This window comes from Antechinus flavipes, chromosome 3 (assembly GCF_016432865.1).
Source record: "Antechinus flavipes isolate AdamAnt ecotype Samford, QLD, Australia chromosome 3, AdamAnt_v2, whole genome shotgun sequence".
Classification (NCBI taxonomy): Eukaryota; Metazoa; Chordata; class Mammalia; order Dasyuromorphia; family Dasyuridae; genus Antechinus; species Antechinus flavipes.
The window spans coordinates 590364082-590434833 of NC_067400.1; the positions used below are offsets into that span (position 1 = coordinate 590364082).

General features: G+C 41.1%; 5 protein-coding genes across 6 annotated transcripts in view; 1 reads left to right on the forward strand and 4 right to left on the reverse strand.

Annotated features, from left to right (window-relative positions):
- Positions 1-4482: 4482 nt before the first annotated feature.
- On the reverse strand, positions 4483-12864 carry CTRC (chymotrypsin C). The gene is made up of 8 exons (XM_051991397.1): positions 12794-12864; positions 12162-12253; positions 11621-11718; positions 9273-9395; positions 8213-8349; positions 6691-6836; positions 5491-5643; positions 4483-4611 (listed from the first exon to the last, which is right to left on the reverse strand). The coding sequence occupies exons 1-8, from the start codon at positions 12831-12833 to the stop codon at positions 4597-4599; spliced, it is 804 nt and encodes a 267-aa protein (XP_051847357.1). The 5' UTR covers positions 12834-12864; the 3' UTR covers positions 4483-4596.
- Positions 12865-24683: 11819 nt separating this feature from the next.
- Positions 24684-27019, reverse strand: LOC127557529 (THO complex subunit 4-like). Its single transcript, XM_051990842.1, has 2 exons — positions 26952-27019; positions 24684-26194 (listed from the first exon to the last, which is right to left on the reverse strand). The coding sequence occupies exons 1-2, from the start codon at positions 27017-27019 to the stop codon at positions 25516-25518; spliced, it is 747 nt and encodes a 248-aa protein (XP_051846802.1). The 3' UTR covers positions 24684-25515.
- Positions 27020-27817: 798 nt separating this feature from the next.
- On the reverse strand, positions 27818-29068 carry LOC127558169 (THO complex subunit 4-like). The gene is made up of 3 exons (XM_051991398.1): positions 28861-29068; positions 28492-28602; positions 27818-28221 (listed from the first exon to the last, which is right to left on the reverse strand). The coding sequence occupies exons 1-3, from the start codon at positions 29066-29068 to the stop codon at positions 27818-27820; spliced, it is 723 nt and encodes a 240-aa protein (XP_051847358.1).
- A 24195-nt stretch (positions 29069-53263) lies between these two features.
- On the forward strand, positions 53264-54711 carry LOC127558170 (THO complex subunit 4-like). The gene is made up of 3 exons (XM_051991399.1): positions 53264-53477; positions 53865-53975; positions 54246-54711. Exons 1-3 carry the CDS (start codon positions 53264-53266, stop codon positions 54647-54649), a joined length of 729 nt encoding a protein of 242 aa, XP_051847359.1. The 3' UTR covers positions 54650-54711.
- Positions 54712-61921: 7210 nt separating this feature from the next.
- EFHD2 (EF-hand domain family member D2) overlaps positions 61922-70752 on the reverse strand; it is a 21891-nt gene continuing 13060 nt past the window's right edge. For both annotated transcript variants that reach the window (XM_051988499.1, XM_051988500.1), the window contains 3 exons: positions 68019-68166; positions 66149-66283; positions 61922-64070 (listed from right to left, as the gene is read on the reverse strand). In XM_051988499.1, coding sequence (XP_051844459.1) covers positions 63936-64070; positions 66149-66283; positions 68019-68166 — 418 coding nt within the window. In that variant the 3' untranslated portion in view covers positions 61922-63935. The remainder of the gene's footprint in view (positions 64071-66148; positions 66284-68018; positions 68167-70752) is intronic.

The window sequence follows — 70752 nt, forward strand, 5'->3', positions numbered from 1 at the left end:
AAACTAGAAGGGGAAATCTTGGTGGAGAGCGCTTATGTGAAAATCAATGGAGGCAGAAACAAAAATCATATTGTGCAGACCACTGGAAAGGTAGGAGGGTGTTAGCTCAGGGATGGCTTTAGATGCCAAGCAGAAGATTTTCTATTTGATCTTGGAATCCTGCTGCCAAGGAAACAAGGAGAAGAGAGCATGTGACTTCTTACTCTCTCTGTCAACACCTTCCCAAGGTCTCCATTTGTGTGGACAGCCTGAGAAAAGGGTCAGGTGAAAACCTGATTAGGGACTTGGCTCTCACTTCCTGGGAGAGGTTCTGGGCCAACATGGCACTCCTGGCCAAGCTCCTTGGCCCAAGACACTCAGGGGCCAGTTCTGGGGGCCGGGAACATTGACACACAGAGATAGCTTTGCTTTTCTGCACCAGTGCCCTCCTGGGCCCTGTATCAATCAATTTGCTTTTCTTGAGGGAAAGATTACTGTGTCCTTAACACTGACCTGGACAGGGTGAGGGGAAATGATAGCAGAAGACACAGAAACTGCATTTCAGAGCTAGAACTGTTCAAAAGTAAAGAATTGGGGCAGCCAGGTGGTGCAGTGGGTAGAGAATTGAATGGGGAGGATCTGAGTCAAATCTGGTGTCAGAAAAATTAACCTGGGGCTTCCTTCCTTCCTTCCTTCCTTCCTTCCTTCCTTCCTTCCTTCCTTCCTTCCTTCCTTCCTTCCTTCCTATCTTTTCCTTCCTTCCTTCCTTCCTTCCTTCCTTCCTTCCTTCCTTCCTTCCTTCCTTCCTTCCTTCCTTCCTTCCTTCCTTCCTTCCTTCCTTCCTTCCTTCCTTCCTTCCTTCCTTCCTTCCTTCCTCCTTCCTTCTCTCCCTCTCTCCTTCTTTTCCTTTCTCTTTTTCTCCCTCCCTCCCTTCCTCTCTCTCTCCTTCCTTCCTTCCTTCCTTTCTTCCTTTCTTTTCTTTTTTTAAACAATCATTTATTTATTTATTTAATAATTATGAGTTTTTATTGACAGAACCCATGCCAGGGTAATTTTTTACAGCATTATCCCTTGCACTCACTTCTGTTCTGATTTTTCCCTTCCCTCCCTCCACCCTCTCCCCTAGATGGCAAACAGTCCTGTACATGTTAAATATGTTACAGTATATCCTAGATGCAATATATGTTTGCAGAACCGAACAATTCTCTTGTTGCACAGGGAGAATTGGATTCAGAAGGTATAAATAACCCGGGAAGAAAAACAAAAATGCAAACAGTTTACACTCATTTCTCAATGTTCCTTCTCGGGTGTAGCTGATTTTGTCCATCACTGATCAATTGTCTTTCTTTGTTTCTTTCTTCCTTTGTTTCTTCTTTCCTTCTCTTCCTCCCTCCCTGCTTTCTTTCTCCCTCCTTCCTTCCTTCCCTCCCTCCTTCCTTCCTTCCTTCCTTCCTTCCTTCCTTCCTTCCTTCCTTCCTTCCTTCCTTCCTTCCTTCCTTCCTTCCTTCCTTCCTTCCTTCCTTCCTTCCTTCCTTCCTTCCTTCCTTCCTTCCTTCTTTTTCTTTTTCTTTCTTTCTATTTTGACTTTACCATTGCTACTCCTCAGAACAGCTCCATGTAGAGGCCATGTTAAAAAATGTATGTTTCTTTCCTCATTTAGAGCATATCACTTCTCTGTCAGAAGGTGAGTAACATATATAATGGGGAACTGGTACCTACATCAGAGTATAATTTGGGAAGCAGGATCTCAAGCTTCCTTCACATGGAAATGCTACATCAGCACACTGTACATGCTCTCTGAGCTCCATCAAAATCTCTCTTCCCCTTATACCACCTTGCCTCTCTTTTGTGTCCCTAAATCTCAGAGGAGAAGGCCCACTTTCAAACTATCTTCTGGGCCTACCTTTCCCTCCCAAGTTTCTCTGATGCATGGGCCAATGTAGTTACGGCAGAAGCCTAAAGCAGCCCATTTTCTTCCATTTTCTTTTTTCCTTCTCCACTAGCATCTATTGCCAGTGAACCTACTCCCTTTTCTTCCCATCCCATATTTCCATTTCCTGCCTCCATCCTCATTCCAGCTCAAGGAATGAAAAATAATGTGGCTTCTAGAATGAATTATAAAAACAATAACATTCCAATCAAATTTTGGCACCTGGGACAAAGTCCTGGATGCTGTATCTTAGTTGTGGCTCTGCTAGACTACACACAATATGTAGTAGAATTATGCTGGGATGGCGGTGGGGATGATCTGGGTTGATCCCACATCCTCCGAGAAGCTTTCCCTGAATATTGTAACCCAGAGTGATCTCTTTTTTCTTTGAACAATTATGGTAAAAGTTTTATCTGTTAATCCTCTGTTACACTAATTTTACTTAAAATAAACATGGCTGAAACATTTTAACCTATCAATTACTTAAATTAAAATGATTAATAAAATAAGTTAAATATCTTTTATGTATGATAAAATCAATATAGTGTTTTAAATTATTTTATGTGTGTTTAGAGACAACAAAGAACACTGACCTTGCAATCAGTTTGAATGACTCTGATACTTCCTAACTGGATGACCTTGAGCAAACTGAAGCTTCAGTTTCCTCATCTACGAAATGGGAGTGATAGCACTTGTAATTTCCACCTCATAGGGTTCTGATGAGGAAAATTACTTGTCTACCTTAAAGCTCAGAGAACTGGGGTGATAGCTATTACTGCTGTTGATTATTGCCTTCTTATCAACTAGGTATCTCAGTGTAAAGAGTACCAGGCCTAGAAGAAAGAGTCATCATTCCTGAATTCAAATCTGACTTGAGACACTTAAATGAATATGCAACCCTGAGCAAGTCACGTCACCCTGTTTGCCTCAGTTTCCCCATCTGTAAAAATGATATGGAGAAGGAAATGGCAAACCAGTCCTGAATCTTTGCCAAGAAAACCTTAAATAGGTTCATGAAGAGTCAACATAACTGAAACAACTAAACAATAAGCAGACCTGGGGGTGATGTAGCTATTTGGCTCAGATGTTTAAGGTCGGAGCCAGCATCTCCTTGGAATACACTGCCATCACCACCACCTCTTCTTACCTGACTTTACTCAGGGAACAGGTTCAATGCCCTCTCTTTATCTCCCATAATCCTAGCAATCCTGAGCCTAACAGAGTGGACAGCATGGTTTTTATAAAAAGAACAAGTGATTTTGGAGACAGAGGCTTTGCATGTGAATCTCGGTTTTGATGTTTGTAACTTTAACAGTTTGTTAGTCACTCAGTCAATAAATCGACAAGCATTTATGCCAGGTATTATCTTAAGTGTTGAATCTTAGGGTTCAAGGGGGACCCCAAAATGTTGGGATTCCAGACCAGTGTCATGAAGTGTCTCTAAAGAATTTGTGGGCTCAAACCCATCTCTAAGTCAAGGGGCAAAGTTTATTATAATTGTGACGTCAATGAAAGCAGACTAAATTCCAAAAGAAGTTAGCAAAGAGCCAAGAGCAAGCGGGTTAATTTAAAGGAAACCAGGCGCTTCATGTCATATGGCTTAAAGGTGAAGTTGAGGAGTGATAATATTGTCCTGACTTTGTGCAAGGTGCATTTCTCTGGGCAGGACTCAGGAGAACCTGCTGGAGGTGTGTTTTTTAGATTTAAAACATCATTAGGTCAAGTGGTAAGAATCCACTTTTGTTCTGCAAACAGAACTTTACTTTAAGCCCCTCATTACTATTGCTCATTAGTCTCAGAAACCCATTATCACTGTCCCACAGGCTGTTATCTGACAGCCAGCAATATTTGTGGGCTCAGCATCTGGTCATATAGAGTAAACTGGGGCAGGATAGTCTAAAGGAAGAAATATATTATTTATAACTGCATCACTCTCAAGATCAGGTGGCTTCCTTCCTAAGGGCTGCATCACATTACTGGGGATATACAAAATAGCAGAAATGATTCCTGACCTCAGTGAGTTCTTGCTCTAATGGAGAAGCAACATGTGAGTGACTAGGTTTATTAAAGAGAAATAGAGAAATGTTAAATAACATCAGAGAAAAGTACTAGCAGTTATGGTAGGAGGTGGGATTTGAGCTGGGATTTAAGATGACAAGACAGAAGAGAGCAAGAAAAGCATATTTCTATTCTGGGGAAGAGTTAACTTCAAGATACAGAGATGAGAAATAATAATGGTTTGAAGTACTCAAAGAAAGCCAATGTATCTGTGACATAGGCTGCTGAGAAGAGAATAAACTAGAAGAAGGCTGAAAATTTAGGAAAAAGCCAATTTACAAAATGCAGCTTATATAGAATCCTAGAGTAATAGGTCACTCAGTTTCCTTATGTAGCTTAGGTTAGGTGATGATGAAGATCCCCTCCAAGCCCTAAATGTTATCAAGTTTATTAATCCTTTTGAATTTTTCTTGTAGGAAGGGGGTTGTATGCTAGAGGGTGAGGAGGTCCCATTGGAGAACCCTGGCTGTGGGACCTGTCAGTGGAAACTCAAGGAAAGCATCCAGACAACCAAGTAACTGAATATATAGACAGGAGAGGATACTTTATTGAAAATCCAAGATGGCACTGAATGGGAGGGTTTATTGAGAAGTATCCAGAAGATTCCCAGTAGACAAGCTGGTGATCATTCAAAGCTGCATTTTCTGGAGGAACAGAGAATAATTTGAAGATTTCGACTGTCTTAAAGACTGTTCATGGGGTCCAAAAGACCTCAACTCAGGACAGAGAAGGCCCAAGCTTTTGTCTATTCTAGGTCATCTTTATTAGCTGAATATCACTGCCTTCCCTATCCTCCTCAATGACCTTTCCAACTCTTCACTTAGATCTCATCTTTTCCTGAACCCTGAGCCCTTTCCTAAATTCCTGTGTCCCCACAAACTCCACATCCTCCTCTCCAAGTCTCCATCTTATTAACATTTTTTTCCCAAGTCTCCATCTTCTTGCCGAGCTCTCATTGGTTAGGTGAGCTTTCATGTTCTCATTGAACCCACATCCTTGCACTGAGCCCCCAAACTCTTTACTGAACTCCCATCTCCCCACTGAGCCCCTCTCATTTTATACTTAGACCCTAGTTTTCCCTAACTCTAGTCTCAGTCACTGACACCACTCCCTTCATTCACTGTGCCCTGTTTTCCTTCTTTGAATCCCCTTCAGAGCCATTTCTCCCCCTCACTGAACCACCATGCATTTTTCAAATCTGATCCTATTCATTGAGCCCCTTGCATTCTTTTTGTGGGACCACATTGTCTAACTGAGCCTTTATTTTCATCCCCAAACCCTTATCCCCTAATGAAACCCCAAAGACCTTCAAGTGAGTTCCTACCCCTACAGCTAAGTCCCCATCCTTCTCATTCTCCCCTACTCCTTTCCTGAACTTCCATCTGGTCTTCCCCCAATGCACTCTCATGCCCCTATCAGAGCCTCCATCCCCCTCACTCAGTTTGGCTTTTTATTGTTACTGTTGTATGGATAAATGAATGGATAGATATATATGAATGAACAATTAAATGAGTGAAACCCACCTCATTAATCCAGTCATTGTAGGCAGAGACCCGGGTGAAGACTGTGGGCTTCTTGGCTGTGTTGCAGCTCCAGCCAGAACCAAAGCTCACAATTCCTCGCACTTCCCAGGCTCCATTTGCAGCCTCACAGTTCAGGGGTCCACCTGAGTCTCCCTGTCCCCAAGAAATAGGAGCATTAGTCACCAGGTAACTTATAGACACCAAAAGAAGGTTCCTCCAATCATGAGGTAACTGGTTATCTTCAAATGGCCTTGATTTTCTATATGACCTAATGTGTGCCTTGATTTCTCCAACCTGTCCCAGCTCCCATCTCTGAAATGTGGAATACTACTGAGATATAGGAGGATGTCAGGGATTAGCTCTGTTAGCATCTCAGTTTTCAGATATTGGTTTTAGGGATGGGTCCGATGATGAGGTTGGAAATGATAGAGATCTTGGCAATGAGCAAGATGATGATGCTGGTGGAGAAGGTGATGATGGAGACGATGTTGGTGGTAGTCAAATGAGATAATATTTGTAAAGCACAGGGCAATATCTGTAGAATATAGTAGTATCCATAGTATGTAGTATGCATAATATATATATATTATGTGTATATAGTAGTATACTATAGTATATTTATATATATTATATATATTATATATATATTATAGTATATAGTAGGAACTTTATAAACAATTATACTCCCCTCCCTCAGTGATGGAGATGTAGAGTTGAGGGAAGGGAGGAAGGGTTGATGGTGACAAAGTTAGTGACGTTGGTGGTGATTAAGATTAATACTGTCAATGAAGAAGAAAAAATGATGAAGGGGCTGCTTACTGATAGAGTAATAAAGGCATTTTTTTACATTGCTGTTGTGTTCTATGGTTTGCAAAACACTTTTTCTACACTGACATGATAGTGTGTGTTTATTTGTGGGAGTAGTGAGGGGATGGGAGTGAACGATTGATTTTTGACAAAGGGACATCACAGATAATCTTGGAAAGAGTAGAGGGGCAGGGTAGATCAGTGTTTAAGCTTGCTCATGGCAGATGAAGCCTTATCTGTAGCCCCAGATCACTCTGGTTGGTTTCCCTGCGTTTTGGAAAGGGCTTCCTGGGTCTTTGTCTGGGAATCTAAAGCTCTCTGCATCAGGACCACTTTCTCTCAGAAGACCCAGCCTCTTCCATCCCTGGCTAGCTGTTCAGCACGGTGACTCACGTTGCATCCTGAGATGACGCCATCTCCTCCAGCACACACCATGTTCTGGGTCACCATGGTGCCCCACCAGTCTTTCTGGGTGCATGTTGCGTGGTCCACTGCGGGCAGGAAGCCTTGCTGGAGGGCATCAGCAATGGGGCCATTGGCTGGGGAAAAGAGAACAAATTATGACTGAGTTTTCTTCCCATGGCCCCAGAACCCATCTGCTCCACACTCTTAAGTAAATTGTCTGAAGGATAACTGGTGTTCAAGTGTAGAGGGCTCACAGGAACTATACATAGTGAGAGGATCTGTATTACCTGGGAGGGAGATTTCAGAATGTAGGTGATCTTATCCTTTGTAGGTTGACAGAGGCGCAGTGTCCATTGTAGAAAATGATATGAAAAATGTCAAAGCTGGGAGGGCACTTAGAACAGGGAAAGTCAGAGCTGGAGGAATTTGGAATCCAGACTGTCAGAGATGGGATGACCATTAACATACAGAATATTAGAAATGGGAGAGCCTTAAGGATGTTAGGTCAGTGAGTCAGTCAGTCAGAGTGAACAGACTATGAATGAGTCAGACTGGGACAGACTGTGAAGGAGAGAATAAAGACTTTAGACTCTAAAAAAAATACTAGATGTTAGAGCTGAAAAAGCCCTTAGAGCACAGGATGTCAGGGCTGGGAGTTTTAGAATACAGAATGTCAGAGCTGGGAGGACCCTTAGAACAAAAAATGTCACAATTGGGAGGGTCCTTAGAATAAGGGAAGTCAGAGATGGGATGACCCTTAGCACACTAAATATCAGAGATGAGAGAGCCTTAAGAATACAGGACATCAGAGCTGAGAGGGCCCTTAGAACAAAGAATTTTGGAGCAAGAAGAGACTAGAACTGAGAAAATCAGAGTGGAAAATGATCCTTAGTGATCATCCTGAGAAAACCCTTCCTTTTACAGATGAGAAAAGAATGTTTTCCCCAATCCTGCTGTTCTCTGATATGGCCGGATTCCATTTGTAATGTCTGTGTTCTGTTCTAGGGGCTCCATTTTAGAATGGACACAACCAAAATAAAGCATGATCAGAATGATAAAAAGGGAGTGCTTGCGCCCTGGCAGAATTCAGGAAGAACAGCTGTGGAACAATCATCCCACCAGTCCTATATATTTGACTTTCTATGTTGGATGCTGATGCTGCTGAATTCCCTTAACCCTGTCTCTGACTGATAGTATGGGATTCTGGGTAAATGATTTAATTTCCCCGGCTCTCAGTTTCCTTATCTACACAACTGCATCGGTAATACTTGTATGTTACTGGGCTGCTGGGCAAATAAGTCAAAATGATAGAGATAAAGGTACAGGTACTTTTATATATATATGCTATATTTCTTCTCCAAGGCCTCTTCCTCTAGGAAGCCTGCCCTGATTAGCTAGGCCAGACTGCCTCCTGAGGCTCCTGAGAGCTTGCCGCTCCAGGAGGGGAGTCTGAGGATAGTTTTTTCCCCAGAAAAGAGGCTAAATGGGGCATGGAAGGCCTGGCACTTACTCCAGAGGCGTCCCCAGCCAGTCACGTAGCAGGGATAGTCCTGGGACAGCAGGGAGTCCTTTGGGGGCAGGCAGGCCACCTGGATGGTGTCACTCAGCTCCACAGGCTCAGCCAGCTTGATGAGGGCGATGTCATTGCTAGGAGCAGAATTCAAGAATTCTGTTTTAGAACCCTGGGCTTAACATGGGAGGGGGTTTGCTGTTGCTTCGTCATTTCAGCGTGTCCAATAATCCATGACCCCATGTGGGGTTTTCTTGGCAAAGATACTGGAGGGCATCTCACTTGACAGGTGAGGAAACTGAGGCAAACTGGGTGAAATGACCTGCCTAGAATCACACAGCTGGGAAGTGGGTGAGATATTTCTGACTCAGGCTCTCGATGTCCTTGTCATAGGGGGAGGAGGAGCTGAAAAATATCCCAGCCCCAGCCCCCAAGCAGCTTAGCTCCTACTGAGACAGGGTGAAAGCTGGTTCTGTTGGATGAGGGAGAGTGGAGGAGGAAAAATGGTGAGAATCTCCCCTCTTCTCTCCCCCTCCAGGATGCAGGAGCTCTGGGTTGGACTTTTCTAGCTTGGCCACTGACTTGCTTTATGACCATAGAATTTTTTTTCCTGAGGCAATTGGAGTTAAGTGACTTGCCCAGGGTCACACAGCCAGGAAGTGTTAAGTGTCTGAGGCCAGATTTGAACTCAGGTCCTCCAGACTTAGGGCTGGTGCGCTATCCACTGCACCAGCTGTGGATCTTTATGCCTCAACTTGCCCATGTATAAAATGGAGACAAGAATTCCCACTTTACTTATCTCTGAAGGGTTCTGAAGGGAAAGCTCTGGGTAGTGCCTCATATTTAAAAAACCGTATTATTTTTATTATAGTTAAGATGAAGTAGTAGGGAGGACATCTCGATGGGCAGGAGAGGCCTGGAGCTGTTACAGTCTCAGCCATTGGTCAGAGTTAGTATTGTTGGAGACGCATGATATCCTGGAGGCCAGTTTTCTGGTCCTGGCCCCAAGAGCCGTCTCCATGTCCACCAGGGCCAAGGTACCAGCGTGGACACTACTCACCGCACCAGGAGGGAGTTCCACTTCTCATGGACAAAAATGGTATCCACAGCCATGGCCACGGAGCCAGCCTCTTCCTCCACCAGGTTGTTCTTGCCCAGCAACACTCGATAGGTTTTGCCTTTGCTGTGGAAAGGGAATAGGGAGGGAATCGGGTTACATTTGGGCCCTGACCCATTCGTGGACCACAAGCCTAATTTAATCCAATTCCACAATCATTTAGTCTGCTATCACCTTCACTGAACTCTTAGGAAGAGAAGACCTGACCATTTCTTCAATGCCTGGAGTACCATAAGGAGGAAGGTTAGATTTGGATCCTAACTGGGGCACCTAAGTGACAGAGACCTGAGTTCAAGTCCAGTCTCAGGGTGACCTTCAGCAAGTGACTTAACCTTGAGTGCCAAACAACCCCTTCAAAAAAACTCAACCCTCCAAATCCAAACAAAAACTAATTAAATCCTAATAGACAAAACTAAGATAAATATATAGAGGTTATGAAAGGTAGACTTTTGATGAAAGCATCATGTTGTACCAAAAAACATGTAATGGTAGAAATCAGGTTTAAAGACTTATTATAACACATTACTAGCTGTGAGATTATAGGGCTCAGTCTTTGGCCTGTACAACAGACCACCTGGGCAGAAAGCAGATCTCGATCAGGAGTCTGGGAAGCGTCATCTCCAACCAGTCCGGCACAGAGGTGGGAGATTGTGAGTCCTCATGGGGGACTTCAATTATCCAAACATTTGCTGGAGCTCTGGTTTTTCCAAAAGTATAGTAGCTGGTACATTTTTTACTTGACTTAATGGTAATTTCATCCTTCAAACTAATTTGTTTTCAAAGGGGAAATTCCATTTTTGCTTGCTTATTTTTATATACTAGGGTTAGCTTTATACTTTAGGACTTAACCTGGGGTTAAGTAACTTGCCCAGGGTCACGCACTAGTGAAGTATCTGAAATCAGATTTGTATTCAGGTCCTCCTGACTTTAGGGCTGGTACTCTATCCACTGCTCCACTTAGCTACCAGATTTTTGTCAATTCTTAATCAATGCTCGTTCTACCTACCTATCTATCCATTATCTATCTATCTATCTATCTATCTATCTATCTATCTATCTATCTATCTATTTATCCATCCATCAATCTATTTATCCTAGCTGTTCATTTATCTATCTCTCCATCCATCCATCAATCTATTTATCCTAGCTGTTCATTTATCTATCTATCTATCTATCTATCTATCTATCTATCTATCAATCTATTTATCCTAGCTGTTCATTTATCTATCTACCTATCATCTATATTTATTCACCTTCTTATCTCTATTATATTTACCTTCCCATATTTATTATCTATCTTTCCTCATAAATATATGTATATGCACACAAACAGAGAGAGTATATAACACATACATACATATATATGTATATGTGTGCATGTACGGAATAGAGCCATTCCTCTATTCAGAATCTGATTCTCGCCACCAGATGATAAATAGATGGATGAATGGATATGTTAATAAGCAGATATGTGTTTATTAAAGGTAGATAGATACTATGAATAGGCAGATAAATAGATATAAATAGCACATACATATGTGTATGTGTGTATGTGTGTGAATATATGTCCATTTATCTGTTTAGAATCTGATTCTTGCTACCAGATGATAAATAGATGGATGAATGGATATATGTTAATGAGTAGATATGTGTTTATAAAAGGCAGATAGATACTATTAATAAGTAAATAGATATATGTATATATGTGTGTGAATATATATCCATTCAGCTGTTTAGAATCTGATTCTTGCTACCAGACAATAGGTAGATGGATGAAAAGATAGATATTGATAAGTAGATACGTATTTATAAAAGGGATAGCTAGATACTATTAATAGATTGATAAACAGATAGCTATAAATCGGCAGATATAGCAATGATTAAGAATTGACAAAATGCTAGGCCCTGACTTAAATGCTGGGGATAGAAACTCTAGCAAGTGTGAGAGTCCCTTTCCACATTCTACTGGTAGAACGTTACTTCTAAGGGAGAATTTGATGAGGCTGGAAATGAGGGGACCTTTTGAGAAGTCACTCTCCCGTCTCAGAATTTGTAATAAGCCTGCGCTGAGCACCTGCTGGGGCTGTTGCAAAGGAGATCTTTGCAGCTGGGAGCTGGTTGGAGCGGGAGCTTTTTGTCAGCTGAGAGTCTGTGCTGTTGTTTGCCCTGTCGATGATGTTTGGGCCGCTTTCAGGTCCCATCGTGGTTGGAGGGAGGAGAGTGATCTCCTCCCCCACCCTCCCGCATCCTTGTTCTGTGCAGTAGGATCCATGGCCCAGGGAACGGCTCACCTGATGCAGTGGGCAGCAGTCAGGACGTGCTGGTTGGAGATCAGGGTCCCTCCGCAGGTATGTCTATAGGTGTCATCCTTGAGGTACTGGAGGGAGATCTGCCGGCGTGAGAGAGGGACAAAACTCAGGTGAGCATTCAACCCGTGCTGTGTAACTTAAAAAGTCTCAGCCATTCTAGAGCACAGCTTTGGAGGAAGGGACCTAAGGCCATCTTGTCCGGCTTTCTCATTTTACAAATAAGAAAAACTGATGATCAGAGGAGTAAAGCAACTTCAAAAAAAAAAAAAAATTGGCTATTGTTGATGTAATGGCAGGTCTAGGATTTGAACTCAACATCGTTTTCTCTGACAGAGAGAACTGAATTGGACTTTTAGGCTTCTGGAAAAATGGGATTTGAGGCTCTATAAGCAATAAAGGTTTAGGTGGGTCAGAGGGTGGCCCCTGCTAATAAGGGGGAGAAGTGGGACTGAGCTCAGGCAAGACCGACTTTCTGACTTCAAGCCATCATTCTGCTCAGCACACCACAGAATGGCTTCCTTACCTGCCAGGGCCAGCTGTGGGGCCTGGCGTCTTCTCCGCCCACTACCCTGGTGGCCAGGTTGGGCAGGTAGGTGGGGACGCCACAGCTGGAGGCTGGAAGAGAGATAAGAGACACCTACATGAGCCATGTCAAGAATGGGAGCCCTGGGACTGGTGTGGAGATGGCCTGACTCTACCCCAATGGACCTTTCTTTTTCTTTTTATTTTTTATTAAAGCTTTTTATTTTCAAAACATATGTGTGGATAATTTTTTAACATTGACCCTTGCAAACAAAACCCTGTGTTCCAATTTCCCCCCCTTTCCCAAACCTCTCCCCTTGACAAATAATCCAATATATGTTAAACATGTTAAAATATATGTTAAACCCAATAGATGCATACATATTTCTTGCTGCACAAGAAAAATCAAATCAAACAGGGAAAAATGAGAAAGAAAATAAAATGCAATTAAACAACAACAAAAAGAGTGAGAATGCTACATTGTGGTCCACCCTCAGTTCCCACTTTGGGTGTAGGTGGCTCTCTCCATCCATCATTGGATCTGGCCTTTTCTAAGCAGAAAGTACTGGTCTTAAAGACGGTCACAGAACAGCTGTCTGGGTCTGTGGATCAGCTCTCCGCCTTCCAACTTACCATAGCCCAGGAACGCAAGAAGGACGACAGAAGCCAACATGATGCCGGAGTAAGGAGTTCGTGACCGATGGGGCCGGTTGCGAGGGTTCTTATAGAGGGGTATCTCAGCCTGGGACCTGAGCCAAAGCTGAGATCATTCCTTGGGGGAGCCAGAGTTCCTGATAAGGGTCTTTCCCTGACCTTCAGCTGATTACTGTTTAATGAACTGAGAACTTGCTAGGGCCAAGGAAACATTTCCTGAACCCCTGGGAGCCTCCAACTAGGATTTTTGCCTTCCTGGAGGTTACAGTCCAGTAGGGAGACAAGACACAGACATATTACTCTGACATTTGATCAGAGCATCAGAGAGGTGCAAAATACAGTATTACATGAAAGCTTTGGGTAAAGTTCAATCCTGCCTGGAGGAATCAAAGAAGGTTTTCCAGAGAAAGTGGCATTTGAATTAGTTTTGAAAGGGAGGGTAAATATTTAATGGGGGAAGGAGAAAGTTCCAGGTAGAGGGAAACAATATGAACAAGGCTGCCCAGACAACAGAATGCAAGGTTTGGAGGTCTGGTTTGATTAGATTATATGGTATAAGGAAGGAAGTCAGATAATATAGCTGAAAAATTAGAGTTGTGCTAGATTGAAGGGGGCACTGAACATCAGACAAAAGGGTATTAACATGGGAGAATAGAGAGACATTGAAGATTTTAAGGAAATAAGATACATGATCCTATCAAAAGTAGTACAGTGGAAAGAGTGTTGACTGAAAGTAGAGGTCCTGGGTTCAAATTGTACCTCTAAGGGTTAGTACTTGTGTGATTTTAGTTAAGTCATATCCTTATCTCTTAACTTCCTTCTTAGTAAAATAAGAAGTTGGACTATACGACTTGAAGTCCTTTCCAGCTCTATAGCTGTGATCACTTCATCAATCAGGAAAAAATTATTAATTATCTCCGGGGTCAGGTGGATCATTCTGTGAATAGTGTCAAGCCTCGAGTCAGAAAGATTCATCTTTCTTAAGTTCAACTCCTGTCTCAGATACGTCCTAGCTGTGTGACCTTGGGCTAGTCACTTTATCCGGTTCAACTCAGTTTTCTCATCTGTAAAATGAGCTGGAGAAGGAAATGGCAAACCAGTCTCACTCCCAAGAAACCTGAAACCCAGACATAACGGAAACATGATTAAACTAAATGTTTCAGGCACTCAGACACAAATACAAACGAACAAAACCCCAAATGCTGCTGGAGAGGGAATTGGGTTTAAATGTGATTAAAACTACTACTTACTCTGGCCCTGTATATGACCAAGAGATCCTTTCCACATCACGCCTAATAAATGTTCATCCGGCCTTTGCTTGAAGATCTTCATTAATAGGCAACTTACTAATTCCTCAGGCAGCCCATTCCATTTTAGGTAAGTTAGAATTTTTAGTCATTTTTTTACATCAAGCCTACTTTTTTTCTCTGCAATTTCCCTGACCATTCCGCTCCTCATTGCTGCTCCTAGCTCTGCTATTTGGGACTAATTCCTGTTCCATATGGTAGTTCTTCAAATATTTAAAGACAGCCATGGTTTTTCTCAGAAATCTTTCCTTCTTCAGGCTAATCACCCCTAGTTTCTTCAAACACTTCTCATTTGGCATAATTTTGAGTCCTTTTCATCATTCTGGCTGCTCCTTTTTCAAATTTTCTTCCCTTAAAATCTTTTCTGAGCTCAGTAAATTTCTTATCAGCTTATTAATGATGTCTTTCCTAAGTCATGGCCTCTAGAACTGAACACAGTCTTGATGTCATCTGACTGGTAAATCCAACATGACCATGATAAAAACACAGAATTTCAGAGTTGAAAGGGCCTCAGTGACTCTCCAGTCCATCCCTTTTCCTCCCAGAAAGAATTCCTACTAAAACAAACCTGATAAATGGTCAGAGGGAGTCACCCCTTCCTAATCCTAGTCCATTCACCTTTGTATAGCTTGAAATATCAAGAAATTTCCCCTTACATCAACAAATTTACTTGCTTTCCTTGTTAAGAATGCTTTCTCTCTCTCTCAAGCTCTCATTATTGGTTTTTTTTTTTTGTTCCTATATTGTAGTGTTGCCTTTTATTGAGTTTATAATCCACTTAAATCCCCCAAATCATTTCCAGATTACTGCCTAGGTAACTTTATCCCCAACTTACACAGACTTTGTACTTGTGAAACTGACCAAATTGAATCCAAGTACAATAATTTACATTTATATGTATTAATTATCTTATTAGATTCAACCCAAAACTTTCACTTGTCAAGATTTTAAAAATTCTGTCAGTCAGTCAAGGATTTATATTTATTTGAGCTTTTGGAAAATCTAAAAATCCAATAAAACAGTCCACCTGTACCTCTGCCTACATCATTGATAATATTATTAAATACCACTGGTCCAAGCATAGATCTCTAGGGAAGTTTTATGAAATAATTCCTTCCAAGAGGACATTGAACCTTTGATCACTACTTTTTGAGTCTGGCCATTCAACAGTTCTGTATCATTGAGCCCAGAGCTTCTTAAACTTATTCTACTCATCAGCTCTTTTTGCCTGGGAAAAATTTTACATGACCCCAGGTCTATAGATATATAAAACAGGCACACAAATCATACATTTACTGATAATAAATAATTTTATGACTCACAATTTAAGAAGCTGGGATCCAGCCCATATCATAGAGATAATATGAAAAATTTTCTCAACTGCTTTGCTAAAGTCTAGATAAACTATATCTAGTTTCCCTTATTTACCAATAGAATATTCCTATCAACAGAGAAAATGACCTTCATCTAAGGTGATCTGTTCTTGAGAATGTTTCTTTGTGATCACTGCTTCCTTTTCTAGATGCTCACTAACCATTTCTTTAATAATCTCACAGCTTTAATAATATACTGTAGAATTTTTGCAAGGATTAAAAGTCACGCTCACTGGTCTGTAATTGAAAGGCTATTTTCTTCTCTCTTTTTAAAAATGGAGGCATCTCATTTCCTTTTGTTCTGCTGTACTGCTTCTATTCTTTATGATTTTTAGAGAACTCTGACAGATCAGTAATCATATTTTCCCCTTCTTTCAGGATTATAGAATGTAGTTCTTTCGGACCTGATCTGGTAACTTGCACTCATCATGAGCAGGTTGTTGCTGCTTTTTTTCTCCCTAAGTGTAGACTTGTCAATTAGCCACTTTTGTTTTGTCCTGACTTGTCCAAATACCACCCTTTTTGGCAGAGAAAATGGAAACGAAATAAAAGTTTAAAATTTAACCTTTTCCATTTCAATTGCAATTCAACCTTTTCTTATTTTTTCCACAGAGATCCTCCACTATAGATAAAAAAGCAAACAAATAACTTCATTTATATCCTTAGCTTCTTTCTCAGCTAGAATTAATTCTGAGCTTTAATATATCCTGTTTATATGGAAGAAAGATTACTCTGAAATCAGGATGAAGGATGAGTGGAGAAAAAGAAAAGGGGGAAGACAAAAAGGAAAATGGAAAGGGAAGAAAGGAGAGCTGGGAAAACTTGGCCAATGCAATGGTATAGGGGGATATAGTAATAACTGGGTGAGAGTCATAGCTTGTATACTGAGAACTAGGGTCAGGAAACAGGTGACTTTTTGGGATATTTTCCCAAGGTCCCTAGAGGGTTGATGAGGCTGAGAAATAGATCAGGTGAAGACTGATTAAGAGCTAGAATTTGATACTATGCCCCCAAAGTTATTAAAATGCCCTTTGACCAAGCGAAAATGATAATAAGTGTATACCCCAAAGAAAACAAGGAAAAGAATTTAAATGTATAAAAAAATTTGTGGCAATTCTTTTGAGGTGTCAAAGAACTAGAAAATATAGGGGTACCCAACAGCTGGGGAGTGGCTGAACAAAAACATGGGATATAAATGTAAAGGGATACTATTGCTCCATAAAAATGAATAAAAAGGACCATTTCAGAGAAACCTGGAAAAACTTATTTGAAGTGAAGTGAGGAGAATGAGGAGAACATTTTATATAATAGGGACAACATTGTGAAAACAACAATAAAAGATAAAAGAATTCTGCTCAACATAATGACCAAATGTGATTCCAAAGGACTAATGGTGATCATAGTAGGCTACTCTTGACTGTGAAGTGGTAAACTCAGAGTGCAGAATGATACATATATTTTTGGCTATGGATTTTTGGATTTTGTTTAGCTTGACTATTCATGATTGTTACAATACTTTTTTTTTTTTTTCCCTCAAGAAAGTTGAGAGGAGAAGTTGGGAGGAAGAGAAAACAAATGCTCCTTATTTTAAAAAGAAAATTAATGAAAAGATATAATAATTAGCAAAAAAGAACTAAAACTGGTGGCTGGGGAAGTGGGTAGGTATTCATTCAGGCATGTTACTTCCTCTCCTTATCCTACCAGGCCCATAAGGTAAAATTTTCTCTTCCTTCCTTCCTTCCTTCCTTCTTCCTTCCTTCCTTCCTTCCTTCCAGGACCCTTTCCCACCTAGTATAAGGCCTTGCAATTAATCATTTAATTAATAAGCATTTATTAAGGACCTATATATTAAGCATATAATAATATGCTAGTCATTGGATCAGACACTAGATAAAGATTGAAATTGCCCCTGTCCTCAAGGGACTTCCACTTTAGTAGGGAAAACAAGTATAGGTATATACAGAATGAATAAGAAGTAGTTAGGGAGGGAGGGTATAAGCAATTCATTAATCTAGAGCCTCAGAGGTCATTAGTTCAAGGCTCTCATCTTAGTGATGAGCCCTACAGATTTGAAATGATTTGACCAAAGTCATCCAAGAATTAAGCAGCAGGTATGGAATCAGGAAGGGTTTCCTGTAGGAGAAGGTGCCTGAGCCCTGTACAGAAGTGAGAAGTTCTCTGAGGTAGAATTGAGAAGAGAGGGCATTTGAGGTGTGGGGAATAGAACTATGCACAACAGGCACTTGGTAAATATTGTAGAATTGACTCTAATTGACTTAATTTAACCTAAGTGAACTCCTTTAGCTCCTAACTGCTGGGATTCTCTCTTTTCCCTTTTTTTCCTTGCCTTCCCTTTGGGCTTGCCAGGTCTTCTTGGCAGACATGCTGTGCATGGGGAATGAGGGGCAGGTGCTGGATTCTCAGGCATGATGTGCATGGGAATGAGGGGCAGGTGCTGGATTCTCATACCCAGGGTGCGGCAGCACCTGAGCATCCTCACATAACCGGCACAAGTGTCTCCAATAGGTAAGGTCACCTTGGGTTCCACAAGCATCCTGCACACCCAAGAACTGCTCAGGCAGCATCTTTGGGCAGGATCAGAACAGAGGGGACCAAGTTTGTCCTGATCAGGCTCTCCTTCCCCCTCCCTCAGGCAACCAAGGCTAAACTCTCAGAAGCAAAACCTCTGGTTGGGAAATCCTGAGTTCAAATCCAGACTCTTCCATTTACTAACAGTGTGACAGTGGAAAAGACATTTCCCCTTTTAATCTCATAAAAGAAAATTGAAAACCATGGGGAATGGAAAAGGAAGGGGAAGAAGGGAAGTTACCTATGGTAAAGAAAGGACTCTAGAGAGTCAGAAGCAAACATCAGAAAGGAATGGAAATGTTAACTTTGCTAACCTGAACACTTCCCTTAAAATGAGGTCTCCATGATGAACTGACTAATTAGATAGAAGGAATCCTCTAGGAAGAGAAGTCTGCTTGATAAAAGTAGAGAAAGAATACTAGAGATCAAAAAGGAGCCCGTAGAGAAAGGGGTTCATGGATAAAAAGAAGTTTCAAAAATATTTATAGAAGCATTCCTGGAAACAAAGTAACTGCTGATTAGTTGGAGAGTAGATAAACAAATTAAAGTATATGCATGTAATATATTTAATATATTGATGACTAATTAAGACAGAGAGGGAGGGAGGGAAAGAGAGAGAGAAAGAGAAAGAGAGAAAGAGAGAAAGAGAGAGAGAGAGAGAGAGAGAAAGAGAGAGAGAGAGAGAGAGAGAGAGAGAGAGAGAGAGAGAGAATAAACCAAAGAGCTATCCATAGTATTCAGTAAAGAGCTTCAAAATGAAATCACTAAGTTAAAAAGAGGTATAAATAAGATGGAGGTATGATAGGAAGAAATCACACACACACACACACACACACACACATGCACTGCACATTTTACCTCCATGAACCATGGATCACAAGTTATTTTTTTTTTTATGATTCTCAGTCCATTATTCTTGTTATAAAATAAAAATTTAAGACATTTTAATGGACTTAAATATTTAGTATAGAGAATTCTTTTGGCTGACCCTGAGTAAGGGTCCCTCTAGTTTTTAAATTCTATGTTGTTGGCGATTCTATATGAGCAAAAATTAATGGATTCCTGGTATACATTCCCGATTTTACTATTATAATCAAATATATTTCTCCCGAGAGAAAGAAAAAAATAATTTGATCATTCTTCTTTGATCATTTGATCACTCCCCTGACTCAGCTCCTTTTTATGCTCTTTTAGAGGTGTAAACTCCAAGGTTGACTCCTCCTCTGAGGGTGGGATTATGGGAGATGTAAACTTGGATATCTCCAGAATTGGTGAACTCTAATGTGTGAGCTAATGTGTGAACAATCTTTCTTTTCTCTTTCCTTCTCACTCTCCACACCATCTTCCAACCAGGAAGGCCTGGGGCTGGGAAGGGAAATTAATCCTTTCATTTTAAGATTGATATCAGGGATGGGGGGGGGGAGGGCGGAATCTGAAAAGATGGTAGAGTAGGTTGGTAATGAAATGGACAAAGGACTGGTCTCCCCTCCCCTCCCTCAGAGAAGGGTCTGCTCAGCTAGATTTGGGGACTTCTTTTGCACTTCAAAGTGCCAGATCAACAATGCTCCCAAGGATATCTGTCCCTGAGTGTGGTCACCTAATCCTGATCCCTATCTATGTTAAAACATCTGCCTTTGTATCTTTCCTCCTGTAAAGTCGAGCCACTGTTTAATGTCAAAGGTGCCAGCAAGGGTGAACAAGAATGCTTATAAGGCTGTCCCTACTTCAGTTGGGCACGGAACCATGCCAGAATCCTTCTGGAGGTCCGTCCTGGCCATGCACATCATCTAGGCCAGTTACAAATAAATTATTTCTAAATTATGAATCACTATGGCCGTCCTGAATTCTATTGCCTGGGCTATTTCAGTAAATTTCAAGCTCTCCAGATTTCCCCCACAAATAGAACAATTTTGTGCCTTAGGGAAAATAGAGAGTGGTGAAAAATCAAGAAGATTTAGGGCTGGACAGGGTCCTCCAGGAACAACCCAAGAAGATCTGAAAAAAAGACTGGGATTAACCCTTGGGAAATGCAAATACCTCCAGGCTAGCTCCAAAGAACACCACGTGGAGAGCCCGGTGGCTAGCTGGTTGTGACTACAGCCTCAACAGGAACCATTGAAATTTTCAACTTCTGAACAGTTTATGGAGTTAGGGTCCTGTGAACTTGTGAACTTAGGGAAAGCCAAGGTTTGATTATAGTTTGGGAGCAGATCACTGAACTTTTAGAAACTGTACAGTACACATTTCCTTGATTCTCTAAGGAAAAAGAATTGAATCCAAATGAGTAGAAATTGGTAGGAGAGCCACTATGTCAATACTACAATGAAAATGGACCTGACTCAATTTCCAAAGATACACTTTATATTTACAATTTAAAACAACTGGCTATAGGAAATAATATGTTACAGAATAAGGAAAAAGGAGAAAGAGCAGGAGGAGGAGAATTCAAATAAACTAGGTGAAAAGGATGAAGAATCAGATAAGAATGGAGTTAAGTACAATTCTGAGTGTGGCACTTCACAGCAAGAGCTTTTCCCATCCCATGGCCTATTAACCCTTTCTGGGTGGAGGGAGAAGGAGGAGGGGGAGAGGCAGTAACTAATGGACTTCCTTACTCTACTCTTTATTGATTGGGAAAACTTCTTGTATATTTCCATGGCATGTCACTTTTAAGATTTACACAGTTTTTAGGATGTTAAAAATAGTTCTTTTACATGTACTTTGTAGAGTTTTTTAAAGTCATAAATTAGTCTTGTACTTTGTCAAGGCTTTTTCTACTATCAAGTTAACCATGTCATGTTGGATGGTTGTATTGTGATTGTGATTAAATATACTGATTGTTTTCCTAATGTTGAAATATTTTTGGATCTTCTAGCATAAATCTAACTTGGTTACAATGAATGATATTACCTAGGATATCGGATAAGATTTTATTTATATTTTATTTTATTGATAGTTTATATTTTTTCTTTTGTTCATACTTACTTTACATTTAACATTGTTTTTCTTTTCTGAGATGGGATTATCTATCTATTCAGTTAGTTTAGAACTTTTTTTTGAAGAAAATCTTCTAAGTTTTGTATTAATTAGGTTTTTTGCATTTTATTATGCATAAGAACTGATCGTTTTTTCTGATTTGTTCTTCTAGCTTTGTTCTGATTTCACCTAGTTCACTTGCTGTTTTATTGACTATTTTTCTGCCTTCTTTTCAATCTGTTTAGCTAAAGGTTTGTTAATAGTTTCAATTTTTTTCAAAGAACAAGCTTTTAGTTTTGTTTATCATTTCTGTAGTCATTTTTTAACATTTTTATTTTTATCTGTTTCTCCTCTAACTTCAGTGTTTTGTCTTTTGTGATGACTTGGAGTACATTTATTTTGTAGGTTCTTAAAATGCATGTTCAATTCACTTTTTCTTTTTAATAACTATAAGTTTTTAATGATGTCATTTTCCCCAGAAAGAGTGCTTTGGATGTATCACAAATTTGACATGTTGTTTTTTCAATATCATTGTCTTTCACATGATTATGAAGTTTTTCAATGACTTGTTCTTCAGCCCACCCATTATTTAAGATTTCACCATTAAGTCTTTATTTATATTTGGATCTTTTGACTGTGGGCTCTGAATTAATTGATATTTTGGGTTCCTTTTACTTTTAATATAGACTTTTGTACATGTGATTAGTTTTGCTTAATGTACTTTAAATCAACCCATTCCTAGGTCTCACTTTTCCTCAAATATCTCTGTCCTTTATTTGCCTAGGTTTTCCTTAGTTTTAGGGTTTTACTAAGCTTATTTCTTCCTTTTTATTTTTATTTAGCTATCTAATCCTTCCTCTATTTTTTTCTTCTTCTTTTCCCCCTCCTACTTCACTAAGAGGCTAATTCAAATCCCAACCTTCCTGACCTAGCCTACAATTTTTTTGCTTATCTTTTCTTTCACTTAAAAGGATTTCTTTTATTTTGTTCTCTTAAAAAATTCTCTTAGGTTTTTATTTATATTTATATGCCTTAATAATGGTCTGTATACTTATTTACTCTTTCTTTAGCTCTTTTATATTTCTCATGGAATTAATGAACAAGCACATAAATTAAACTTGAGTTTCCTCTTTTACCAAGTTTCTTCATTACCTTATATATCTTGCCCTCATTGAGCTTTTATGTTATCCTTCCTTCTTACACCTATCACTTGATGACAAAGACAATGAAGGTAGAAATATTGTCCTATGGCACATGATTTTCCTAAAGCATAGGTCCCACCCACCATGTAAACTTGCCTCTCCTCTCCAATGTCACTCTCCACCCTGTTTTAAGTACCAACTGATATCTGGTCTTCTACATGAAACTTTCCCCAAATTGTTTTAGTTTTCCTATCTTTCCTCTGTGGATAATTTCCTATTTATCCAGTATAAACCTTGTTTGTACATATTTGTTTCCTTGCTGTCTTCCCCCATTAGAGTATGGGCTCCTTTAAAGACAGGTATTATCTTTTCCTTTTGTTTGTATCCTTTAGCACAGGGCCTGAAATATAATTGTCTTATTCAATGTGAATTGATAGAGTAGAATTTTCTCTATGTCCCAAATTATTTTAATTCTTGTCCTTCCTGTATGTGCCAAAATATTTGTGGCAGCCCTGTTTGTAGTAGCTAGAAGCCCATCAATTGGAGAATGGTTGAGTAAATTGTGGTATATGAATGTTATGGAATATTATTCTGTAAGAAATGACCAGCAGGATGAATACAGAAAGGACTGATGAGACTTACATGAACTGATGCTAAGTGAAATGAGCAGAACCAGGAGATCATTATATACCTCAACAACGATACTGTTTGAGGATGTATTCTGATGGAAGTGGATCTCTTCAATAAAGAGAGCTAATTCAGTTTCAATTGATCAAGGATGGAGAGAAGCAGCTACACCCAAAGAAAGAACACTGGGAAATGAATATAAACTGCTTGCATTTTTGTTTTTCTTCTCGGGTTGTTTATACCTTCTGAATTCAATTCTCCCTGTGCAACAAGAGAACTGCTTGGTTCTGCACACATATATTGTATCTAGGATATACTGTAATCTATTCAACATGTAAAGGACTGCTTGCCATCTGGGGGAGGGGGTAGAGGGAGGGAGAGGAAAAATCAGAACAGAAGTGAGTGCAAGGGATAATGCTGTAAAAAATTACTCTGGCATTGGGTTCTGTCAATAAAAAGTTAAAAAAAAAAAAAGAGATACCTCCTCACCCAAGTCTGGAACCCCAGCCTTTTTAGAAATCCCCTTGTACCTCAACAGTTTGGGGAGTGTTTTGTAGCAACTTTTCTTACATTATTAAATATTCCTTTCTAAAAACTAAAAAAAAAAAAAATTTAATTCTTGTCCCTGCCCTCCTTAGGATCATTTCCATTTTCATTAAGATGTTATTTTATTTTCCATTTTTTTAAAGGCATGGTTCTTCTTATCTTACTTAGACTGAAAATACAGGTACTACTCATGGGCTTGATCTCACCATTCAGCAGTACAAGAGTTTTGCTGGACTTTGTTTCTGACCTGGATTAATTTGCCCATCCTTAAGCAATATAGTGTTTTCCCCCTTCTGGGGGCTCCACACATTAATGTTAAAGTTCCTTAGTGAGGAAATCTCAATTAGCTTATCATCTGCTACAATGAAGAACTGCTGAACTAAAGAGATCAATAAGTCTCCACTTCCCAGAAAATTAGGATTATAGGCATACACTACCATAAGCAGTGGGCATTATTTTTTTATTTAATTTTTATTTTCTTAAATTTATGGAACAAAACCATTTCCATAACATAGTACAATAAGAAAGATGATTGAATATGAAACTTCAACTATTTACCACTAGCTCCTTTTTAATAAAGTAAATTCTAAGATTTGATTCAGAGCATGAAGAAAAAGCAATCAAATGTCAAAATACTTTTCAGAGATCCAAATATTGATGGGAAACCTCTTTTATCCCCTAAATAAAAGGATAGTCAATACTATTTTTTGTGGAATTGTCCCAACACGCGGGACCAGAGTGTGGACCCTGAAAGAAAAGAGAAGGGGCAAGGGACAGGAGATGCATAAAATAGAGACAAGACAGGCTTTCTGATCAGTTCTCGTTTATTGTGGGCAAAAGTACAAGTATTTCTAGCAAGAAGAAAGGAAGTAGGGGTCGTGCAAACTCTGTACAGAGGGGGCCCTGGACAAAGAATTAGTTTCCCCGCCAAAGGACTAGTTGACCAGGGCTCTTGGGTGACTAGGAAGCTCCAGGATGGGATTAGAAGGCACCTAGATGTCTGCCTCTCCAAGGTTAAAGTAGTCTTAGTGTTGGCTCCCCACAGGTGCCCCTTTTTGTATTGATAAAGAGAATCCAATATAGAATTTCTCATTTCCGGACCTGTGCCTGGCTTAGGTTGTCCCTATGGGGAGAAGCCTTACCCGTCATAGGAAGGAAGTACAAAAACATCTCTTCCTGGCTTAGGTTGGCTAATCCTTGAGGAATCTTACCCGTCATTGGCTAACCAGGTCTCCATGTTTTTCGAAAATTTTTGTTGCCCATATGAGCATCAAGGGGGTCATCACCAGTCTCAAGGCAGTGATAGTGTATGTCGATGGGTTTTGCCAGTGCACTATCTATTCAGGATTTTACAAAGGATGTAACTTTCCGGAAGGCCCAGGGTCCAAAAGACCAAAGGAAAAGAAAGCCAATTGAGGGCCCAAGGAAGGGAGCCCACTCCAAAGAGGGTTATCAAACAGTTCTTGGCGCTGCTTAATCCAATCTTCCTGGAGCCTCCTAGTTTTGTCTCTCACAATACCAGATTTGTTTGCACAGAAGCAACAGCGTTCCTGGAGGGCTAAGCATATCCCTCCTTGCTCTGAAGTGAGGAAGTCCAGGCCTCTTTGCAAGACCACTTCAACTAAACTATCGATCTGATCCTGACGATCATTGATAGCACTGGAGAGGGCTTGAGCATCTCAGTCAGTTGGTTTGAAAGTCTAGTGTAGGAATGGATCCCGATGGGGATTATTCATCTAGTCTACTCCCAAATGGACCAACTTGCACGGGAAAGTTCTACTCCACCTACATAGCCCACTAGCAGTGGGATGAAGCAAACAGTTCCACTTCTACCCACATTTCTGCTTTATGATGACAAAGGTGAAAACGCCACCTTCTTCACCACAGCAACCAGGAAAATTGATCCCCAAAATAACTTGGTACAAAACAGGTCTGTTTCAGAACTAAAGCAAACAAACACACCCCCCCCTCAAAAAAAAAAAAAAAAAAGAAACCTTTCCATGAGTTTTAAATCCTATTTCGAAACAAAAAAGAAACAACTCCATCATGAATAGCGGAGCCACAGATCTCTATTCTGCCTTCCAGCAAAAAGGGTAAAGAAGGAGAATCGTGGGTCCTGTTCCATGCAGGGAATATGCTGGCTAGTTTAACTCGAATTCAATCATGGCATTATAAGCGTCCAGTTGTGCATCTAGTTCTTCTCTGGAAAGCTGCTTGGAATTTCTTGCAGTCCCTCGTTCTGGTCCTCGCTTGCCTCCAGGGCCGCCTCTCCCGGGGCCGCTTCTCCGGCGGCGGCCTCCAGAGCCGCGGCTCCCGGTCATTCCACCTCGATTTTCACTCTGTGCGGGTCTTCGTTGTTGATGAGTCTCTGCTAGAACAAGCTGGATGTTCATGGGTCTATCATCCAAGGTGACACCATTATAGCGTTTCATGGCCTTCAGAGCATCGGCTTTTCGCTCAAAGTGAACATCTGCTGTTCCTAAGCTTCCCCCGGAGCGATCATAATGCACGGCTGCCTTCTTCAGAGTTCCAAAGGCAGCAAACAGTTCCTGAATATCGGCATCCGAGACCCCAGGATCCAGATTGGAGATCAGCAACTTGGTCCCGGTCTCAGCTCCGGACTCGCCTCCAAAGTCACTGCGGAACACGTCGGGCTGCCTCTTGTCTGGAAGTTGTTTTGGTCGTCTGTAGGGCGCGGGTCGGTTGCTGCTGCCTCCGCGGGCCACGGCCCGCCTGTTCCTGATGGGGCCCCCGCCTCGGCTTGCGCGGGCTGCCCCCTGCGCCTCCCCGCCGTCGCGGCCGCCCTGGGCTCCAGCCCGACTTCGGTTTTAGGTTTATGTGGTGTAGCTCTTAGGAAAGATATAGCAATAACCCTAAAGTGACCTGATCTTAGGAGTGCTGTAGTACCACAAACAACCTAGCTATCAGATAACAATCTGTTGGTCAGTAATAAAGTTTCTGGGAATTCAATGCTAGGCTGCATTCTCCATCTCTAAAGCCTAGAATTCAATAGTCCCCAACTGCACCTCCACTACTCCTCAATTCTAACCTCTAAGCCATAAAATTAGCATATCAGTGACTTTCTTTCTTTTTCCTATAAATTTATCTTCTTGTTCCTTGGTTCTATGTTAAACTCTTTTTGGAACTTAGCCTTCCATTAGAAGCATAATTAATTTTTGCCTTTAACTTGGAGACAAACTGAGTTTGCAAATTCTTTCACCATACTTGGACAACAACCTGGGGACCCTAACATTGTTGGGGTGTCTTCCACCTCAGAAGGCTGAAGGGCACATTGTGGGACAATGATCCTTGACCAAATTAAAATCAGACTTTCAAGAATTTAAAAAAAAAAAAGGCAAAAGGGATTTGTAACAATCTCAGGAAAAAGGGCAACTCCCAACAGACAAGACTCCTTCAGTAGAGTAGTGCAAAGCACAAGATTACATAGACCTTAAATGCACAAGCTTTCATCTACCCTGACCTTTTCTCCCAGGAGTCAAGGCTTACACTCTAAACGTGCAAATCTATGCCAGAAACAAAAGAGTAAATAACAAACTCTTAATTCAAATTTCCTCACAGAACTGCTACACAAGCAGATATTCTTGGATGAGAGAATTCTGTTACCTGAATTCCCAAAGCTATCATCACCTTTAAAAGAAGTGTTGAGGTGTGAGAAATGAGGGTTGAGAGATTCCCTGACAGCAATGGGGTCCCCTGGCCAGTCACAGGTTTTGTAAAAGAATTTGCAAACCCGAATGAAAGAGGCGAGATTTGTGGCAAAAAAAAAAAAAAAGTTTATTATACTGAGAAGAAAATCAGCGGGCAAAATCCTGTTAGGATTATTTTGCAAAGATTTAAGCACACAGCGTTTATTTATATTGGGGGTTTTTGGCCCAGAGCTGGGGACCTTTAAATATAGGGTATGGTTGTGCTCCTGGCCAAGATCTCCAATTGAATCGCAAGTAGAGATCACTTATCTGGGAGTTTCTCCTATAAACAGGAGGGTACAACCCCTCCCAAAGACTGGGAAGGGTTTCAATTCAAGGTCTTTCCAGCCCTTCCTCCCCCCCCCCCAAAAAAAAAATCAGAGGGATAGTTTACATCAGAAGTACATAAATGCGAATTAAGAGATGGAGAGAAATAGGAGGAGAAATGTTCATCCAAGACAATCAAACACCTGCAGTTGTTTAGCTATAGCTCAACTTGCTTTTGCAAAGTCTCAAGTCACAAATCAGACATAGTCCAAGGTCACATTGCCATAAGAGGTCTTCACTCAATTTATCCCATTCAATCAGTATCCATGAGGGGAGTCTACAATCCTCTATTCTGCCTTCCAGCAAAAAGGGTAAAGAAGGAGAATCGTGGGTCCTGTTCCATGCAGAGAATATGCTGGCTAGTTTAACTCGAATTCAATTATGGCATTATAAGCGTCCAGTTGTGCATCTAGTTCTTCTCTGGAAAGCTGGAATTTCTTGCACTCCCTCGTTCTGGTCGTCGCTTGCCTCCAGGGCCGCCTCTCTGGGGGCCGCCTCCAGAGCCGCGGCTCCCGGTCATTCCACCTCGATTTTCACTCTGTGTGGGTCTTCGTTGTTGATGAGTCTCTGCTAGAACAAGCTGGATGTTCATGGGTCTATCATCCAAGGTGACACCATTATAGCGTTCCATGGCCTTCAGAGCATCGGCTTTTCGCTCAAAGTGAACATCTGCTGTTCCTAAGCTTCCCCCGGAGCGATCATAATGCACGGCTGCCTTCTTCAGAGTTCCAAAGGCAGCAAACAGTTCCTGAATATCGGCATCCGAGACCCCAGGATCCAGATTGGAGATCAGCAACTTGGTCCCGGTCTCAGCTCCGAACTCGCCTCCAAAGTCATTGTGGAACACGTCGGGCTGCCTCTTGTCTGGAAGCCACTTGGCTCGGCTGTAGGGCGCAGGTCGGTTGCTGCTGCCTCCGCGGGCCACGGCCCGCCTGTTCCTGATGGGGCTCCCGCCTCCAAAGTCACTGCGGAACACGTCGGGCTGCCTCTTGTCTGGAAGCCACTTGGCTCGGCTGTAGGGCGCGGGTCGGTTGCTGCCGCCGGCCCGGGCGCTCCTGCGGGCCACGGCCCGCCTGTTCCTGCTGGGGCTCCCTCCTCCAAAGTCACTGTGGAACACGTCCGGCTGCCACTTGTCTGGAAGCTGTTTTGGTCGTCTGTAGGGCGCGGGTCGGTTGATGCCGCCGCCGCGGGCCATGGCCCGCCTGTTCCGGATGGGACTCCCGCCTCCAAAGTCACTGTGGAACACGTCGGGCTTCCTCTTGTCTGGAAGCCACTTGGCTCGGCTGTAGGGCGCGGGTCGGTTGCTGCCGCCGCCCCGGGCGCCTCCGCGGGCCATGGCCCTCCTGTTCCTGATGGGGCTCCCGCCTCCAAAATCACTGCGGAATTCGTCGGGCTGCCTCTTGTCTGGAAGCTGTTTTGGTCGTCTGTAGGGCGCGGGTCGGTTGCTGCTGCCTCCGCGGGCCACGGCCCGCCTGTTCCGGATGGGGCCCCCGCCTCGGCTTGCGCGGGCTGCCCCCTGCGCCTCCCCGCCGTCGCGGCCGCCCTGGGCTCCAGCCCGACTTCGGTCTCGGTCCCGGTCCCGGTCCCCGCCGCATCCGCTACGCTGGCTCCCGTTGAGTTTAATGATGTCGTCCAGGGACATGTCCATCTTGTTGGCCATGGCGGGCGCAGAATCGGCGGCTCGGCACGAACCCCAACCACGAGCTAGTTTTTAAAAAAAATATCTCAGTTATTTAAGTGTGTTCTGTCCTTCTCCGCTTCAGTCTAGAGGTGGCTGCTATCAGACACAAATCTATATATTTACATATATAAACAGATACGTTTATATAATGTTCAGTTTTCTCGCTAGGCTCGGCAGAGGAGTGAAGGAACCAGGTCACCCACCACCAGGCTCTTGAGCTTTGCCTGTGGCTGCCTCCCAGATCTCTTAGCTCTTATATACTCTAGTCTAAGTACATCATTGTAGGTGTCAATCCTGTAGAACAGGTGTCAACTCGTAGAACTAAGTACTTGTCGGTACTAAGAACTTGTCAACTAGATAACCATTATCTCCTCGCTTCCACTGAGTTAACACCTTGTTGTAGGCTGAAATCAATCCCACTGAGCCTTAAGTATGTTTCTCCAGAGTTCCTGCCCTTTACACATATCTATGTCCATTTATTTGCTACATACTTCTATTTACCATTTCTTCCTTTGGATGCAGATAATGACTTTCTTCTTTTCTATTTGATTTGAATCTTGATGATAGTCAAAATGACATTTTCTCAAAGTCATTCTTAAAACAATATTGCTGCTATTGTATACAAGGTTTTCTTGGTTTTCCTCATTTCCCTTTTGTGGATGGGGACATTATTTTTCTTTCTTTTTTTTTTTTTTAATTTTTTATTTAATAATTACATTATATTGACACTCATTTCTGTTCCGATTTTTTTTCCCCTCCCTCCCTCCACTCCCTCCCCTAGATGGCAAGCAGTCCTTTATATATTGGATATGTTGCAGTATATCCTAGATACAATATATGTTTGCAGAACCGAACAGTTCTCTTGTTGCGTAGGGAGAATTGGATTCAGAAGGTATAAATAATCCGGGAAGAAAAACAAAAAATGCAGATAGTTCACATTCGTTTCCCAGTGTTCTTTCTTTGGGTGTAGCTGCTTTGGGGACATTATTTTTCAAGAATGCTCTTTGACTTTCTTTTTCATAAGATCCTAGGATAATAGTATTTCAAAAGAAGAGTTTCCCAATTTGATTATTTAGGTGTTTCTCTCAGCTCAAAGATTTCTTGTGAAATATTTTTGTTCATTTACCCTTTTGACAACTTAAGGGGACATTTCTTTCAAGGTTTGCTAAGCTATACACACACAAATGTATACAAACACACCTATGAATCTATATACATAGACACATATATACATGCACATATGTTTATGTATGTGTGAATGATTTGTGACTTGATTAGCAGGGGGGATCTAGTGGATCTAGGGGATCACCAGTGGCAAACCCACCTATGATTTCATACTACTTGAGTGACTTTGGATCAGTCACATATTCCTTTCCCATCTATACTGCAAGATAATTACATTCTATATCCTCTAGCTCTAGATGATTCTAGCTCCAGATCTATGACCATAGCAGATCAATTCTCAAGGACTGCCTGAGGCACTTCAAGATTAAATGATTAGAAGTGTCAAAGACAAGATTTGACCTTCAATCTTTCTGATTCAGTCCCCGGATTCTATCCCACTAAGCCATGCTAACTTTTCCAAACCCTTAATAGAATTCTTTAATTTTTTTTCAAGATGGTGAGCTCTATTTTATTCCTTATTTATTATAATGGGTTCATTTTTCTCTTATCCAAAATGTGTATTCTTCATTGCTTTGAGTTATAAAGCAGAGAACAAATCATCACTTTAAAATGTCAAATTAATTCATATTCCACACCAAAAAAAAAAGTTTGCTAGGGAAGCAGATTTCAATTCTTAGGTAGAATGGGATGTAAAAATATTGATGTGTGTTTACTTTCAACTGGCTGTATAAGATACAGAGCTCTTGGTGTGGAGCAAGGAAGACTTATCTTCAGGAGTTCAAATCTGGCCTCAGAAAGTAGCTGGATGACTGTGAGCAAGTCACTTCATTTTGTTTGCTTCAGGCTCCTCAACTATAAAATGAGCTGGAAAAGGAAATGTCAAACCACTCTAATAGTCTTGCCAAGAAATTCCCAAATGGAGTCAACCGAGCAGCAATAATAATAGGAATTTTCTTTTGATAAATCTTTGTTCTCAGAATAGCATAGTAGCAAAAGCACTAGATTTGGAGTCAAAGGATCAAGCTGGAGTTCTGTTATTAAGTCAGAGCAGGTAAGGTCAAGTTACTCAAAGTCATTCAATGGTAGAACTGAAACTCAAACCCAGGATCTCTGACAAGGGCTCTTTGCTATTACGACATACCAGAACAAATTCTCCTTAAAAGAATACTGGGGAGAAATGGCAAGGTAAAAGTCTCCCAAACAATGACTATTGGGAAATGAATGGTGGATCCAAGTGCTGAAATCAGATAGGACTCTGGGTGACTTTATTTATTTATTTATTTATTTTTTTGAAAATTTAATTTTATTTAATAATAACTTTGTATTGACAGAATCCATGCCAGGATAATTTTTACACAGCATTATCCCTTGCAATCACTTATGTTTCGTTTTTTCCCCTCCCTCCCTCCCCTCCCCCAAGATGGCAAGCAGTCCTATATATGTTAAATATGTTGCAGTATATCCTAGATACAATACATATTTGCAGAACCGAACAGTTCTCCCGCTGCACGGGGAGAATTGGATTCAGAAGGTAAAAATAACTCAGGAAGAAAATCAAAAAATCAAATAGTTCACATTCATTTCCCAGTGTTCCTTCTTTGGGTGTAGCTGTTTCTGTCCATCATTTATCCAATGAAACTCAGTTAAGTCTCTTTGTCAGAGAAATCCACTTCCATCAGAATACATCCTCATACAATATCGTTGTCAAAGTGTATAATGATCTCTTGGTTCTGCTCATCTCACTTAGCATCAGTCCATGTAGGTCTCTCCAAGCCTCTCTGTATTCATCCTGCTGGTCATTCCTTACAGAGCAATAATATTCCATAACATTCATATAGCACAATTTACCCAGCCATTCTCCAATTGATGGGCATCCATTCATTTTCCAGTTTCTAGCCACTACAAACAGGGCTGCTACAAACATTTTGGCACATACAGGTCCCTTTCCCTTTTTTAGTATCTCTTTGGGGTATAAGCCCAATAGAAACACTGCTGGATCAAAGGGTATGCACAGTTTGATAACTTTTTGGGCATAATTCCAGATTGCTCTCCAGAATGGCTGGATTCGTTCACAACTCCACCAACAATGCATCAGTGTCCCCGTTTTCCCGCATCCCCTCCAACATTCATCATTATTTTTTCCTGTCATCTTAGCCAATCTGACAGGTGTGTAGTGATATCTCAGAGTTGTCTTAATTTGCATTTCTCTTATCAATAGTGATTTGGAACACTCTTTCATGTGAGTGGTAATAGTTTCAATTTCTTCATCTGAAAATTGTCTGTTCATATCCTTTGACCATTTATCAATTGGAGAATGGCTTGATTTTTTATAAATTTGAGTCAGTTCTCTATATATTTTGGAAATGAGGCCTTTATCAGAACCTTTAATTGTAAAGATGTTTTCCCAGTTTGTTGCTTCCCTACTAATCTTGTTTGCATTCGTTCTGTTTGTACAAAGGCTTTTTAATTTGATATAATCAAAATTTTCTATTTTGTGATTGGTAATGGTCTCTAGTTCATCTTTGGTCACAAATTTCTTTCTCCTCCACAAGTCTGAGAGATAAACTATCCTATGTTCCTCTAATTTATTTATAATCTCATTCTTTATGCCTAGGTCATGGACCCATTTTGATCTTATCTTGGTATGTGGTGTTAAGTGTGGGTCCTTGCCTAATTTCTGCCATACTAATTTCCAGTTATCCCAGCAGTTTTTATCAAATAATGAAATCTTATCCCAAAATTTAGAATCTTTGGGTTTGTCAAACCCTAGATTGCTATAGTTGACTATTCTGTCTTGTGAACCTAACCTTTTCCACTGATCAACTAATCTATTTCTAAGCCAATACCAAATGGTTTTGGTGACTGCTGCTTTATAATATAATTTTAGATCAGGTACAGCTAGGCCACCTTCATTTGATTTTTTTTCATTAATTCCCTTGAGATTCTCGACTTTTTATTGTTCCATATGAATTTTGTTGTTATTTTTTCTAAATCATTAAAATATTTTCTTGGAAGTCTGATTGGTATAGCACTAAATAAATAGATTAGTTTAGGGAGTATTGTCATCTTTATTATATTCGCTCGGCCTATCCAAGAGCACTTAATATTTTTCCAATTATTTAAGTCTGACTTTATTTGTGTGAAAACTTTTTTTGTAATTTTGCTCATATAATTCCTGACTTTCCTTTGGTAGGTAGATTCCCAAATATTTTATGCTATTAACAGTTATTTTGAATGGAATTTCTCTTTGTATCTCTTGCTCTTGGATTTTGTTGGTGGTATATAAGAATGCTGAGGATTTATGGGGATTTATTTTGTATCCTGCTACTTTGCTAAAATTATGAATTATTTCTAATAGCTTTTTAGTAGAATCTCTGGGGTTTTCTAGGTATACCATCATATCATCTGCAAAGAGTGATAGTTTGGTTTCCTCATTGCCTACTCTAATTCCTTTAATCTCTTTCTCGACTCTTATTGCAGAGGCTAGTGTTTCTAATACAATATTGAATATCTGGGTGACTTTAGAGAAAGGGTGTATACAGCAGGAACTAGATACTTGGGGGTTGGGATAGGGTGCAGAAAGGAAAGAGGAAAGGAGGAGAAATAAATTATGAAAATATGGGCTCTTAGAGCGAAAGAGTTAATAAGGAAATCCAGGCTTGGTTACCTGTACACTCTTGAATATAAAACCTTTAACATGAGCTGCTGGAGACATCCTTTGTGTTATGGGCCAGAACTCTGAAACAAGGTTTCTTAGAAGGTGTTAAGTCAGTGGAATTGAAAAAGACGATGGTTATCTAGTTTAGCATGGTGCTTAATAGTTCTTTAGTTCAGTCCATGGACTAAGTACTTAATCAGTTCCACAAGATTCACCCCTATGATAATGGAGTCTATAACAGTCAGCAAGGACTGGAAGAGATTCATTCCACCTTCAGTCAGGCTCCTTCAGTCACCAGTCCTCCTGAGGGACTGAGAGGCTTGGAGATAGAGGCAGGGAAGAAAAGGGCACTGGAGCCTAGAGCTCAAGCTCTTGGAGCCAAGCAGAGACAGATTCATTTCCATCTTCATCAGCTTTGTGGTGGCTGGCCTGTCCTCCTGCATTTTCTCCTCTGAAACCAAGTCCCCTCTGAAGGCCACAAGAAAGCTAGCTGAGCACCAGGTGAAGGAGACAATAAAGACTTTTGGACTTTCACACCTGGTGATTCTTGTGATGATTAATCTGCTGAAAGCAAGGCTGCCCCAAGACCTCCCCAAACGAACTAAGAACACTACAGAGTTGTGTTGTATAGAGGTTCTCCCTTTAGCATGTGACTAAGTAATTTTCTGGATATTGCTCCTTCCTCTTCAAGGCAGTGCAGTACAAGGGAGAGAGCACTGGTTTTAAGTCATTATGTGGAATAGTCTTCTCTAAAATATAATGTTCTCTGGAAGCAGGTTTCTTGGGGGGCTTCTGGAGGCCGCCTTCGTTTCAGTTCAGCGTAATCACCCCAAATGCAGCCAGGTATGAAAAGTCCAAATCCTCTGGCTTCTGAATCTCCCGGACTTCAGAGGTTTGTGCTTCAACCTCCAGTCCCTACAAAGGTGGACCATGGAAGGAATCTGTCTCAGTCTCAGAAAACTTCTAGTGCGCCTGTCCTTTCTGGCCCTGAAGCTCCTCCTTATATGTTCCACACTGAGTATGCACCAATCATTATATCACTAGGAAACCACTAATCAGGGCTAAACTAGATTTAACCATTGTCTCCTCAATTCCACTTGAGGGAACCTTACTCAGGGTCAGCCAAAAGAATTCTCTATACTAAATAGTTAAGTCCATTAAAATGTCTTAAAATTTTATTTTATAACAAGAATACTGGACTGAGAATCATAAAAAAAAATAACTTATGATCCATGGTTCATCGAGGTAAAATGCGCAGTGTGTGTGTGTGTGTGTGTGTGTGTGTGTGTGTGTGTGTGATTTCTTCCTACGATACCTCCATCTTATTTATACTTCTTCTTAACTTAGTGATTTCATTTTGAAGCTCTCTGTTGAATACTATGGATATCTCCTTGGTTTATTCTCTCTCTCTCTCTCTGTATCTGTCTCTCTCTCTCTCTTTCTCTCTCTCTCTCTCTCTCTTTCTTTCTTTCTCTCTCTCTTTCTTTCCCTCCCTCCCTCTCTGTCTTAATTAATCATCCATATATTAAATATAATATTTGCATATACTTTAATTTGTTTATCTACTCTCCAACTAATCAGCAGTTACTTGGTTTCCAGGAATGCTTCTATGAATATTTTTGAAACTTCTTTTTATCCATGACACCTTTCTCTATGGCTCCTTTTTGATCTCTAGTATTCTTTCTCTACTTTTATCAAGCAGACTTCTCTTCCTAGAGGATTCCTTCTATCTGATTGGTCAGTTCATCATGGAGACCTCATTTTAAGGGAAGTGTTCAGGTTAGCAAAGTTAACATTTCCATTCCTTTCTGATGTTTGCTTCTGACTCTCTAGAGTCCTTTCTTTACCATAGGTAACTTCCCTTCTTCCCCTTCCTTTTCCATTCTCCATGCTTTTCAATTTTCTTTTATGAGTTTTTTTTCTTATGAAAATATAAACTCCTTGAAGGCAGGAACTGTCTTTCTTTACACATGTGTTTATTTCCTCAGCACTTAGCATGGTGCCTGGCATCTAGCATTAAATAAAGGCTAATTGATTTGTTTACTTGAGATGTAGTCCTAGTCTGAGAGTCTATGGGTCAAAAGGTATGGACATTAAAATACATTTATTTATATAATTCCAAATTGCCTTCTATCATTGTTGTACTAATTTGTAACTCTATCACTGATGAATTAGTATGTCAGTCTTTTCAGTCCTTTCAACATTGACTATTCACATCTTTTGTCATCTCATCAATTTTTTAGGCTAACGTAAAATTTCTTGGTGGTTTGATTTGCCTTTTTCATTCTTAGTAATGTAAGAACATCTTTTGAGAACTTTTTTTTCATGTATTTAGGCTATTTCTTCTCTTGGGGAATGGTTTTTAGTTATGTGTGTAAAAGTATTAAACCTATGGATCAACACTCATGAGTGTGCTTTGCGACAGATTAAAATGCAATAGGAAAATAGCTAATAAAACAAAATAAAAATACAATAGCTGATAATGTTAAAATAAGTTTTTCTAAATCAAAATGCAACCCCAAAGGGATCCTTATTTATGGTTTTGTAGTCCCATTTCTGAGTTTGACACCCCTAATATATTTTCATTTGACATCTCTATTATATTACATACCAAACCTATGTCTGAGAAATTTAATATAAAGATTTTTTTTCCATAACTAACTTCTTTGTCTCTTATTCTAGATATAATGATTTTCCATTTCATGTAATCCCCAATTTTTTTTTTTACCTTTTATAACTTCCTCTTTCCCTTTTTTGGTTAACAAAATATCTCCAACCCATAGCTTTATTTTTTATTTTTAAATTTAAATTTTATTTTATTTAATAATAACTTTGTATCCATGCCACGGTAATTTTTTACAACATTATCCCTTGCACTCGCTTATGTTTCGATTTTTCCCCTCCCTCCCTCCACCCCCCCCCCAAGATGGCAAGCAGTCCTATATATGTTAAATATGTTGCGGTATATCCTAGATACAATACATATTTGCAGAACCGAACAGTTCTCCTGTTGCACAGCAACCCATAGCTTTAAAAGATCTATATTATTTTCTTTTCTAGTTTTTTATGTTAATGGTAAAATATCTTTATTTATTATCATAAATATTTTATTATTTAAAATATTTATATTATATAAATATAAATCATATCTATTACTATTATATAATATAAATATTCTATAAATATATGAAATTATTAATATTATAATGACATTATTTATTATCATAAAATGGCCTTTAATAATCAGGGCACATATATATTTTGAATTTAACATAGGAAATTATGTAAGAAATTGATTTAAATATAATTTTTACAAGACTGTTTTCTAATTTTATCTGCAGTTATTATCAAATAGAATGTCTTTCTAAAATGATTTATTTGGGGACTTAGTGAAAACTAGGTTACTGAGTTTCATTATTTTTGATTCTCCTCCATCCAGTATGTTCCATGGATTTACTTAGCTATTTTTTCAAACCCAATCCAAATGGTTTTGACAACTGTTGCTGTATAACCTAATTTGAAATCTAGAGGTGCTATTCCTCTTTCATTTCTACCACTTTTCATTATTTCCCTTAATATTCTATATGTGTTCCAATAAATGAATTTTGTTATTATTTGATCAAGTTCTATAAAACAGGCCTTTGAATAGATATTAAAATGGTAAAGTAACTATGACAGTGTTGCCATTTTTATTGTCTCAGCATGGCCTACCTGTAAGTACTGAATATTTCTCAATTCTTTAAGTGGTTATTTAATATCTCCTCCTCCCACCATTTTTACTATCTAAATTTTGAAAATTCTATCTCATTTTATTTTCAGGTCCCTTAATTCTTTTTTTCCCCTGAGACAATTGGGGTTAAGTGATTTGCCCACAGTCACACAGATAGGAAGTGTTAAGGGTCTGAGGCCAAATTTGAACTCAGGTTCTCCTGACTTCAGGGCTGGTACTCTATCCACTGCGCCACCTGGCTAAATCGAAAAAAAATTTTTTTAAATACACATTACTTGATGAATCATGTTGGGAGAGAAAAATCAGAACAAAAGGGAGAAATCATGGGAGAGGAAAAAACAAACAGAAAAAAGAAGTGAACATAGTATGAGTTGATTTACATTCAATCTCCAAAATTCTTTTTCCAGATGCAGATGACATTTTCTATCCCAACTTGATTGGAATTGCCTTAGAGAGGTTCTTTAATACTTTAAGGAGCCCTTTGCAGAACACAATTATTAATCACTGATATTGATGGCGGAGAGGAGGCTCACAGTTGCATAAGCTCCGCGCTTTCTCTCACTATCCACTTCATTACAAGCCTCTGAATCAATGCTTGACTGAAAAAAACCCACAAATAGTTACCAAGAGAAGCCATCCTTGAGATCCGCCAAGAAAGGTCTGTCTTTACTGGAGGGCTGGGGCGGTTTTAGATCGGGCGCAGGCGGCGGGCAGCGGCAGTGAGAGCACGGGAGCAGACTGGAGAGGGGGTGGGGAGTGATCGCAGCTGTCTCTGCGGGGAGAGCTTCGCTACAGGTTTGGAACCTGCAGCAAGTCAACAGCCCAGCAGAGAAGCTAAAAACACCGGGGCTGAAGAACACAACCGCAAACAGCTGGAGTCTCTCAGGACCTGGCCGCCCCCCCTTCCCCCCCCTCAGTGACTCAGCACGCTTTGGGATCTCAGAGCGCAGGCGCAGCACAGTCCTGCTAGTGCCTCACTGCTGCCACCTGCAGTCTGTAGAGGAAGCTCGATAACACACCCAGCCCCCCCCCAAAGAAAGACTCCAGTTTTTTCTGTTTTTCTTTGGTAGTTTGTCTCTGATTAATAGACAGAATGAGCAAGAAGCTGAAGAGGACTTTAACCCTAGACAGCTTCTACACAGATAGAGAGCAGACTCTAAATCCTGAGGAGACTAAAAACAGGCAGTCCCCAGGTGATTCCCCAAAGGAGGAGATCGTCTGTTCCTCAGCACAGATGAACCTCATAGAAGTGATTTAAAAGGCTCTCACAAGGGAGCTAGAAGAAAAATGGGGAAAGCAGAGTGAGGCTTGGCAAAAGGAGAAGGAAGCTTGGGAAAAGGAGAGGGAGGCTTGGCAAAAGAGCCTGGAGAAGTCAGTTAAAGAGAGAGTGGATAAAGAAGTAAAATCCTTGAAAAATAGGATTAGTGAACTGGAAAACAAAATTGGCGAAATGGAAAAAAATTCCACAGAACAAAAGAACTCAATTGGACAATTAGAGAAAGATTTTAAAAAAGTGAGTGAAGAGAATACTTCACTGAAAATCAGAATTGAACAAGTGGAATTGAATGACTCGAGGAGACAAGAAGAATCAGTCAAGCAAATCCAAAAAAATCAAACAATGGAGAAAAATGTGAAATACCTTCTGGGGAAGACAACAGACCTGGAAAACAGATCCAGGAGAGACAATCTGAGAATCATTGGACTCCCAGAAAAACATGATGAAAAAAAGAGCCTGGACACTGTCTTCCAGGAAATTATCAAAGAGAACTGCCCAGAAGTCATAGGAACAGAGGAAAAAATAAACATTGAAAGGATTCATCGATCACCCACTGAAAGGGATCCTAAAATCAAAACACCAAGGAATATAGTGGCCAAATGCCAGAACCCTCAGATGAAAGAAAAAATATTGCAAGCGGCTAGAAAAACCCAATTCAAGTATCAAGGAGCCACAATAAGGATCACCCAGGATCTGGCAGCATCCACATTAAAAGATCGAAGGGCCTGGAATATGATATTCCGAAAGGCTAAGGAACTTGGTATGCAACCAAAAATAACTTACCCAGCGAGAATGAGCATCTTTTTCCAGGGAAGAAGATGGACATTCAACGAAGTAAGCGAATTTCATCTATTTCTGATGAAAAAACCAGAACTTAACAAAAAGTTTGATCTACAAATATAGAACTCAAGAGAAATCTAAAAAGGTAAAGATTAATCTTGGGAACTATATTTTGACTATATAGATGCATAAAGAATACATGTATACCTTGTTCTAGAAATTGATGTGGAAAGGACATTGTACCAGAAAAAGGGTAAAGTGGGGGTAGTACATCTCATGAAGAGGCATAGGAAACCTATTATATCTGAGAGAAAGAATGGAGGGGGATGAATATAGTGGGTATCTTACTGCCTTCAGAATTGGCTTTAAGTGAAAAATCTTAAGACATATTCAATCTATGGTGAAACTTCTCCCATCTCATTGAAAAGTGAGAAGGGAAAAGTGGAAAGGGAAGGAATAAGCTAAGCGGAAGGGAATACGGGAACTGGGAGGGAAAGGGGTAAGATAGGGGGAGGAACTCTAAGGCGGGGGGAGGGACACTAAAAAGGGAGGGCTGTGAGAAACAAGGGGTGCTCACAAGCTTAATACTTGGAAGGGGGAGAAAGGGGAAAGAAGGGAGGAAAGCATAAACCGGGGTTAACAAGATGGCAAGTAATACAGAATTGGTCATTCTAACCATAAATGTGAACGGGGTAAACTCCCCCATAAAGAGGAAGCGGTTAGCAGAATGGATTAAAAGCCAGAATCCTACAATATGTTGTTTACAGGAAACACACCTGAAGCGGGGAGATACATGCAGGTTAAAGGTAAAAGGTTGGAGCAAAATCTACTATGCTTCAGGTGAAGTCAAAAAAGCAGGGGTAGCCATCCTGATCTCAGATCAAGCTAAAGCAAAAATTGACCTAATTAAAAGAGATAAGGAAGGACACTATATCTTGCTAAAGGGTAGCATGGATAATGAAGCACTATCTATATTAAACATATATGCACCAAGTGGGGTAGCATCTAAATTCTTAAAAGAGAAACTAAGAGAGCTGCAAGAAGAAATAGACAGTAAAACTATAATAGTGGGAGATCTTAACCTTGCACTCTCAGAATTAGATAAATCAAACCAGAAAATAAATAAGAAAGAAGTTAAAGAGGTAAACAGAATACTAGAAAAGCTAGATATGATAGATCTCTGGAGAAAATGTAATGGAGACAGAAAGGAATACACTTTCTTTTCAGCAGTTCATGGAACCTATACAAAAATTGAACATATATTAGGACATAAAAACCTCAAACTCAAATGTAGTAAGGCAGAAATAGTAAATGCATCCTTTTCAGACCACGATGCAATGAAAATTACATTCAACAAAAAAGCAGGGGGAAGTAGACCAAAAAATAATTGGAAACTAAATAATCTCATACTAAAGAATGATTGGGTAAAACAGCAAATCATAGACATAATTAATAACTTCACCCAAGAAAACGATAATAATGAGACATCATACCAAAATGTATGGGATGCAGCCAAAGCGGTAATAAGGGGAAATTTCATATCTCTAGAGGCCTATTTGTATAAAATAGAGAAAGAGAAGGTCAATGAATTGGGTTTGCAATTAAAAATGCTAGAAAAGGAACAAATTAAAAACCCCCAGTCAAACACTAAACTTGAAATTCTAAAAGTAAAAGGTGAGATCAATAAAATTGAAAGTAAAAAAACTATTGAATTGATTAATAAAACTAAGAGTTGGTTCTATGAAAAAACCAACAAAATAGACAAACCCTTAGTAAATCTGATTAAAAAAAGGAAAGAGGAAAATCAAATTGTTAGTCTTAAAAATGAAAAGGGAGAACTCACCACTAACGAAGAGGAAATTAGAGCAATAATTAGGAGTTACTTTGCCCAACTTTATGCCAATAAATTCGACAACTTAAATGAAATAGAAAAATACCTCCAAAAATACAGCTTGCCCAAACTAACAGAGGAAGAAGTAAATATCCTAAACAGTCCCATCTCAGAAAAAGAAATAGAACAAACTATCAATCAACTCCCTAAGAAAAAATCCCCAGGACCAGATGGATTTACATGTGAATTCTACCAAACATTTAAAGAACAATTAACTCCAATGTTATATAAACTATTTGAAAAAATAGGGATTGAAGGAGTCCTACCAAACTCCTTTTATGACACAGATATGGTACTGATACCTAAACCAGGTAGGCTGAAAACAGAGAAAGAAAATTATAGACCAATCTCCCTAATGAATATTGATGCTAAAATCTTAAATAAAATATTAGCAAAAAGATTACAGAAAATTGTCACCAGGATAATACACTATGACCAAGTAGGATTTATACCAGGAATGCAGGGCTGGTTCAATATTAGGAAAACTATTAGCATAATTGACTATATCAATAACCAAACAAACAAAAACCACATGATCATCTCAATAGATGCAGAAAAAGCATTTGATAAAATCCAACATCCATTCCTAATAAAAACACTTGAGAGCATAGGAATAAATGGACTTTTCCTTAAAATAGTCAGGAGCATATATTTAAAACCATCAGTAAGCATCATATGCAATGGGGAAAAACTGGAACCTTTCCCAGTAAGATCTGGAGTGAAGCAAGGTTGCCCACTATCACCATTATTATTTAATATCGTATTAGAAACACTAGCCTCGGCAATAAGAGTCGAGAAAGATATAAAAGGAATTAGAGTAGGCAATGAGGAAACCAAACTATCACTCTTTGCAGATGATATGATGGTATACCTAGAGAACCCCAGAGATTCTACCAAAAAGCTATTGGAAATAATTCATAATTTTAGCAAAGTAGCTGGCTACAAAATAAATCCCCATAAATCCTCAGCATTTTTATACATCACCAACAAAACCCAACAGCAAGAGATACAAAGAGAAATTCCATTCAGAATAACTGTTGATACCATAAAATATTTGGGAATCTATCTACCAAAGGAAAGTCAGGAATTATATGAGCAAAATTATAAAAAAGTCTCCACACAAATAAAGTCAGACTTAAATAATTGGAAAAATATTAAGTGCTCTTGGATTGGCCGAGCGAACATAATAAAGATGACAATACTCCCTAAACTAATCTATTTATTTAGTGCTATACCAATCAGACTTCCAAGAAAATATTTTATTGATCTAGAAAAAATAACAACAAAATTCATATGGAACAATAAAAAGTCGAGAATCTCAAGGGAACTAATGAAAAAAAAATCAAATGAAGGTGGCCTAGCTGTACCTGATCTAAAATTATATTATAAAGCAGCAGTCACCAAAACCATTTGGTATTGGCTAAGAAATAGATTAGTGGATCAGTGGAAAAGGCTAGGCTCACAAGACAGAATAGTCAATTATAGCAATCTAGTGTTTGACAAACCCAAAGCCCCTAACTTCTGGGAAAAGAATTCAATATTTGATAAAAACTGCTGGGATAATTGGAAATTAGTATGGCAGAAATTAGGCATGGACCCACACTTAACACCATATACCAAGATAAGATCAAAATGGGTCTATGACCTAGGCATAAAGAACGAGACTATAAATAAATTAGAGGAACATAGAATAGTTTATCTCTCAGACTTGTGGAGGAGAAAGAAATTTGTGACCAAAGATGAACTAGAGACCATTACTGATCACAGAATAGAAAATTTCGATTACATCAAATTAAAAAGCCTTTGTACAAATAAAACTAATGCAAACAAGATTAGAAGGGAAGCAACAAACTGGGAAAACATTTTCACAGTTAAAGGTTCTGATAAAGGCCTCATTTCCAAAATATATAGAGAACTGACTCAAATTTATAAGAAATCAAGCCATTCTCCAATTGATAAATGGTCAAAGGATATGAACAGACAATTTTCAGAGGATGAGATTGAAACTATTACCACTCATATGAAAGAGTGTTCCAAATCATTATTGATCAGAGAAATGCAAATTAAGACAACTCTGAGATACCACTACACACCTGTCAGATTGGCTAAGATGACAGGAAAAAATAATGATGAATGTTGGAGGGGATGCGGGAAAACTGGGACACTAATGCATTGTTGGTGGAGTTGTGAACGAATCCAACCATTCTGGAGAGCAATCTGGAATTATGCCCAAAAAATTATCAAAATGTGCATATCCTTTGATCCAGCAGTGTTTCTATTGGGCTTATATCCCAAAGAAATACTAAAGAAGGGAAAGGGACCTGTATGTGCCAAAATGTTTGTAGCAGCCCTGTTTGTAGTGGCTAGAAACTGGAAAATGAATGGATGCCCATCAATTGGAGAATGGCTGGGTAAATTGTGGTATATGAATGTTATGGAATATTATTGTTCTGTAAGAAATGACCAGCAGGATGAATACAGAGAGGCTTGGAGAGACCTTCATGAACTGATGCTAAGTGAAATGAGCAGAACCAGGAGATCATTATACACTTCGACAACGATATTGTATGAGGACATATTTTGATGGAAGTGGATTTCTTTGACAAAGAGACCTGAGTTTCAATTGATAAATGACGGACAAAAGCAGCTACACCCAAAGAAAGAACACTGGGAAACGAATGTGAACTATCTGCATTTTTGTTTTTCTTCCCGGATTATTTATACCTTCTGAATCCAATTCTCCCTACGCAACAAGAGAACTGTTCGGTTCTGCAAACATATATTGTATCTAGGATATACTGCAACATATCCAACATATAAAGGACTGCTTGCCATCTAGGGGAGGGGGTGGAGGGAGGGAGGGGAAAAAAATCGGAACAGAAATGAGTGTCAATATAATGTAATTATTAAATAAAAAAACTTAAAAAAAAAAAAAAGAAAAAAAAATCACTGATATTTTGTGAATTGCATAGTTATGGGAGTTTCTCTTCTTCTTCCTGAGATTATATTATTATTATCAGTTACAAATGTTGTATTTGTAAGTTTACTTGAAAGCCTGTGACTTTGCTGAAGCTTTTAATGACCTCATCTAGTTTCTTTCATAATTTCCAAAAATGTTTTCAGTGAACTCTCCTAACTTTAGCAAACAGGAGTAGTTTTAGCTTCTTTTGCCCATATTTGCACTTTAATTTCTTTCTTTTGTCTTTTACTATTACTAGCTATTATTACCATTTCTAGGACTATACTGGATAATATTGGGGAGAGTGGACTTCCTTACTCTACTCTTTATTTATTGGGAAAACTTCTTGTATATTTCCATGGCATGTTACTTTTAAGATTTACACAGTTTTTAGGATATTAAAAATAGTTCTTTTACATGTACTTTGTAGAGTTTTTTAAAGTCATAAATTAGTGCTGTACTTTGTCAAAGGCTTTTTCTAATATCAAGTTAATCATGTCATGCTGGATGGTTGTATTGTGATTGTGATTAAATATACTGATTGTTTTCCAAATGCTGAAATATTTTTGGATCTTCTAGTATAAATCTAACTTGGTTACAATGAATGATATTACTTAGGATAGCGGATAAGATTTTATTTATATTTTATTTTATTTATAGTTTATATTTTTTCTTTTGTTCATAGTTACTTTACATTTAACATTGTTTTTCTTTTCTGAGATGGGATTATCTATCTATTCAGTTAGTTTAGAACTTTTTTTTGAAGAAAATCTTCTAAGTTTTATGTTAATTAGGTTTTTTGCATTTTATTATGCATAAGAACTGATCGGGAATTGATAGAGACAATAATTATCTAATGGACTAAGGCACACAAGTGTTGATCCATAGGTTTAATACTTTTACACACATAAGTGAAAACCATTCCCCAAGAGAAGAAATAGCCTAAATACATGAAAAAAAAGTTCTCAAAAGATGTTCTTACATTGCTAAGAAGGAAAAAGGCAAATCAAACCACCAAGAAATTTTACGTTAGCCTAAAAAATTGATGAGATGACAAAAAGAGGTGAATAGTCAATGTTGAAAGGACTGTGAAAAGACTGATGTACTAATTCATTGGTGATGGAGTTACAAATTAGTACAACAATAATAGAAGGCAATTTGGAATTATATAAATAAATGTATTTCAATGTTCATACCTTTTGACCCATAGACTCTCAGACTAGGACTACATCTCAAGTAAACAAATCAATTAGCCTTTATTTAATGCTAGATGCCAGGCACCATGCTAAGTGCTGAGGAAATAAACACATGTGTAAAGAAAGACAGTTCCTGCCTTCAAGGAATTTATATTTTCATAAGAAAAAAATCTCATAAAAGAAAATTGAAAAGCATGGGGAATGGAAAAGGAAGGGGAAGAAGGGAAGTTACCTATGGTAAAGAAAGGACTCAAGAGAGTCAGAAGCAAACATCAGAAAGGAATGGAAATGTTAACTTTGCTAACCTGAACACTTCCCTTAAAATGAGGTCTCCATGATGAACTGACCAATTAGATAGAAGGAATCCTCTAGGAAGAAAAATCTGCTTGATAAAAGTTGAGAAAGAATACTAGAGCTCAAAAAGGAGCCCGTAGAGAAAGGTGTCATGGATAAAAAGAAGTTTCAAAAATATTTATAGAAGCATTCCTGGAAATCAAGTAACTGCTGATTAGTTGGAGAGTAGATAAACAAATTAAAGTATATGCATGTAATATATTTAATATATGGATGATTAATTAAGACAGAGAGGGAGGGAGGGGGAGAGAGAGAGAGAGAGAGAGAGAGAGAGAGAGAGAGAGAGAGAGAGAGAGAGAGAGAATAAACCAAGGAGATGTCCATAGTATTCAGCAGAGAGCTTCAAAATGAAATCACTAAGTTAAGAAGAGGTATAAATAAGATGGAGGTATCATAGGAAGAAATCACATACATACACGCACACACACACACACACACACACACATGCACTGCACATTTTACCTCGATGAACCATGGATCACAAATTATTTTTTTTTATGATTCTCAGTCCATTATTCTTGTTATAAAATAAAATTTTAAGACATTTTAATGGATTTAAATATTTAGTATAGAGAATTCTTTTGGTTGACCCTGAGTAAGGCTCCCTCTAGTTTTAAAATTCTATGTTGGCTATTCTATATGAGCAAAAAATAATAAATTCCTGGGTATGCATTCCCGATTTTACTATTACAATCAAATATATTTCTTCTTAGAGAAAGAAAAAAAAATTTGATCATTCTTCTTTGATCATTTGATCACTCCCCTGACTCAGCTCCTTTCTATGCTCTTTTAGAGGTATAAACTCCAAGGTTGACTCCTCCTCTGAGGGTAGGATTATGGGAGGTGTAAACTTGGATATCTCCAGAATTGGTGAACTCTAATGTGTGAGCTAATGTGTGAACAATCTTTCTTTTCTCTTTCCTTCTCACTCTCCACACCATCTTCCAACCAGGAAGGCCTGGGGCTGGGAAGGGAAATTAATCCTTTCATTTTAAGATTGATATCAGGGATGGGGGGGAGGAATCTGAAAAGATGGTAGAGTAGGTTGGTAAATTTCAAGCTCTCCAGATTTCCCCCACAAATAGAACAATTTTGTGCCTTAGGGAAAATAGAGAGTGGTGAAAAATCAAGAAGATTTACTGCAGAACAGGGTCCTCCAGGAACAACCCAAGAAGAGCTGAAAAAAAGACTGGGATTAATCCTTGGGAAATGCAAACACCTCCAGGCTAGCTCCAAAGAACGCCACGTGGAGAGCCCTGTGGCTAGCTGGTTGTGACTACGGCCTCAACAGGAATCACTGAAATTTTCAACTTCAGAACAATTTATGGAGTTAGGGTCCTGTGAACTTGTGAATTTATGAAAAGCCAAGATTTGATTATAGTTTGGGAACTGATCACTGAACTTTTAGAAACTGTACAGTACACATTTCCTTGATTCTCTAAGGAAAAAGAATTGAATCCAAATGAGTAGAAATTGGTAGGAGAGCCACTATGTCAATACTACAATGAAAATGGACCTGACTCACTATCCAAAGATACACTTTATATTTGCAATTTAAAACAACTGGCTATAGGAAATAATATAAGTTACAGAATAAGGAAAAAGGAGAAAGAGCAGGAGGGGGAGAATTCAAATAAACTAGGTGAAAAGGATGAAGAATCAGATAAGAATGGAGTTAAGTACAATTCTGAGTGTGGCACTTCACAGCAGGAGCATTTCCCATCCCCTGGCCTACTTCCCTCAATTAACCCTTTCTGGGTGGAGGGAGAAGGAGGAGGGGGGGGAGAGACAGTAACACATTCAGCACCACCTATGAAGCAGCCTATGACAAGATGACAAGAAGCATTGGTTAAGGCAGAAAATGAAGGGCAGGATGTATCTGATTTAATACATGCATACTCTGTGATTGAAAAGCTTGACTCTTCAAGTCAAAAAAGGAGAAGATACATTCCTTTTGATTGGGAAAAAAATCAAGGATTTGAAAACAGGTTGCACTCTTTATGGGGCTACATCGTCTTATGTTAAGATGTTACTAGGTAGTTTGTCTTATGAAATCTTAACCCCTTCTGATTGGAAGTCCCTAGCAAGGACAGGTTTAGAACCTGGACAAAACTTATTGTGGCTTTCAGAGTATCATGAATCATGTAGGATTCAAGCCCAACGCAATAAGCAAACTGGAGTTAATATACAAATCACTTTGGCCCATCTAGCAGGTGAAGGTCAGTGTGTAGAGAATTACCCCATAGGAGCGTATGAACAAATTGCTACTGCTGCAACAAAAGCTTGGGGTTCCCTCCCAGGGAAAGATCAGAGGGAAACCTGCACAAAAGTAGAGCAAGGTCCCAATGAACCCTTTGCTGATTTTGTGCGATGTTTGCAAACAGCTGTCACAAGAATCATTGGAGAAATAATGACCAGACAACTGGCTAAGGAAAATGCTAATAAGGTGTGCAGAAGGAGTCTATGGGGACAACACAAAGATGCTCCTTTAGAGGAGATCATAAGACTCTGTGCCACTGTGGGCACAAATGCTTATTATACCCAGACTATGATGAACATGGGGAGACAGGGTCCCTCTTGGCAAGGGACTTCTAGAGAAACTCATCGATGTTTTCAGTGTGGAAAAGTGGGACATCTGAGAGCCCAATGTAGGTATGGAGATAGAGGGAGAAGACAGGCTGAGAGAAGACCCAACCCCATGTCCAAAATGCAACCGAGGCTTCCACTGGGCCTCAGAATGTAGATTGACCCAGGGAAAGGAGAGGGGGGCCCAGCTCCAAGATCTCAATCAAAAGAGAGATGGGGCATGATGGCAGCTGAGGTTACACCTTTAGAAGCTCAATACTCTGGTATGATCAATCAGCCCAAAAGAACTCCGATGGGAGAAAGGGATTACATGATCAGTTATCCAAAAAGCAATCAGAGGGCAGGAAGGGATAACCATTGAGGAGAATACAGAATTTTTAAGCTAACAGAAGGGCAGAGTCCAGTGAGAGTAGCTCCAATGTAATTGCCAGATGATGATGAGAAATCCCAGAAATGGTAAATAGAAGGGACGAGATAGGTTAACTGCTTGGGAAAAAGGTTTTGCTTGTATCCCTACAGATGGAGAAGGAAACAGATGGGTGCCAGCCGTATTTGCCTTGTCCATCAGAGAGAGACAGAAAAAGAGAAAAACCTCGAAACAAAGGAGAAGACCTAAGAACAAAATCTGCAGGAATCATTGGATTCCCCAATACAAGATAAGACTGTTGCAGGACTTGAAAACCAGCAGGAATCATTGGATTCCTTGAGATGAAAAACTGTGTTTGATTCCTGGCACGTGAACTAATGGACAATAGATTCCTTTTGGACTATTTCTAGGACTTATGGACATGTATAATTTCCTCATGTTGATTGATGTTATTTGTTATAACATTACTAGCCAGTGTTATATTGCTATGTACTTATGTACATTTATTTATGTAATTTATGTAATTCTGTGTAATGCCTGCTATCTTGATGGATTGATGTTTTAGGAGTGAGCCCCTTCGGAAACCTGCTCATCTGATTTGATTTCCCATTTCCTTTGGGCTTTTCATGCCCCTTCCTGAGACATCAGAGAGGGTGTGATCACCTCCTTTTTATGGTGTTTTCACCCCTTTTTTGAGCAGTCAGGGAAGGTGTGAGCACCTTCTTCTTGGGGGTTCTCATCTCCTTGAGAAGTCAGGGAGGTCATGACCACCTATGTTCTAAAACAAAAGAAAGCAGGAGATGTTAGGATTCTTACAAGGTGGTAAGTCCCGGAATTGATAGAGACAATAATTATCTAATTTAGCACGGTTTAGCATGATTGATGTGATCCTGCAAGGAGATGTTATGGGCCAGAACTTGAAACAAGGTACTAAGTGGAATTGAGGAGACAATGGTTAAATCTAGTTTAGCCCTGATTAGTGGTTTCCTAGTGATATAATGATTGGTGCATACTCAGTGTGGAACATATAAGGAGGAGCTGTCAGGGCCAGAAAGGACAGGCGCACTAGAAGTTTTCTGAGACTGAGACAGATTCCTTCCATGGTCCACCTTTGTAGGGACTGGAGGTTGAAGCACAAACCTCTGAAGTCCGGGAGATTCAGAAGCCAGAGGATTTGGACTTTTCATACCTGGCTGCATTTGGGGTGATTACGCTGAACTGAAACGAAGGCGGCCTCCAGAAGCCCCCCAAGAAACCTGCTTCCAGAGAACATTATATTTTAGAGAAGACTATTCCACATAATGACTTAAAACCAGTGCTCTCTCCCTTGTACTGCACTGCCTTGAAGAGGAAGGAGCAATATCCAGAAAATTACTTAGTCACATGCTAAAGAGAGAACCTCTATACAACACAACTCTGTAGTGTTCTTAGTTCGTTTGGGGAGGTCTTGGGGCAGCCTTGCTTTCAGCAGATTAATCATCACAAGAATCGCCAGGTGTGAAAGTCCAAAAGTCTTTATTGTCTCCTTCACCTGGTGCTCAGCTAGTTTTCTTGTGGCCTTCAGAGGGGACTTGGTTTCAGAGGAGAAAATGCAGGAGGACAGGCCAGCCACCACAAAGCTGATGAAGATGGAAATGAATCTGTCTCTGCTTGGCTCCAAGAGCTTGAGCTCTAGGCTCCAGTGCCCTTTTCTTCCCTGCCTCTATCTCCAAGCCTCTCAGTCCCTCAGGAGGACTGGCTGACTGAAGGAGCCTAACTGAAGGTGGAATGAATCTCTTCCAGTCCTTGCTGACTGTTATAGACTCCATTATCATAGGGGTGAATCTTGTGGAACTGTATTAAGTACTTAGTCCATGGACTGAACTAAAGAACTATTAAGCACCATGCTAAACTAGATAACCATCATCTTTATCAATTCCACTGACTTAACACCTTCTAAGAAACCTTGTTTCAGAGTTCTGGCCCATAACACAAAGGATGTCTCCAGCAGCTCATGTTAAAGGTTTTATATTCAAGAGTGTACAGGTAACCAAGCCTGGATTTCCTTGTTAACTCTTTCGCTCTAAGAGCTCATATTTTCATAATTTATTTCTCCTCCTTTCCTCTTTCCTTTCTCCACCCTATCCCAACCCCCAAGTATCTAGTTCCTGCTGTATATACCCTTTCTCTAAAGTCACCCAGAGTCCTATCTGATTTCAGCACTTGGATCCACCATTCATTTCCCAATAGTCATTGTTTGGGCGGCTTTCACCTTGCCATTTCTCCCCAGTATTCTTTTAAGAAGAATTTGTTCTGGTATGTCATAATAGCAAGAGCCTTTGTCAGAGATCCTGGGTTTGAGTTTCAGTTCTACCATTGAATGACTGAGTAACTTGACTTTACCTGCTCTGATTTAATAACAGAACTCTAGCTTGATCCTTTGACTCCAAATCTAGTGCTTTTGCTACTATGCCATTCTGAGAACAAAGATTTATGAAAAGAAAATTCCTATTATTGTTGTTGCTCGGTTGACTCCATTTGGGAATTTCTTGGCAAGACTTAGAGTGGTTTGACATTTCCTTTTTCAGCTCATTTTATAGTTGAGGAGCCTGAAGCAAACAAAATGAAGTGACTTGCTCACAGTCATCCAGCTACTTTCTGAGGCCAGATTTGAACTCCTGAAGATAAGTCTTCCTTGCTCCACGCCAAGAGCTCTGTATCTTATACAGCCAGTTGAAAGTAAACACACATCAATATTTTTACATCTCATTCTACCTAAGAATTGAAATCTGCTTCCCTAGCAAACTTTTTTTTTTGGTGTGGAATATGAATTAATTTGACTTTTTAAAGTGATGATTTGTTCTCTGCTTTATAACTCAAAGCAATGAAGAATACACATTTTGGATAAGAGAAAACATGAACCCATTATAATAAATAAGGAATAAAATAGAGCTCACCATCTTGAAAAAAAATTCAAGAATTCTATTAAGGATTTGGAAAAGTTAGCATGGCTTAGAGGGATAGAATCCGGGGACTGAATCAGAAAGATTGAGGGTCAAATCTTGTCTTTGACACTTCTAATCATTTAATCTTGAAGTGCCTCAGGCAGTCCTTGAGAATTGATCTGCTATGGTCATAGATCTGGAGCTAGAGGATATAGAACCCAATTGTCTTGCAGTATAGATGGGAAAGGAATATGTGACTGATCCAAAGTCACTCAAGTAGTATGAAATCATAGGTGGCTTTTCCACTGGTGATCCCCTAGATCCACTAGATCCCCACTGCTAATCAAGTCACAAATCATTCACACATACATAAACATGTGTATGTATATGTGTCTATGTATATAGAGACATAGGTGTGTTTGTATACATTTGTGTGTGTGTATAGCTTAGCAAACCTTGAAAGAAATGTCCCCTTAAGTTGTCAAAAGGGTAAATGAACAAAAATATTTCACAAGAAATCTTTGAGCTGAGAGAAACACCTAAATAATCAAGTTGGGAAACTCTTCTTTTGAAATACTATTATCCTAGGATCTTATGAAAAAGAACGTCAAAGAGCATTCTTGAAGAATAATGTCCCCATCCACAAAAGGGAAATGAGGAAAACCAAGAAAACCTTGTATACAATAGCAGCAATATTGTTTTAAGAATGACTTTGAGAAAATGTCATTTTGACTATCATCAAGATTCAAATCAAATAGAAAAGACCTATGGAGAAAGTCGTTATCTGCATCCGAAGGAAGAAATGGTGAATAGAAGTATGTAGCAAATAAATGGACATAGATATGTGTAAAGGGCAGGAACTCTGGAGAAACATACTTAAGGCTCAGTGGGATTGATTTCAGCCTACAACAAGGTGTTAACTCAGTGGAAGCGAGGAGATAATGGTTATCTAGTTGACAAGTTCTTAGTACCGACAAGTACTTAGTTCTACGAGTTGACACCTGTTCTACAGGATTGACACCTACAATGATGTACTTAGACTAGAGTATATAAGAGCTAAGAGATCTGGGAGGCAGCCACAGGCAAAGCTCAAGAGCCTGGTGGTGGGTGACCTGGTTCCTTCACTCCTCTGCCGAGCCTAGCGAGAAAACTGAACATTATATAAACGTATCTGTTTATATATGTAAATATATAGATTTGTGTCTGATAGCAGCCACCTCTAGACTGAAGCGGAGAAGGACAGAACACACTTAAATAACTGAGATATTTTTTTAAAAAAACTAGCTCGTGGTTGGGGTTCGTGCCGAGCCGCCGATTCTGCGCCCGCCATGGCCAACAAGATGGACATGTCCCTGGACGACATCATTAAACTCAACGGGAGCCAGCGTGGCAGATGCGGCGGGGACCGGGACCGGGATCGGGACCGAGACCGAAGTCGGGCTGGAGCCCAGGACGGCCGCGACGGCGGAGAGGCGCAGGGGGCAGCCCGCGCAAGCCGAGGCGGGGGCCCCATCCGGAACAGGCGGGCCGTGGCCCGCGGAGGCAGCAGCAACCGACCCGCGCCCTACAGACGACCAAAACAGCTTCCAGACAAGAGGCAGCCCGACGTGTTCCACAGTGACTTTGGAGGCGGGAGTCCCATCCGGAACAGGCGGGCCGTGGCCCGCGGAGGCAGCAGCAACCGACCCGCGCCCTACAGACGACCAAAACAGCTTCCAGACAAGAGGCAGCCCGACGAATTCCGCAGTGATTTTGGAGGCGGGAGCCCCATCAGGAACAGGAGGGCCATGGCCCGCGGAGGCGCCCGGGGCGGCGGCAGCAACCGACCCGCGCCCTACAGCCGAGCCAAGTGGCTTCCAGACAAGAGGAAGCCCGACGTGTTCCACAGTGACTTTGGAGGCGGGAGTCCCATCCGGAACAGGCGGGCCATGGCCCGCGGCGGCGGCATCAACCGACCCGCGCCCTACAGACGACCAAAACAGCTTCCAGACAAGTGGCAGCCGGACGTGTTCCACAGTGACTTTGGAGGAGGGAGCCCCAGCAGGAACAGGCGGGCCGTGGCCCGCAGGAGCGCCCGGGCCGGCGGCAGCAACCGACCCGCGCCCTACAGCCGAGCCAAGTGGCTTCCAGACAAGAGGCAGCCCGACGTGTTCCGCAGTGACTTTGGAGGCGGGAGCCCCATCAGGAACAGGCGGGCCGTGGCCCGCGGAGGCAGCAGCAACCGACCTGCGCCCTACAGCCGAGCCAAGTGGCTTCCAGACAAGAGGCAGCCCGACGTGTTCCACAGTGACTTTGGAGGCGAGTTCGGAGCTGAGACCGGGACCAAGTTGCTGATCTCCAATCTGGATCCTGGGGTCTCGGATGCCGATATTCAGGAACTGTTTGCTGCCTTTGGAACTCTGAAGAAGGCAGCCGTGCATTATGATCGCTCCGGGGGAAGCTTAGGAACAGCAGATGTTCACTTTGAGCGAAAAGCCGATGCTCTGAAGGCCATGGAACGCTATAATGGTGTCACCTTGGATGATAGACCCATGAACATCCAGCTTGTTCTAGCAGAGACTCATCAACAACGAAGACCCACACAGAGTGAAAATCGAGGTGGAATGACCGGGAGCCGCGGCTCTGGAGGCGGCCCCCAGAGAGGCGGCCCTGGAGGCAAGCGACGACCAGAACGAGGGAGTGCAAGAAATTCCAGCTTTCCAGAGAAGAACTAGATGCACAACTGGACGCTTATAATGCCATAATTGAATTCGAGTTAAACTAGCCAGCATATTCTCTGCATGGAACAGGACCCACGATTCTCCTTCTTTACCCTTTTTGCTGGAAGGCAGAATAGAGGACTGTAGACTCCCCTCATGGATACTGATTGAATGGGATAAATTGAGTGAAGACCTCTTATGGCAATGTGACCTTGGACTATGTCTGATTTGTGACTTGAGACTTTGCAAAAGCAAGTTGAGCTATAGCTAAACAACTGCAGGTGTTTGATTGTCTTGGATGAACATTTCTCCTCCTATTTCTCTCCATCTCTTAATTCGCATTTATGTACTTCTGATGTAAACTATCCCTCTGATTTTTTTTTTTTGGGGGGGGAGGAAGGGCTGGAAAGACCTTGAATTGAAACCCTTCCCAGTCTTTGGGAGGGGTTGTACCCTCCTGTTTATAGGAGAAACTCCCAGATAAGTGATCTCTACTTGCGATTCAATTGGAGATCTTGGCCAGGAGCACAACCATACCCTATATTTAAAGGTCCCCAGCTCTGGGCCAAAAACCCCCAATATAAATAAACGCTGTGTGCTTAAATCTTTGCAAAATAATCCTAACAGGATTTTGCCCGCTGATTTTCTTCTCAGTATAATAAACTTTTTTTTTTTTTTTTGCCACAAATCTCGCCTCTTTCATTCGGGTTTGCAAATTCTTTTACAAAACTTGTGACTGGCCAGGGGACCCCATTGCTGTCAGGGAATCTCTCAACCCTCATTTCTCACACCTCAACACTTCTTTTAAAGGTGATGATAGCTTTGGGAATTCAGGTAACAGAATTCTCTTATCCAAGAATATCTGCTTGTGTAGCAGTTCTGTGAGGAAATTTGAATTAAGAGTTTGTTATTTACTCTTTTGTTTCTGGCATAGATTTGCACATTTAGAGTATAAGCCTTGACTCCTGGGAGAAAAGGTCAGGGTAGATGAAAGCTTGTGCATTTAAGGTCTATGTAATCTTGTGCTTTGCACTACTCTACTGAAGGAGTCTTGTCTGTTGGGAGTTGCCCTTTTTCCTGAGATTGTTACAAATCCCTTTTGCCTTTTTTTTTTTTTTAAATTCTTGAAAGTCTGATTTTAATTTGGTCAAGGATCATTGTCCCACAATGTGCCCTTCAGCCTTCTGAGGTGGAAGACACCCCAACAATGTTAGGGTCCCCAGGTTGTTGTCCAAGTATGGTGAAAGAATTTGCAAACTCAGTTTGTCTCCAAGTTAAAGGCAAAAATTTATTATGCTTCTAATGGAAGGCTAAGTTCCAAAAAGAGTTTAACATAGAACCAAGGAACAAGAAGATAAATTTATAGGAAAAAGAAAGAAAGTCACTGATATGCTAATTTTATGGCTTAGAGGTTAGAATTGAGGAGTAGTGGAGGTGCAGTTGGGGACTATTGAATTCTAGGCTTTAGAGATGGAGAATGCAGCCTAGCATTGAATTCCCAGAAACTTTATTACTGACCAACAGATTGTTATCTGATAGCTAGGTTGTTTGTGGTACTACAGCACTCCTAAGATCAGGTCACTTTAGGGTTATTGCTATATCTTTCCTAAGAGCTACACCACATAAACCTAATATTCAAAAAGCCCAAATCTGACTAATCTGGCTCCCAGATATCTTTGTAGCATTTCATATCACCTTTAGACCTTCTTCTTGAATAAAGTAGGTCAAAGAAATCTAGTTATTTCCTATATAAAAGGCTATATCCAATGTCCTATCTCTTAGCTCTGTGACTTTGCCCTGTGCCTCATACCTGCATTGTGCACTCTCTTCCCATCTTCCCACTGTAGAATTCTTCATTTCTCTCAAAGCACAGATTAAATGAAAATGACCTAAGGTGATTTTGGGATCCCCTGGCCTGGGGGCTTCTGTTTTTTTTTTTTTTTATTTTTTATTTAATACTTTATTTTATTTTATTTAATAATAACTTTATATTGACAGAATCCATGCCAGGGTAATTTTTTTTTACAACATTATCCCTTGCACTCGCTTCTGTTCTGATTTTTCTCTTCCCTCCCTCCACCCCCTCCCCTAGATGGCAAGCAGTCCTATATATGTTAGATATGTTGCAATATATCCTAGATATAATATATGTTTGCAGAACCGAACAGTTCTCTTGTTGCACAGGGAGAATTGGATTCAGAAGGTAAAAATAACCCCGGAAGAAAAACAAAAATGCAGATAGTTCACATTCGTTTCCCAGTGTTCTTTCTTTGGGTGTAGCTGCTTCTGTCCATCATTTATCCATTGAAACTCAGTTAGGTCTCTTTGTCAAAGAAATCCACTTCCATCAGAATACATCCTCATACAATATCGTTGTCGAAGTGTATCATGATCTCCTGGTTCTGCTCATTTCATTTAGCAACAATTCATGTAGGTCTCACCAAGCCTCTCTGTATTCATCCTGCTGGTCCTTTCTTACAGAACAATAATACTCCATAACATTCATATACCATAATTTACCCAGCCATTCTCCAATTGATGGGCATCCATTCAATTTCCAGTTTCTGGCCACTACAAACAGGGCTGCCACAAACATTTTGGCAAATACAGGTCCCTTTCCCTTTTTTAGTATCTCTTTGGGGTATAAGCCCAATAGAAACACTGCTGGATCAAAGGGTATGCACAGTTTGATAACTTTTTGGGCATAATTCCAGATTGCTCTCCAGAATGGTTGGATTCATTCACAACTCCACCAACAATGCATCAGTGTCCCAGTTTTCCCGCATCCCCTCCAACATTCATCATTATTTTTTCCTGTCATCTTGGGCTTCTGTTCTAATGGGTCAGTGGCCCTGGGTCTCCTGGCTTTGAAATCTGCCTCAGGAAACTCTCAAGCCCAAACTGTCAGATTCTGACCACTCCTGGGTCAGAGCTTCTGGCCCCAGGAAACTCTCACAGATCAAACTCCGGAGACAGTAGTGAATAAAACCACTCTCAATTCATCTGGAGATTACTCCCTAGCCTTACCCTCGGGCTATAGAATTAACATATCTATGATTGAAAGGGGTATAAGTGTATTGCCTTGCTTCAGTTTCTTTACTGGATTCTCTTAGAATTTAGTCCGCTCAGTAATGACTTCAATTGCTTTTAATAAACTTTGTCCCTTGATTAGGAGATGGGTTCAAGCCTGCAAATTCTTTTGAGACACCTCATGTCACCGGTCTGGAATTTTTGGGGTCCTCCCTTCTCAATCTCAATAAAACCTGATTCCTTTTCCTGACCCTCTCTTCCCTGTCAGTTGTTAGGGCTCTCTCTTTGACATCAATATGTATTTATTTTGAATATTCCACATACTTGCCTGTGTTCAGATTGTATAAGCATCGGGAAGATAAGGGACTATTTTGGTTTTGGGCTTTATATTATAGTTTAGTGATATTGTAAGCACTTATAAATGCTTATAGAGCTTGTATGTCTCTAATGCTTTAAGATTTTCATCTTCTATAGTGTGGGGGAGGTATCCCTGGAAGTGTTATTGTCTTTTTTACTGATTATGAAACTGGGGTTTAAACAACTGAGACTTTCTCAGAATCACTCTGCTAGGGTCAGAAGCAGGTCTCAAGCCAAGCTTTTTGAACCTTTCACTTCCCAAGTTTCTGATGTGAACTATGATGTAGGGTTTGGCACCAAATAATGGCAGGTACCAAAAATTGGGGTTCCATCATGAATTCACGATAGCTGTTCTCTTTGGCAAAAGGTAGATTCATTAATGTTTATAGCAGTCCTTTTTGTTGTGGCTAGAAACTGGAAACTGAGTGGATGCCCATCAGTAGGAGAATGGCTGAATAAATTGTGATAAATGAATGTTATGGAATATTATTGTTCTGTAAGAAATGATTAGCAGGATGACTACAGAGAGTCTTGGAGAGGCTTACATGAACTGATGCTGAGTGAAATGAGCAGAATCATTGTACATGGCAGCAACAATACTATGTGATGATCAATTCTGATGGACATAGCCATCTCCACCAATGAGATGAACCAAATCAGTTCCATTTGTTCAATAATGAAGAGAACCAGCTCCACCCAGCAAAAGAACTCTGGGAAATGAGTGCGAATCACAACGTAGCATTTCCACTCCTGTTTTTGTCCACCTGCATTGTTGTTTTCCTTCTCAGGTTATTTTTACCTTATTTCTAAGTCCAATTTTTCTTGTGCAGCACACACACAAAAAATAGTATGGACATGTATACATATATTGTATTTAACATATACTTTAACATATTTAACATGTATGGGACTCCCTGCCATATAGGGGAGGGGGTGGAGGGAAGGAGGGGAAAAGTTGGAACAGAAGGTTTTGCGAGGGTCAGTGCTGAAAAATTACCCAAGCATATATCTTGTAAATAAAAAGCTATTTAAAAAAAAAAAAAGTAAATTTATTTAGAGGATTAGGATACTATAGTGTTCTGGTTAGTTTTCTGGAGGTCTTGGATCAGCATTCGTTTCAACTGAGTAATCATCATGAGAATAGCCAAGGATAAAGTCTAAATTCTTTACTGTCTCCTTCACAGTGTGTCTCCTTGCTTGAGGTCTGGGCTAGCTTTCTAGAGGCCCTTCAGACAGGCCTTGGTCTCAGTGGGGGAAGTAAGGAGACAGGCCGGCCACATCGAGGCTGATGAAGATGGAATGTCTTTCCTTGGCTCCGAGACCTTGAGCTCCAGCCTCCAGTCCTCTGTCTTCTCTGAGTCTGTCTCCAAGTCCATTCTAGGTCTGACTCTGACCTCTTAAATACTCTATTACAATTACATCATTACAGTATACTGAGGATAAACCAATCATTATATCACTAGGGAATCATTATTTGTCGAAATATTAATTCAATCATACTGAACTAGAGGACTATTAATCACCAGGTTAAACCAGAAAACCATTGTCTTATCAGTTCTACTAAGTTAACCCTTTGTTGTAAGAATCCTTGTTTCAAGTACAGAGTTCTGGCCCATTACAGGTTACAGATAAAATGAAGGGACGCAATAGACACCAGGAATAGTAAATATGAAATAGAATGGGAGAGCCTATGAAAGACCAGTTCTTTAGTAGAAAGGGAGCACCCCATGAGAATGGGGCATGCCCTTGGCTGGCAGGCTAAATGCTGAAAGGGACTTAGCACCCCCAAAGAGTTATCTGCAAGAGGGAGAAGTGGGGTTGGGAAGCATAGTGGAGTTAGGGAGATACCATGTGGCGTGGAGAAGGGTAAGGAGAAAGACTGAAGCAAGAATGTAGTGGTGGGCTTACCTCAAGGAAGGCAGCAGCCCTGGGATGATTCACATGTAGATTTTATAGGGGAAATTTAACCTCAAGGACATGATTGGGATTTCTACTGAGGGCGGGTCTCAGGAGTTTGATATAACTTGGATTTCAGACTGGAGGACCTCCCTAACGGGTGGGACCATGGAGCAAAACTGATTTCTATCAGCCTTCCGTCTGCTTGTCCCAGGGATCAGTTCTTTAATTCTGCTTGGGCCAAACACTGTTCAGGACCTCCTCACTTCCACGAAGCCTACAGAGGAAGAGATCTTCATAAGGAGGTTCCTCCTCATTTTGGCCATAACCTTCTCTGCTTATATTGAGACAGGCGTGTAGAGTGATGGGCGCGGGAATCAGAAAGATCTGCATTTGAATCCTGCCTCACTCTTACTCTGTGACCCTAAACAAGTCGCTTATCCACCTGTAAAATGGGAGTGACATTTTTGTACCTCCCAAGATTTAGTATAGTGCCTGGCACATAGTAGGATCTTAATAAGTATTTGCTGAAATGAGATAAGACGAAAAGTGCTTTGTGAACCTTAATGGGCTATAGAAGCGGTCCAGCGATCATCAATGCAGTGTGGGAGGTGGATGGAGGGTGGAGCTAGCCTAGCCTGGTGCAGCTCCCTGCTTGTGGTTGTGTTGATTTCCACCAGGTGGCAGCAATGCCCAGTTAAATGCCAGGCTCTTTGCTGGCCAGTTCTTCCTTTCCCCGGGGCCATTTTTCAGTCATTTCCCAATGATATTCAAAGAGCTCAGGGGGTCCCTTCTAATGCTCCGCTTCTGAAGATATGAAGGAATGAAGTACTTTTTGGGGGACTCAATTAAGGATCTTTGAGTACTGATGGGGAGGAATTGGGTCAGAGAAGACTGTGATCATAGAGTTGAGTCTAGTGGGCTTTGGCTTGGGAAGCCAAGGATACCCACCTCAGTACATGACTTATCCAGGCCATTTTGTCTGTGCCCTTGCCCAATGCCCCTTTGCAGCTTAGATGCCCATCTTTGACTCTTTGGAGCAGGAATAACTCCCTCTCCAAGCAGCTTTCCATAATTGCCCCTCTAGCTCACTCTATATTTCCTTAGCATTCCCATCCAGAAAATGAAATGTGAGCCTCAGGCAGGTGACTTTTATATCTTTGAGAGTGTTTCCTCATTTGCATGATAAGAGAGCTGAATTAAATTAGCAATTCTCAAAGCTGGACTCTGGTTCTGGTTGCTTTGGAAGTGACTAATTAAAAAAAAAAAACATGTAATGGGTTTCTTTTTATTTTTAAATTTAAAAAATTCATTTTAATTTCTAATATGGTAAATATCTCTAGATAACCCACATAAACAAAAGCTTTTTGGTGGTATCAATTTTTAATAGCATAAAGGTCATCTAGGTGACTTAGTGGATAGAATGCTGGGTTAAAGATCAGTAAGACTTTTCTTCCAGAGATCAACTGCCAATTCAGACACTACCTTTGTGAGCCTGGGCAAGTCACTTTATCCTAGTTTCCTCATCAATAAAATGAGCTAGAGAAAGAATCAAAAATGAGCTAGAGGGAGAAATACTAAGTCCAGCGACTTTGCCAAAAAAAAAACAAAAAACCCAAATTGGGTCATGAAGTCAGGTATGATTGAACAAATGTAATGAAATAAAAATATTTTGAGAATAGCTGAACTAGATGATCTTTAATATTCCTGTCGTTCTGACATAGTGTTCTTAGAACTTTTCCACGTCCTCCATTTTGCATTCTAAAGTCCTTAACTGTTTTGACATGTTTCCTAAGCGCCCTTTCAGCTCTGATATTCTCTAAGATTTTATGCCTCTGAAGCTACACATTATAGGCAGCTAGATAGGGGACCCTGACCACTTTCCCCCTTACCACTCCAGGTTTCCATTCTTTTTTCTCCTACACTAATAATTATCTTGGCTCTGAAACCCCCAGTCTCCTCTTCCACAATTACATCCCCCAAGCACCAAAGACACCACACACATAAAAATATAGAATGGTTTTTATTGTATTTTAGTTAAAAAAAATAACTGTTCCACTGAATGAAGTTTTTTTTTTTTAAAGGGGGGGAAAACCCAAAAGCAAAAAAAAAAAAAAATTATTTTATAGTCATCTGTACAAAGACATTTCCTAAGGAAACACCACCGGGGATTCCCATTGCTGCTTCATTAGTATCTCTGATTTCTGCAGATTATTTATACCAAAATAAAACCTCTGAAAGTTCAACAGTGAGCTTAGTATGATCTTCTGAGTTACTAAAATAAAGGGTATTGAGTCTAGAAAGCAGTGACATTGTCACGAGAGACAGAGAGGTTGCATAACTTCAGTGGCAGAGCGGGTTGGTTTGTGTTTTGGCTGGGCGACTGACGACCGATCACAGCATTAAGAAATCACATTGACAGAAAACACAACATCTCGGGAAGCAAGGCCACCACTGGCTGTCGCTCAGGCCGTGAGGTTGGGGGGGGAATCACAGAGGAGCCAGGCCAGGGGCTCTCATGCTTCCCTAGCCTGGTGCACACAATAAGACTTGTCTTGATCACCAAAATCAACCTGGAAGACGGTGAATAATGTCCAATTGGACACCGCACCACACATTTGTGTGAATGGAGAGACTGACGAATGAATGGGTCTGAACTGTGAAAGGAGAAAGGGCAGAACCCAGGGGCTAAAACAGACCCTTTGGCTCTTCAATGTCACAGTGCATGCAAATACACCTAAAAGCACTTTTTGGATGCTGCCTGGAGAAGTCCGATAGTTGTATTTTTTTCTCTCCCTTCTTTGGGGACTGGTCCCTTCCTTCTGCATCCCCTTCCTGATTTCCTTCACCCTAGCCCACAATTTCCCCAGTCTTGTTTATTAAACCCTCCAGCCCCACTGAGGCCTTGGAGCTGGGTGTTTTTGCCCCACTGTGCCCACTTGTGCCTTAGACATCCCATAAGATGGCTTCCTGGCAGACAGTGGGCCCAATGAGGTAAGAGGGGTACAACTGCTCCTCTACCTACTTCAACCCAGTCTGAACATGAGGTGTTAGAGCTTAAGATACTTGGTGGGATGTCTTTGAACTACTGAACTGTTATCATGGGACTTCCACAGGCTTTCTTGCCAGATCTGGGGGTAAGGAATGTTGGGGAGACTTTGGGAAAGTAATAGCTTTCCTTGGGCCTCAGTTTTCCCATCTGCAAAATGGGGTTGGAGAGATCTGACTAGATGCCTTTTGAAGTCCCTTTTTCAGCTCTAGGGCTTATGTTTTATCTATCTAGGCTGCCCCTTGTGAAAGTGACAGCTTTCCTTAGGCCTCAGTTTTCCCATCTGCAAAATGGGATTGGAGGGATTTGACTAGATGCCCTTTGAAATCCCTTTCAGCTCTAGCGCGCTGATCTTATGTTTCATCTGTCTAGGCTGCCCCTCTCTGCTCTCTGACTTGTGGTGAAGGATTGCTAAGTCTTTTCCCCTTTCTTACATGATAAGAGATGGTAACTGGCTCTAGAGCACGGAGCTGATGACCTGTTTTGAGCCCTGAAGGTTCCTGTGGGGCTGGCAGAGCTGGCAGGGATTGGCGGAGGAGTGAAGATGAGGGCAAAGGAGAAGGAAGGAAGGGGGTGGGAGAACAGAGAGAAAGGGGAGGGGGTCTGTGCCTGCAACTGCTCTAAAAGAGCATGTTCTTATACTCGGTAGAGAAGCCTGTGCACTGGGAGTCCTAAGGGCCTAGATACAGGATTATATCTGAAAGGGGTTTCCTGGAGCGGGCAGAGGTGCCAGAGGAAGCCGGTGGTGATGGCCATATTGTTAGGGGAGCATGGGAAGAGCAAACAGGCAGGAACTGGGAGGCTGGGTTAAGGCCCAGATGGGCTCATCATTCACAGGCAACAGCTCTTAAGAATTGGTCCGTTCAACCATGAGCTACTCGGCCTTTCCTTGGAGCCTCCATGGGGCAGGGGCAGGGGCCATGGGGCAGGGGCCAGGAGGGGGTGGCCGGGCCCCGCCCTGCTCCCTGCTCACTGCTTGAAGGCTGACTGGAGCTCCTTGAAGGCGGCTTTTCTTTGTTTCTGCTCCTCGGCCTGTCGTTTGCGTTCCTCCTGCTCAGCTTTAATCTCTTCCTCGAACTTGCTGGAGACGTTGATCGCTTGGACCTAGAAGTAAAAGGGAGTCAGGGTTGGGCCACCAGGAGAAAAAGAGGTGGGAGGTGTGGGGATTACCTTCCAGCCTTCCCACCCTCCAGATACTCCTTCCTCTTTGCTTTTTTTTTTATCTCTTTCCTCTTTCCCATTTCCCAGTTCCTCTTATAGGTTGGATTCTTCTGTCAGAATATAATTATGAAGGTACAGACCATCTTGCTTGTTTGTATGTTTCCCCAGCATTTAGCATAGAGCCTAGCACATAATAAACATTCTTCATTCATCCTTCTATCTAACTCTGTCTTTTTCTATCTCTTCTGCCTGTCTCTGTTTCTTCCCCTCCCCCCCATCATCTATCCATTCATCCTTCTGTTTATCTAATTTGTCCATTCATTGATCCATCAATCTGTCCATCCAGGCCTCTTTCTCTCTCCCCATCTATCCATTCATCCTTCTTTTATCTGTCTAGTTTATCGGTTCATCCATCTCTCTGTAGTTTATCTAGTTTATCCATTCATCTGTCTTTTTCTATCTCTTTTAGCCTTCTGCCTGTCTTTTTCTGTGTCTCTAACCATGTACCACTGTCTTTCCCCCTCTATCCATTCATCCTTCTGTTTATTTACTTAGTTCATCCATTCATTGACCCATCCATTCCTTTCTATCTATCCATTCATCCTTCTATTTATTTATCTACCTCATCCATTTATCCATCTACTCCCTCCTTTCTCTCTAGCCATCCATTCATCCTTCTGTTTACCTATCTAGTTTATCCACTCATCCACCCATTCATCCCTCTTTCCCCCATATCTATCCATTCATTCTTCTGTTTATCTAGTTTATCACCCTTCTATCCATCTCCTTTCTGTGTCTCTAGTTTATTCATTCATCCTATCCACTCCTTTCTTTGTCTTTATCCTTCTGTCAATCTATCTATCCATCCTTTTGTCTTTCTATCTAAATTTCTGCTGATGTATCTAATTATTTATATCTCTATCCATCCATCGCTATCATATACAGTAGAAAGAATATTTGATTTGGAGTCAGAAGAGATCAGGGTTCAAACCATCACTCTTACCCTTAGCTAGCTGTGTGACCCTGGAAGAATGCCTTTACTTTGATGGGCCTTTGTTTCTCCTTCTGTAATATTAAAATTCAGGTCTGGCTGTGACAGCCACCCTACTCAATAAACTGCAATGTCTCTCAGGATCAAATACAAAATAATGTTTGGCATGTAAAGCCCTTTATAACAGCCTTCTCCTACTTTTCCAGTCTTTTTACACCTTACTCCTCAAACTCTATACTCCGAGATCCAGTGGCACTTTTGCTCAGCAGAACGTTCCATCTCTGGGCATTTCCTCTGGCTGTCCCTCACATCGAGGAGGCTCTCCTTCCTCACTTCTGCCTCCCAGTTTCTCTAGCTTCCTTCAAATTTCAGCTCAATTCATCTCTTTCACAAGAAGCCCTTCCCAATCCCTCTTTTGGTGCCTTCTTTTCTTTTAACTATTTCCTACTAATTTGTTGTTTCTCCCATTAGATTGGAAGCTTCTTGAGGGCAGGGGATGCTTTTTTGCCTTTCTTTGTAGCCTCAGTGGTTAGTACAAGGCCTAGCACATAGTAGGTGCTTATTGACTGCCAGAGTCCCAGGGCTTTGAGTGAAGATGTGACTTTTTAAAGATCACAAAATTAGCAAATTGAAGAGCCTTGATTCAGACCCAGGGACCCTGATTCCAAAAAAAGCCCACTTTCCATGACAGTGGGGGGGAGGGGAGCACAGGAGGGATAGAAGTATGTTTATGTGACTGGGGTGAGGGGCTTGGCAAAATGTGATGGAAATGGAAGAATGTGGGGAGGAATTCACTTAATTGTGATGGAAGCCAAGGGAGAGGGGGAAGAGATGGAAGAGAGGCTGCACGGCTTGTTCTGGAGGTCTAAAATTAGGGGATTTTAGTGTCTTCTCTATTATGGTAGTCTGGTTCTGCTGCCTCAGGCCGCAAGACCAGGTGAGAAAGCCCTCCTACCCTCCTAGCCCACGAAGAAAGCCACAGAGCTCCACTGGGAGCACCGAGCTTCAAAAACCCTTCTCTTCTCCTTACTTTGGCCTCGAAAAAGTTCTTGGCTCCTTTAACGCCTTCCGTCGAGACATCGATTTCGGAGCGCTGGGCGAGAACGTGAAGGCCGCTGTCCTCCTGCAGCTCCCCTGCTGCCGACTTCCGGAAAATCAGGAGGAACTGCAAGAAAAGAAGGAACCCGGGTCATAAGGAAGCCATGTAAAGGTCCTGGGATCATGGTCCCCTCCCACCAGCCCAGCCTCTCAGTGCAGGGACCTGCCAGCCCGGAGAAATCATCAGGACTGAAGGTGGGAATCCCTGGAGTCTGGGAATCTCCCTCAGGGGCCCGGGTTAGTGACTACTAACTACTCACGTAAGTACATGACTTTGAACACTTCTCTGCTCTGCAGATCTCAGTTTTCACACTTGTAAAGTGAGAGGATGAGACTATATAAATTTTAAGATATCTTCTAGTTCTGACATCCCAGGTTCTAAGGGCCCTCCCAGCTCTGACCACCTGGGTTCTAAGGGCCCTCCCAGCTCTGACATCCCGGGTTCTAAGGGCCCTCCCAGCTCTGACATTCTATGTCTAAGGGCCCTCCCAGCTCTGACATCCCAGGTTCTAAGGGCCCTCCCAACCCTGACATCCCGGGTTTTAAGGGCCCTCCCAGCTCTGACATTCTATGTCTAAGGGCCCTCCCAGCTCTGACTTCCCAGGTTCTAAGGGCCCTTCCAGCTCTGACCTCCTATGTTCTAAGGGATCTCCTAGCCCTGACATCTTGGATTCTAAGGGCCCTCCCAGCCCTGACATCCTGGGTTCTAAGGGCCCTCCCTGCTCTGACATCCTGTGTTCTAAGGGCCCTCCCAGGTCTGACATCTTGTGTTCTAAGGACTCTTCCAGCTCTGATCTCCTGGGTTCTAAGGGCCCTCTCAGCTCTGACCTCCTGTGTTCTAAGGGATCTCCCAGCTCTGACATCTTGGATTCTAAGGGCCCTCCTAGCTCTGACATCCTGTGTTCTAAGGGCCCTTCCAGCTCTGACCTCCTATGTTCTAAGGGATCTCCCAACCCTGACATCTTGGATTCTAAGGGCCCTCCCAGCTTTGGCATTCTGTATTCTAAGGGCCCTCTCAGCTCTGACCTCCTGTGTTCTAAGGGCCCTTCCAGCTCTGACCTCCTGGGTTCTAAGGGCCCTCCCAGCTCTGACATCCCGGGTTCTAAGGGCCCTCCCAGCTCTGACATCCCGGGTTCTAAGGGCCCTCCCAGTCCTGAATTCCAAGTTTACAGGGTCACAGTTGTAGGCCTATAAGAGACCCCAGAAACCCTCTAGCCCAAGTTCCTCATTCTATAGAGTAGAACTCTTGAGGCCCGAAGAAGCTAACGAGCTTAACTTCAACAAGGTCAACTATAGGAGGTGGGATTGGAATCCAAGTCTTCTTGAGTCCAGATTTAGGACTACATACACTAAGTCACCAAGGTTGGGCACAGGGATACTTGTTGAATGCATGAATTAAATCCCTAACTGCTTATATCTGGATACTTTGTCCTGGATAGAGAGAGAATATTAAAATTCTGATTTACCAGATCAGCCTGACTGTGACAAACTTACCACCTCCTAGGAAGTTTACAGTATAGGCAAAGAATCTAAGATAAGACATTTCTCAAACTCTGGAACCTGCAGTTCCAGCAAGTTATCAGTCTATTTTAGTGGTGAGTAAACTGAAGGACAAGAGTTGGGGTCCCCTCTCCCAGAGCTTCATTATGTGAGGCCTGCCTTTGGGAAACCCAAGGAGGTCAGAGGCCCAGCTATTTTGAGGTACCCCCAGGTCCCTATTTTGAAAGGGGGTTCTACTTTTCCCGACTCCCTTTTATATCTCCCACGTCATGGTGACGGCCTCAGCTCCCTTCCCAGCCCACCTCCCGGAAGCTCAGCTTGTTGTCAAGATCCTCATCTACTTCTTTGATCATGTTTTTCAGACCCAGATGTGTCTGAGGAGCTTCGAGCTTCTCCATCATGAGCTTCAGCTCCATCAGGTCAATGAAGCCGTCTCGACCAGCGTCATACCTGGGGGGTGAGAACAGCAGAGGGTGAGAACAACTGTGATTTCTGTCTAATCCAAACTCTAACAGCTAATGCCCTTACTGGGTACTAGTCTGCCAGTCACGTGAGCCCCAGGGGTAAGGGACAACACTGGAGACAGTTTTATTCACCCCTGAGCAATTACTCTCCATAAAACTTCTAATATATCACAGCTGGGCCCTTAGAACAAAGCTTCTTAAACTCTGGGTTATGACCCCATGAGACCATTAAGAAAGTGAGGATCAAGAAAAATATGGCAACAACAAAAGTTACCAAATAATTTCCCAAGATTTAATTCTTTGTGTAAAAAGAAAGCACATCCATCTCATTAATATGCAAATTTGCTTTTATCTTTAATAAATGGCAAAATCATATATATGCCAAAGAAGTGTTTCGAAATAAATTTCTTTATGATGTATTATCAATAAATGTTGATTTATATACCCATTTTATATTATCTATATATTTGCGTTGTGCAAAAATTTCTTGGGCAAAAAGGGGATGAAAGTGGAAAAAGTTTAAGAATACAGGATTGTATTCTTAATATCAGAGCTGTGAGGAGCCTTAGAATATGAACGTCAGGGATAAGAGAGCCCTCAGAACATAGAATGTCAGAGCTGGGGGATCAGTAGGGAGCAGAATTTAACATACAGAATATCGGAGCTGGGAGCACACTTAGGACATGAATGTCAGAAATGAAAGGACCTTTAGAACAGATGGGAGGATTCTTAGAACAGGAAATTTTGGAGGGAGACTAGGATATTGCAGCTGGGAGGAATCATAGAATAGAGTGTCCAAACATTAGGATATAAAAAAATAGGAGCTTGGAGGGACTTTAGAACACGGAATATCAGAGCTAGAAAGTGCCTTAGAAGAACCAAGGCGATCAGAACTGTAAAAGGCCTGGGAACACAGAATGGAGAACATAGAGTGTCACAATTGGAAGGAATTTGAAGATCATCAGATTGAATTTCCTCCTTTTTGCAGACAAATAAATGGAGGTTTGGCAGTGAGTCTCCAGAGGACAACAACTCAGATCTTCTGACAGCTCACTTGAGAGTGAGTCCACTGTCTCTACACAGAGGAGACAAAAGGGGAGGGGCAGTTGACAAAGAGTAGGGATAACGATCCAGTTGTCCTTGGGAGGCTGGCATTTTAGACACACCCAACCCTTATCTCCTTTCCCAGGATTCTCAGCAATTGCCTCAGAGGACTTGTTTCCAACCTAATATCCCAAACTTCTACCTAGCCCTACTTTTTGGCCTTGGCTCTTTCCTTCTTGAAAATATACCACCAGAAACATACAGAATTTAAGCTCCTTGTGGACAGGGGCTGTTTGTTTCTGTGTTTCTGTTTCTAGTATCCAGTACCCCAACATAGTTCGGGTACAATAAAAAGCCTGTGGAACAGCTGAGCTAAAATGACCCTCCCATCAGATTTCTGCAGGTTAATTCTTCCTTTCAGTAGAAATAATTCTTTCTGCAGACTAACTCTCCCCTCTATCACAACTGCTCAGTAGAAGCTAGTCCCTGCCCCTCTGTTCTGGAAGGGAAGGCGTATTTAGGGCACTCTCAGCTGGTTAGCTCCCAAAAGACATTTGGGAAACAGACACTGCTCGCAAGAGGCCTCTCTCTCCCTGGTTTCCATGAGCCTCCCCCTCCCCGGCAGCTGTGCCGGGGTTAGAGCAAGAGCTGCCAAGGGCACATCACACAGTGGGTGGGGACACAGGCTTGCTAACATGTACACAGGCCCCTGCTTATCAGTGAGGCAAACCTCTCCCAGGCTAGGGTTGGGCAACTGACAACAGCTGCAGTTCTGGAAAAGCCTGGGGGCTTCAGGAAGGGGACCCTTTTCAGGCTTGGGGAGATAGAGCCCTATGTACACTTGCTCTTATAGATAGGATGCTGATAATTGTAGTCTAACAGTAATAAAACTTAGAATATAGGATGTCAGAGCTGGGAGGGCCCTTAGAACACAGAATGTCAGAGCTAGGAGAGCCCTTAGAATCCAGGATGTCAGAGCTGGGAGGGCCCTTAGAACCCAGGAGGTCAGAGCTGGGAGGGCCCCTAGAACCCAGGAAGTCAGAGCTGGGAGGGCCCTTAGAACCCAGGAAGTCAGAGCTGGGAAGAACCTTAGAACACAGGAGGTCAGAAATGGAAGAATCTTAAAAGACCATCTGGACCAAAAGTCACACAGTATAAAGAAGGAATTTGAGGTTTATGGCAGCTGAAGAGATTGACCCATGGAGCAGTTCATTTTATTCCTGGACACCCGACTTCTGCTCCTGCAGAGTGATTTCCTGGGTGAGCTATTTAGAGAGCTTCGGGTAGGAATGTGGGCATGTTGCCAACCTGTTGTAAATCAGCCACTCCCTTGAACTCTCTCTAACTGGGCTCTCTTTGGCAGCCAGAACAGGGCTCTCCATCAGCAAATGAGTTTGAGAGAAAAAACATTGAATTTAGACCTAGATTTGAATCTTGATTCTGCTTGCTGCCTCTTGTGGGTCCCTTCTTCCTCTCTGAATGTGCTTCTTCTTTTCATAAAACAAGACCCTTTTGGTAATAAAAGTGT

Coding starts and splice junctions, on each gene's coding strand:
- LOC127558169 (XM_051991398.1), bottom strand. CDS start 29,068: ATGGCCAACAAGATGGACATGTCCCTGGACGACATCATTAAACTCAAC. Junction 28,603..28,860: donor GCGGGCCGTGGCCCGCGGAG/GCAGCAGCAACC, acceptor ACAGGCGGGCCA/TGGCCCGCGGCGGCGGCATC. Junction 28,222..28,491: donor CTTTGGAGGAGGGAGCCCCA/GCAGGAACAGGC, acceptor GCGAGTTCGGAG/CTGAGACCGGGACCAAGTTG.
- LOC127557529 (XM_051990842.1), bottom strand. CDS start 27,019: ATGATAGCTTTGGGAATTCAGGTAACAGAATTCTCTCATCCAAGAATA. Junction 26,195..26,951: donor TCTGCTTGTGTAGCAGTTCT/GTGAGGAAATTT, acceptor CTAAAACCGAAG/TCGGGCTGGAGCCCAGGGCG.
- CTRC (XM_051991397.1), bottom strand. CDS start 12,833: ATGTTGGCTTCTGTCGTCCTTCTTGCGTTCCTGGGCTATG. Junction 12,254..12,793: donor TCTTGCGTTCCTGGGCTATG/GTAAGTTGGAAG, acceptor TCTCTCTTCCAG/CCTCCAGCTGTGGCGTCCCC. Junction 8,350..9,272: donor TGGAACTCCCTCCTGGTGCG/GTGAGTAGTGTC, acceptor TTCTGCTCCTAG/CAATGACATCGCCCTCATCA.
- LOC127558170 (XM_051991399.1), top strand. CDS start 53,264: ATGGCCAACAAGATGGACATGTCCCTGGACGACATCATTAAACTCAAC. Junction 53,478..53,864: donor GCGGGCCGTGGCCCGCGGAG/GCAGCAGCAACC, acceptor ACAGGCGGGCCA/TGGCCCGCGGCGGCGGCATC. Junction 53,976..54,245: donor CTTTGGAGGAGGGAGCCCCA/GCAGGAACAGGC, acceptor GCGAGTTCGGAG/CTGAGACCGGGACCAAGTTG.